The sequence below is a fragment of the Natrix helvetica genome (assembly GCF_964273705.1).
Source record: "Natrix helvetica genome assembly, chromosome: 6".
NCBI classification, from domain to species: domain Eukaryota; kingdom Metazoa; phylum Chordata; class Lepidosauria; order Squamata; family Natricidae; genus Natrix; species Natrix helvetica.
Window position 1 is genome coordinate 33,849,408 of NC_138553.1, and position 72,089 is coordinate 33,921,496.

Genomic DNA, 72,089 nt, shown 5'->3' on the forward strand with positions numbered 1-72,089 from the left:
CGAGGCAAGAGCAGAGTTGAAATCCCCTCTGAAACAGCTGGAAAAGGTACGTGTGGGTCAGAGAGAGCGGGAGGAATTCAAACTTCATCCCCCTGGTGTGGGGCTTTGGGCAAAGGCTGGAGGGAAGGACCCTGGCTCGCTCCCCAAGTTTAGTTTGATTCAGGCAGAGCAACGTTGCCTTTTCAAACCTGCAATCACTGAAGCTGGGCTGGATCCTTCCGGGACTGGGGGAAAGTGTGTGTGTTCCAGTATGGCTCTTTGACTGGCTTCCTGCCTCCTAGGACTTGGCATCTGTGGTCTCCTAGCTGGTGCTCTTCCCTCCAATCCAACTTTGTGTGTGTGTGTGTGTGTGTGTGTGTGTGTGTTTGAGAGAGAGAGAGTGAGTGAGGGAGAGAGAGGGAAGGTGATAGGAGAGATAGTACAATCCAACTTGTGTGTGTGTGTGTGTGTTTGAGAGAGGGGGAGGGAGGGAGAGAGGGAGGAAGGAGGGGAAGGGAGAAGAAAAAGAAAAAGAAAGAAGGAAACTTCTTTCGCAAAGGAGAAAAACAAATGTTGTCACTTTAAATCGGAACTGAGCAAGCCTGGCTGTGGAATTCTGGGAGTTGAAGTCCACAAGTCTAAAAAAAATTTGAAACCCACCACTGTGTCAGTGCCTCACCAGCCATAAACCTCACCGCCCGTCACTGAGTTGTACCATAGCTGTACCATACCATAAACCCCCATGCCTTGCATATTGGACTGTTAGAATACTTCCAGTTCCCAGGGATGAAAACTTTAAAAGTAAATTCCATGTATTTGTTTGATTTTATATTGATATAATTTTCAAAACTTAAGTATCAACATTTATTTTTTCTTCTAGTAATAATTCATATCTATACCCTATTTGTTTAATTTGAAATAGCTACCATATATTTACACATAACTGCATAAATTCTCTCCCCCAACATTAAATTGTTTCTATTTATTCAATATCAAGTTATTTTCAAACTGGTGCAGAAAGTTTATGCGAATATGACTGAACCAAATTCAAAATTCAACCTTGGTGGAACAAACAGTAAAAAAGCAAAAAGCCAGAAAAGAGGCTTTGGTTGCATTTTGAAGTAAATGGAGTCAGAGTGATTTTTGAGGTTCTTTGTAGTTCCCAGCAGGATGCATACGTCAGTTGCCAATTTTTTGAGGGAACGTTACAAAATCCAGATTTAGTAGAACAAGGTAACACAAAATAATAAAACCTATTTGCATAGATTTTGATGAATATAGGAAAATTTCATACTCTCAACTCCAATTTGAAATCTTTGTAACTTGTGGGATTAAAAATTTTTTAACAAAATGTTAAACCTTTGAAACTGATAAGAAGTCAATTGTGTCATGCTAATTTGGGATATTCTATAGCTATAGGAAAGTACCTTACTCAATATTGTAAGGGATATAAACCCAGCTTTCCTGTAAATACCATGAAAGCAATATCAAGTTTTGCTATAGATATTGGTAAATTTAGCAATACTAGAGTTGTAGGTGTTTATCTGAATCCCAGTTTAAAATGACTACATTTTACCTGTGGACTTATAAAATCCAGGCCTGGAAGTATAAAATAGTACCCCCAAAAATCATATTTTGGTGTTATATACCTGTATCAGTATTCTATGTTTATAACTGCATTGCTCACAATAGCATTTTGTTAAGCTAAATTAGTATTTTTTTTTAATTCCATGAATTACAACAATTTCAAACTGGAGTTCAGAGAATGCACTACAAAAGAAATGCTTGTATATTCATCAAAATCTATGCAAATAGATTTTATTACTGTGTGTTATCTTGTTCTACTAAATCTAATTCTCCCTTTCTAAAGGCTAAGAATGATTAAATTAACACCCAGCAAAAACCTAAATTCTTTCAAAACCAATAATTTGCTAGACCAGCCCTTGACAAGTACCTTTGTTCTTCATTTTATTATTAAACTGCCTGGCTGATATTGTTCCTCTTCTTCCTGAAGATGTGTCAATATGCCTGGTGCCACTTATTTGCCTTCTCAAGCTACACATATCAATCTGCAATTTCTCAGAGGACTCTGACCCCTGCTCACCTGAGAGTAATGATATAAATAACCATGCACGGAAATGAAAACACTGATTGGGATTTAAATACCATTTACATAAAACTCTGACTTGAGTACTAATTAATTAAATTATGATCAGTGCATCTTGCTGAGGCTTTGTGATCCGACAATCAACAGGGTGGAGTGAAGATGACAAGAGCCCCTTTCTGAAGTCTTTTGGTGGACTAATAATTCACCGCTAGGAACCTACTAGGAATGGACACTGTGATTCTTATGGTATACAATGTGCAGAGTTTGAGGTACATTAGTCGTACATCCTATTGTTACTCAAGTATCTCTCACTATGAAAAGACATCTTAGCAAGCATCAAGGTGTACACTTCCTGAGTGTTGAGAGTGACCAGGTAAGATTTTACATGGCCATTATTGCAAGACAATTAAAATAAGAACACTCTTCTCATTTTCATCTCTATGTAAGTACATGCATACATTGTCCCCAATTTTTCTGTTCTGGACAGACAGACAGAAAAAGCATTTTTGGAACATCTGTTCCAAAAGGTAGTATTTTCTTTAGATTATTATCAAGACCTATTCTTGGAACAGCAGAAGAAGAGTTTGATCTAATAATCAGATTATAGACAGCTCTGGGGGGGAAAGGCAGTAGAAAAACCAAACTGACCTCTGTCCTGCTGGTGTCTCTTAATCAACCTTTTCCCATTTGGGGTTCTCCTGATGTGTTGATTTCTGGTTAATAATTTTCCACTGGAATGGCTAGTGGCATTCCTGATTCTGTTTCATTTTTATTCTTGTGTCGATTCTTTCAGTTTTATAGTATGTTCATCACATTACTGAAAGAGGAAGGCATAATTTCTGTCTGATAATATAATGTCCAAGGATGCGGCAAGCTCCTATAGATACCATATTTTTCAGAGTATAAGACGCACCAATTTTCCTCAAAAAAGAGGCTGAAAATCTGGGTGCGTCTTATACACCGAATATAGCATTTTTTTGCCTCCCGAATCCCCGCCCCTTCACCAAAATGGCCGTGCATAGCCTTATGGAGGCTTTCAGAGAGCTCCTGGGGGCTGAAGAGGGCAGAGATGAGCAAAAACGGGCTGTTATTTGCCTCCCCCCAGCCCCCAGCAGCACTCTATAAGCCTCCATAAGGCTGTGCATGCAATTTTTTTGATGAAAAACGGGCCATTTTTGCTTGTTTTTGGCCCCCCACCCACCCAGGAGCACTCTGCGAGCCCCCCCCCCCGGCTAGTCATGACTTTTTTTGAAAGAAAAAAACCCAGGCCCATTTTCATGAAAAACGGGCCATTTTGGGGAGGTTTGCAGAGTGCAAAAACTTTTTTTTTTCCTTTTGGAAAGCTCTTTGATTGATGAGAATTACATTGATCAAGTGCTATGCCAGCAGAAACACCTACCTATCTACTGCATTTCTCTCTATATATATTTTTCTCTCTATATATCCCTCTACCTATCTACCTACACACACACTCTCTCTCTTCCTACCTACCTACTGTATTTCTGTTATATTCCTTTCCTCCCCGACATACGACCGGGGATTCCCTCTGTTGACAGCTAGCAACAGCCATGCTGCGCCTTAGCCAATCAGGCGCGGCATGGCTGAAGGTGGGCTGTTCTACTATCCTGATTGGTTCCTCTGCTTGACAGCTCTTCGTATAAATAGCTGTCAGGCAGAGGGACGGGCGATTCTCTCCTGTACTAGTTGTTGCCGTTCTATTTAATAAAATTGTGTTGGACGTTCCTCAGCGCGTCAAGCCTCGTCTTTCCCCACTCTTCTTCACTGGCGACGAAGGTGGGATCTCTCTGAGGCGACGAACCTGAAGGAACCCGACCACCTCGATCTGCCACTTGAGTTTCCGCTCTCCGAGCCGTACAACTCCAAGCTGCTATGGCATCGCTTCCCCCGTTCGCTCCCTTCGGGACAGACGGAGAAGGATGGACCGGCTTTTTAGAGCGCTTCGAGTGCTTCCTTAGGGCCAATGGGAAGCGGGGTATTCCGATGGAGGAGAAATGTAGTTTCTTCCTCAGTAGTTGCAGAACCCCAATGTTTAACGCCGCCCGGGCATTAGCAGCCCCTCTGCCAGTCCACGAACTTGACTGGGACACTTTAATGGCCAAACTGAAAGGGCATTACGCCCCAACCCCGTCGAAGATAGCGTGACGATACGCGTTCCGCCAGTGTGTCCAGAAACCGCACGAAGATGTCAGCCAGTTCCTCCAGTCCCTGAGGACGACGGCCATTCCTTGCGAGTTCCTGGACCTGGAGGACAACCTGGTGGAGCAGTTCGTCAGCAGGGTCAAGGACCTCCGGCTGAAGAGGCGCCTCCTGGCTCGGCCAGAAATCACCTTGGCCGAGGCGGTCGCTGAGGCGCGGGCAGTGGAGTTGTCCGAGCAATCCACCGCAGAAATGGACCGCCACCAGCTGCCGAGCTATCCAGCCCGCACTTGCCTCATTGATCAGCTGGCGCCTTTGCCGAGCCCGGCTGAAGAAGAGGAAGAGCTCGTGGCCCGACTGGCAGAGCTGCAGAGACGCCGCAATCCGCGACCACCGCGCCAGACTATGGCAGCCTGCCTTGGCTGCGGGGGCAGCCACGACCGGTCAGCCTGCCCATTCCGGGTGTCCGTCTGCCGCCGGTGCTCCAAAAAGGGGCACCTGGCCCAGGTCTGCCGGGCTGTGCTGCCTCCACCTCCACTCCAAGGAGCCTCCGGCCAGCAGACGACCACAGGACCGCAGCAGTCCCGCCACCAGCCGCGCATGAGAGCCAGCTGCTACGCCGTGGAGCCAGGACCAGCAGCCGCCCCTGCTGAGGCAATCTACCAGGCCTCCGCAGGTGCGGACAGAATCAAGGCGTCAGTCCTCATTGAGGGCGCGCCTTGCGTAATGGAGGTGGACTCCGGCTCGTCCCGCTCCATAATTTCATTGGCTGACTTTAATGCACTCTGCCCTGGCGTTCTAAAACGCCAATTGACTGCCAGCCCCGTGGCCCTCAGGGACTATCAGGGGTCACTTATCCCAACCCTGGGTAGCTATACAGTCAGGGTTGAATATGGGGGGTTTTCGGGATGCCTGCCCGTTCTGGTGGTCGAAAAGCCCCTACCTGCATTGCTGGGGCTGGACTGGTTCCCCGCCCTGGGTCTCTCTGTGCAAGGGGTGTATTCCCTCTCAGACACACCCCCTGACGTGGCTGCCGTCATCGCCGCCTACGCGGATGTGTTTGACGGACAGCTTGGGCTGTATAAGGGTACCCCCATCTCTCTCAACCTAGATCCCCAGGTTGCTCCCATTAGGCTGAAGGCCCGCAGGGTGCCTTTTGCCTTAAGGGACAAAGTTGATGAGGAGATTGACCGCTTGCTGGCGCAGGGCGTATTGGAGCCTGTTGACTACTCACGTTGGGAGACCCCAATAGTGGTCCCCGTGAAGGCCAACGGCGCCATACGTCTCTGCGCCGACTTTAAATCCACCATCAATTTGGCCCTTCAGGCAAACCCCTATCCAGTCCCTGTTGTACAGCACCTGCTCCACTCCCTGGGGCAGGGCTGTATTTTCGCGAAACTGGATATGGCGCAGGCCTACCAGCAGCTCCCAGTGGATGACGAAGCGGCGGCTGCGCAGACTATCGTCACCCACCGAGGGGCTTTCCGTTGCCGCCGCCTCCAATTCGGCGTTTCCGTGGCCCCGGGGATCTTCCAGAGCCTCATGGAGCGATTGCTCCATGGGCTCCCTGGCGTTGTACCCTATTTTGACAATGTCCTGATTGCTGCTTCCAGCCGCTCAGGACTCCTTGAAATATTAGGGAAGGTCCTCGACCGTTTTAGTGGCGCGGGTCTCAAATTAAAACGCAGCAAATGTTCATTTGCTGTGCCTAAAGTGGACTTCCTGGGCTTCTCCATAGATGCCCATGGGATCCACCTCACCCCTGCTAAAGTCGCAGCCATTAAGAACGCCCCCACCCCCGCCTCTAAGGCGGAGCTGCAGTCGTTCTTAGGGCTTTTAAACTTTTACGCGCCATTTTTGCCGCACAAGGCGTCACTAGCCGAGCCGCTGCATCGGTTGCTCGACCGATCCGCGGCCTGGCACTGGGGCAGCCGCGAAGCGCATGCGTTCGCGGCTGTCAAAGACATGCTGACGTCAGAGGCAGTCCTAGTCCAATATAGTGACAGGATGCCCCTGACTCTAGCGTGTGACGCCTCCCCCGTGGGTTTGGGGGCTGTCCTGAGCCATGTCCTCCCCAATGGCTCGGAAACCCCCATAGCTTTTTATTCCCGGACACTCTCTCTGGCGGAGAGGAACTACAGCCAGATCGACAAGGAGGCTCTGGCTGCTGTGTCCGGGGTTAAAAAGTTCCACGAGTACCTGTACAGACGGCATTTCACGCTCTTCACTGACCACAAGCCGCTCCTTGGGCTTCTGGCCGGTGACCGTCCGACCCCTCCCATCCTGTCTCCCCACATGACCCGTTGGGTGGAGTTCCTAGCGGCATACTCGTATGCCCTGGTCTACCGCCCTGGCAAGCAGTTGGGGCACGCTGATGCCCTCAGCCGCTGCCCCTTGCCCATCTCCAACCCACAGACAGTGCCTTGCCTGTCTGTTTTGGCCATTGCGGATCTGGCCTTGCCGCTCTCCGCGAGTGATGTGGCTGCAGCGTCTCAGGCCGACCCCACCCTCTCCCAGGTGATGGCTTGGGTTCTGCGAGGATGGCCTGGGGGGCCGGTGTCCGACGACTACCGCCCCTACAAGGCCAGGCAGCTAGAGCTGTCTCTCCACAGTGGGTGCCTCCTGTGGGGGGACAGGGTGGTCATTCCACCCACCCTGCGCGAACAGGTGCTGTCTCGCCTCCATGAGGGCCACCCAGGCATAGCGCGCATGAAGGCGCTTGCGCGCAGCTATGTTTGGTGGCCCCGTCTGGACGACGAGATTGCTACCTGGGTTGCCAGGTGCTCGACCTGCCAAGTCTCCCGTCCAGCGCCTCCGGCGGCCCCGCCACGGGAGTGGGAGATTCCTCGCAGCCCATGGTCACGCCTCCACCTGGATTTTGCTGGGCCTTTCCGAGGCCAGGTCTTCCTGGTCGTGGTGGACGCTTACTCGCGCTGGGTGGAGCTCATCCTCATGACCTCCACCACAGCCGAGGCCACTGTCCGGGCATTAACGTGCCTGTTTGCCACCCATGGCTTGCCAGACGTCGTTGTGTTGGACAATGGGCCCCAGTTTGCGTCCACTGTCTTTCAGGAATTCCTGGCCTCCCAGGGCATCCGGCACGCCCCGGTAGCCCCCTATCATCCGGCCAGCAATGGCCGGGCGGAACGCGCTGTCCGCTCGGCCAAGGACGCCCTTGGACGGATGGACAAGGGCGACTGGCCCACGAGGGTGGCTGCTTACCTCCTGGTTCAGCATTCCACCCCGTGCCCACTGTCTGGAAAAACCCCTGCTGAGCTGCTGATGGGCCGGCGCCTGCGGACCACCTTAGATAGGTTGCACTCAACCTATTCAGAGGCACAGCCAAGCAACCTGGGGCCCCCTTCCTGTTCGTTCCTCGAGGGCGAACCAGTATGGGCAAGGGCCTTCTTGGGGGACTTGAAGTGGGTGCCTGCCACCGTCACCTCTGTAACCGGCCCCTGCTCTTACAGGGTCCGGACCGCCGACGGTGCAGACTGGCACCACCACGTGGATCAGTTAAGGCGTCGCATACCTCTGGATCCAACCAACAACCCTGCAGGGTCGGCCACTGCCATTCAACCGCAGGCCCTCGGGTTGGCGCCGCAACCGATCCCTCCGCCATGGCCGTTGCCCGCTCCACAAGACCTGCCAGCCGAGACTGGGCCCGGCGCCTTCCGTTGGCCACAGCCCTCCAGCAATCCAGCCCCCGTTGGGCAACCAGTTCCAGCGTTGCACCCCGCCTTGGCCTTCCCTCAATCAGGCCAGCCCTACCCTACAAGTATTTCAAAATTCCCTGACTCAAGCCCGCCAGCGGCCACGCCACACCGGCCCTGCCTACCTGCTCCAGAGTCTCCGCCTCCTCCTGGGTTAGGCCTCCAAGATGGCGCCCGGAGCTCCACTCCCTCCCGGGAGGAGCTCCCACGGACACCACCTCCTCCTCCGATGGTCTGCCCAGTTCTGAGGCGTTCTGGGAGTGTCCGACGCCGCCCTGCATATCTTCGCGACTACGCATGCTCCTCTGTCGCGCATGCGTCCTCGCTGGGGGGGGAAGGAGTGTTATATTCCTTTCCTCCCCGACATACGACCGGGGATTCCCTCTGTTGACAGCTAGCAACAGCCATGCTGCGCCTTAGCCAATCAGGCGCGGCATGGCTGAAGGCGGGCTGTTCTACTATCCTGATTGGTTCCTCTGCTTGACAGCTCTTCGTATAAATAGCTGTCAGGCAGAGGGACGGGCGATTCTCTCCTGTACTAGTTGTTGCCGTTCTATTTAATAAAATTGTGTTGGACGTTCCTCAGCGCGTCAAACCTCGTCTTTCCCCACTCTTCTTCAATTTCTCTCTCTCTCTCTATTTCTCTCTCTCTATCCTTCTACCTACCTACCTACACACTCTCTTCCTACCTACCTACTGTATTTCTCTCTCTCTCTCTCTCTCTCTCTCTTTCTCTCTCTATGCCTTTATCTACTTACATGCCTACCTAACTACTCTCTCTCTCCCTCCCTATCTACTATATTTCTCCCTCTCTCTATCCCTCTACCTACCAACCTACCTTCTCTCTCTCTCTCTCCCCCTACCTATCTACTGTATTTCTCTTTCTCTCTCTTTCTACTTCTCTCTCTCTATCCCTCTACCTACCTACCGACACACATCTCTCTCTCTCTCTATTTCTATCTATCTATCTATCTATCTATCTATCTATCTATCTATCATCTATCTATCTATCTATAACATTATCTACCTACCTATCTAACTATTCTCTGTCCCTACCTACCTATCTACTGTATTTCTCTCTCTTTCTCTCCCTCTCTATCCCTCTACCTACCTACTTTTTTTATAAAATTGTCTCTTCAAAACCTTGGTGCGTCTTATACTCCGGTGCGTCTTATACTCCGAAAAGTACGGTAGGTTTGATGGTCAATCATTTCCAATACCAGTATGATCTAAAATCGGGGTGCTTTCAAGTGTTAGCTTTTTATAGGAGTTGTGCTGCTTTGCAGGTGATTGGGAACTGAATATATGCCAGACACTGAAACCAAACATTAATTGTGCTCCTTCCATGCTGCTTATTATTACTAGAACTCTCATAGAAGGAGAAAACCCCAGAATCATCAGCATTGATGATATTACATAGTTGGGTAATGAAATATTTGCAAGAAACAGCAAAGCTCAGAGAGGTTTGCAAGGGCACCACAGTTCAACCCTGAACTACACATATTCTCTTCTAGTGGAACTCTCATAATTGCAAACTCATCAGAAATAATGAAAACAATTAAAAAGCCAGCAGTATTCATTTGAAACTTTTGACTGGAGCATGAATGCATATTTTACGAAGTGTCTTTTGATGTTTCAGATTGATATTGACTTCGCAGCATAGCCAGAGTGTAGCCGGGAGGAGATGCATTTATCTTTAGCATAGAATATGAAATAGCCCTAAATGTTTCAACTTACTCCCCTTCTTTTGGCCACCCCCCTCTGCTCATCAGTGGGCTGAACACATCCTGCTTTCTGTGAGAGAGGAAGAGCAGGAGCAGCTTTAGTACTGAAAGCATCCATTCTGCAAATGGGATTCCGGCAATCCTTGTGCCTGAACTAAGCCAAAGGGCTTTATTGATCAGAGCAGGGCCAGGGCCCTGTAACTCACTGGTTGTTTGAGCATATATCACCCTATTTTAATCCCCAGGTATCTCAAAATAACATTGCTGAAATTGCAAAGGAGACACAAATATATCCCCAAAGTAGGCACAATTGTTGGCTGAAATATAACCAGGAGTGGGCTTCAAAAATTTCAGCAACGGGTTCTCTGCCCAAGTTGCTGGGTGGGCGTAGCCATAGTGGGTGTTGCCTAGTCGGCCTCTTGCACCATGGTGGGGAGGTGTTTTCGTCTTCCCCAGGCTCCTGAAACTTTCCTCGAGCCTCTGGGGCGAAAACTGCCTCCCCTGGTCTCCAAAGGACTTCTAGGAGGCCCATTTTTTCCCCTTCCTGAGCCTCCAAGCACTTACCTCGCGTCCAAAATAGGCCACGTGGGGACTCCTGGAAGGGGAGGGGTGGGATGGGGTGGGTGGGGCCAGCCAGGGATGGAATTTGGAGGTTCTCTGAACTGGCCATAATGTTAGCTACCGGTTCTCCCCAACCTGGCCAAACCTGAAGTAACCCACCCCTGAATATAACGTAAAAACAAAAGTGAAGATGCATATCCATGTCTTCTGAGAGCTGAAGGGCCAAGCAAGTTTGATCTTATCCCTGTCAGGGGAAAAAACGCCCTGGGGAAATCTGAGATCAATGGATTGGGCTGATTCCCTTCCGCATATCTTTTGAGATATTAAGAAAAATAAAAGTCTTTTAGAAGTATTCTAATTAATAAACAAACAAACTTTAATAATAAAATAAAATAGAAAATGAAACAGAAATAACTAATGGTTACATTTTGATAATAAAAAGCTCCGGTTGCCAAGTTGGCAGCCGAACAAAGAAGAAAGGAATTCTGGAATGTGTAATGCATGCGCAATAAATCACTTTCAGATAAGAACTTTTATGACCTGCGCAATAACTCTTTCTTAGTTTAACTCTTGAATGTCAGTTCATGCCTAGCAAACTTTTTAACATCGTGACAATCCCCTCTGGGAAGATTATGCCAGAAGATTTTATAGTACCCATCTAGAGAATATTGCTGACTTAGAATTTAGGACTGGGAAGACCTTAGTTCAAATCCTACTACAACTATGGAAATCAATGGTGATTTGGGAGAGTCTTTGTTTTACCTCAGCCCAACCTGCCTCGTTGGGTTGTTGTGAAGATAAAATGAAAGGGGACATTTTGACTTTTTTAGAGTAAAGGCAAAATATAGTTATAACGCAAAAGGTAATTAAGCACTGCACACAACAGCCACTTTCCCCCCAGACAAGTTCTTTCATGCTGTGTCTTTTTTCTCTTGGCAGAAATCCATAAATTTGGAGTAGTCGTGGTAATTAAGAAAAATATTTTTATTGTCAAGGCCCTATATACAGTCCATGAAAAATCTCCATGTTTTGACGTTCCCCCAAATGCCACTAAATTGAGGAAACCCTATATTTGTAATCATTCCTCAGTTTCTATTAGTTATTCTGTTAGCTATCTTTTGTGGTACTTTCCATATATGTGCTGAGAAAGTTCAAAATTCAAAACATCTGTTGGAGTATATGGAGCTATATGTACCATTATTATTATTATGGTAAGCAGTACAGACAAGCAGATGTTTAGACTGGCTTTGCCATTTTTGTCCATATATTCACTCTTTCTCAAAAACCTGGAATAGGCATATGTTGTTGTTTAATAATAGTACAGTACTGTCACAGGTACCTCTTTTAAGTAAAGCTTCCTTTTGCAATTGACCAATAGTGATTTTGTCGATGCCAATTGTGCTCAAGTGCTGCTCCAGATGTTCTGGGATTGCACTCAAGGTGCCTAATGCTATTACTATTGATACTACCTTTGATCTGGAGCTCTGTTATTGGCTGCAGAGGGCTTTCCGGAAGGCTCTGATGGTGAAATGGAGGCCAGGAGTGCTGCACGAATCAATCCAGACCTTGCTTCTTGGTTTAGAGGACTTTCCAGAAGGCCTCTGATGGCGAAACGGAAGCCGGGAGGCGCCACACGCATCAATCCAGAGCCTGTTTCTCAGCTGCAGAGGGCTTCCTGGAAGGCTCCGACAGCAAAACAGAGGCTAGGGGTGACGCCGGCAAGTGGCCACAGAAGTGAGCCAGCAACAGGCTCCTGCTGGGCGGGGTTGTCAGTGTCACTGCGGCAAGGTGAGTCAATAATTAGACCCACCTAAAAGAAAGCCCTAGTCGCTTTTTCGGGTGTCAAAAGAAAATAAGACTGGGGCTTCTTTTCAGGGAATCATTTTGCTTGCCATGTCTCTTTTATATTCTTCATTTGATTTTTTTCCTTATAAGCCAGTTTGATCTCCTTGGTATTCAGTAAGCCTTCCTGGTATACTAGCTTCAGTACATCTTTTCCACTGTCCTTCAGATAGTCTTCCAGAGCTCTTTTTATTTTTCAGTTGTCTGGTGTATGTGCAACATTATCATGTTTGGTTGTACAATCAGCCAAATTTTTAGACTGAGTTTAGCATTTTTATCCATCTATTGAGTCCCTTTCAAGAACCTGGGTTAAGCAGATATTGTTGTTTGGTGATATTAAAGGTATTGTCATAGGTTGCAATCTAGCCAAGTACAGCTGCCTTTTTCAATTGACTAATGATAATTTTGTCAATGCCAATAGTATTCTTGTGGTTCTCTTAATATTTGTTTCTCTTTCTCCAATTTGTCTTCTTAACAATAGCGATAGCACTTAGATTTATATACACCTTCAGATTTATATACACCTTATTGTTACTTTACAACACTCTCTGAGCAGTTTACAGTGTCAGCATATTGCGGGTCTTCATTTTACCAACCTCTGAAGGATGAAGTCTGAGTTAACCTTGAGCAAGTCAGGATCAAACTCCTGGCAATGAGCAAAGTTAGCCTGCAATATTGCATTCTGACTATTGCTTCACCATGGCTCCTGTTTCTTTGAAGTTAAATCTTTCAAAGTCAACATTTCTTTCTTCTTATCTTCTTTTACCTTGTGTTGATGTTAGCATTTCTCCTTCTGCTAGCAATAATGATGATATCTTTACATCTTTTCATTTCTTTCTGAGATTTTATTCTTACTAAATTTTGTAATTCTTCTTCTCAAATATTGCCAGATATGTTCTTTCATTTTTGTAGATTTTTACTTGTGGTACTGCATGTTCTTTTAGTTAGATTGTAATGTTATTTTAGTTGGTCTTTCCTTGCTCACTTTGAGTCTTTTACTGCAGTTTTGTATTCTGCTGACAACTTGTATTTCTGCATACAAATATGATTACAGTTTTCCCATTCTGTTATCTTTGTGTTGGTTACACTTTTCTCACTCAGTTTAAAATTTTGTAATTTCCATTTACCTGGGTTTTTCATTCTTCATCTTTACAATCTTTTAGTAATTTTTGTTACATTCCTTCCTGTGTTTCATTTATTGTTCTCTCAAACAGTTGCTGTTAGCAGTCAATCGTCATTTTAAAAAAATACCAGAAAGAAAAATGAAAGGAAGTGGCCTTATAATTATTTTATTTCTGATACCTAATGCATACAATGTTTATGTTTGAACTTGTTCATCAATTTATAATTATTTTTTTCTAATTTTGCTCTTTCTTATTTATCAAAATATAAAACCATTAAAAATAATTACTTGTTGCTTTCTCTGTCAGGCTTAAATTCTTTGTCTGTAATTATATTGTTTGATTTTTAGTGGTCAGTTATCCATCATACACTAGTACTGACTGAAGATCATATAACTGAGACACACATACTACAGAATATATTTAGGACAGTTCAGTTCTTCTACTAAAGGCCTCTCACTCTCAATAATCTACATTTTGGAAGTCTAGTGAAATTGATAAATCGTGTTCCATTGTAAGAGCCTTAGTCTCTATTGTAAAGACTTTAAAAACTAATCCCAAAAGGATCCCAATATTTTTATACTGATGATTGCTCTTAGATTTTGAGTAAACCTTAAAGGGAATGGAGAAAGGGGGGGGGGGGGGAGAACACCCTATCAAACCATTAGTTAGCTTTAAATTAACAGTTGTAACTAAATTAAATTTGTTAAGTATTCATTTTTAAGTATATTTTAAAGAAATTGGTTCTATGTCTAGCAAAAATGTCATCCTTAAAATTTTCAGTGCTAAGTACAGAAAATTAGTAAGATAAATTCCATAATATTCAAGAATATCCCCTTTTTATCCTAAAAACAATGTCTAAGTACTTTATAACCAAAGCTTATAACATACCAGTAATTAACACAACCTCCACCAATATGGCCAGTGGTAAGGTTATTAGTGAAATCATTTTTACCACATGTCCATCAGATTCTAGATAATATGAATTATATTACACATCTTTTTAACAGGTAAAAGATGTAGGAATTGCTCTTTTATTGCTTTTAGGACATACCACTTATCACTAAAATTTATTTTTATATTTTGCTTCACTAGTAATTTATTTATTGTGCTTTATCAGACTCACAATCATTATTTTTGTTTTAACTCTTGTTCTAATTAGCTTTAGAAACCTTTCTATCAAAGTTCTGGCAGTAAAGGTTTGATCATCTTTCACAATAATTATTTTGAAGATAAAACTTTAGTAATGCTCAAGTTTCAAATCTTCAGCAGGAATTTATGGGACCTGGTGCATCAAAGATTAATTTCCAGTGACAAACTGCAGCATGGAAAAAGCCTGCTTGAATTACTTTTACTTCCAATTCGTGCCCCTGTAATCTCTGCAGCATATGACTGGAAATAAGCTTCCTTCTGTACTACATCACCTGTGGTACCTTAATGCCATCAAGCTCCCCCCCCCTCCTCCTCCTGTTTTTAAATGGTCGTTTTATAATTCTATCATTCTCACAGAAAAGAAGGATTACATTTTGTGGCCAAAGGTGAGCCATATTCCATTCTATCACCTTATTTGAAATGGGAGGACTCTGTTCTCTAACTTGGCTTCTTCAAATGTGTATGTGGTTTTTTTTGGCATCTATGTGACATACTTGTATGAGGCTCAGGGGAGGTATTTTTGCAGGATAATTAGAATAGGGTAGACATTCTCTGTGCATTTGCTAGTGGTTAGGTTTGTATGCAGAGTGCTGAAGCTGGAGGAGAGTTGAGGCCTGGAGGATGGGGGTATGGAGAAGAAAGGCCAGTATTACAAGCTATCAGAATAGATATGGGTGAAGGATAAGGAAGGTAGGTGTGCAGAAGGCAAAATTCAGAGTGGGATAGGGACCACAGAAAACTTAGATGTTGAAACAGATGGTCTCATAGCAAGGTGGGCTGAAGAGGAGTTTGGTAGATTTGCATGGAGGAGGTAAAATTAGAAGTGGTAAGGCCTAAGCAGTGATGGTGAAGGAGGAAAAGTGAAAAGTGATCTCCTGCCTCCAGTAGCACTCTACAGCCCAAAAATGTAGCGCACGGAGGCCTCCTGGGGCACCTCTTGCGGCTTCCGCATGCCCCGTTTTTGACCTCCCCCACTTCCAGAAGATAGATAGATAGATGATAGATAGATAGATAGATAGATAGATAGATAGATAGATGATAGATAGATAGTATTATGTATCAGTAATAACTGACAGACAACCAGTAACAGTAACTGATTTATTCAACTTAGTAACTGAACTGAACTGAAAGCCGGTTGACAGCTATTTATATTCTCCAGCTGTCAAGCCGGTAGCCAATAGGGGCTTGATGCTCGTGCCGCCCTGGAACCTGTTTAAAACGACCAATCCTGGGCGCGCGTGGACAGGCCTCCTCTAGCGCCACCTGCTGGTGGACGCTCCGAGAATACAACACTCCTTCCCCCTTGTCCGCGCATGCGTAATCCTGGAACCTGGTTGGCCTTCTGCGCACGCGCTGCGATCTTCTTAGCTGTGGAGTGACTGCCGCCGTAGAGGGAGGATCGCTTCGAGGAAGTGTCCATGAAGGGCCAAACCGTGGAACTCCTCCCAACTCACCAGGTAGATAGCTTGCCGGTATCGGATCATTGATTTGGCCGCCGGAGCTAGTTGTTCGCTCAGATCTGGGCTGATGGGCGGCGTCAACAGGTCTTTGTGAACTTGGAATAACATTTGGAACATTTGAGTTGTTTGACGCTGCACCGGTGTCTCTTCGCCTCAGCTGATCTATGTGCCTCCTCCACACTCTTCCATCTCCAAGGAGGACCCTATAGGAACAGGGCCCCGTTAGCTCCGATACAACACCAGGCACCCATTTAGGATCCCCTGCAAAGTTTTTAGCGAACACTCTTTCCCCTACCATGAAAACCCTAGGGGGGGGAGAGGATGGGTAGGAAGGGGTAGCGTAAAAGGGATGTAATCTGTCTAACGTCGTACGTAGTTTCCTTCCCATTAACAACTCGGAAGGGGCTTTGCCAGTTATTGGGCAAGGGGTGGTGTGCTGGCATCTTAAGAATGTGGCTACTCGTTGCTGCATTGGCAAATGAGCCATGCGTGCCAGTGATTCCTTGGCCGTGCGCACCGCGCGCTCTGCCATTCCATTAGCCGCCGGGTGGAAGGGAGCCACGGGAGCGTGGCGAATGCCTTGGCGTTGGAGAAATGTCTGAAATTCTTGTGAAGTAAATTGGGGCCCGTTATCCGACACTATGATGTCAGGTAACCCATGTGTTGTGAATAAATTGTCTAAGATTTTTATAGTGGCTGCAGACGTAGTGGAATGCATAGGGAACATTTCTACCCATTTTGACCACGCGTCAATTACCAAGAAGAAGGTGGTTCCCTCTATTGGTCCTAAAAAATCCACGTGGAGTCTGCTCCACGGCGATCTGGGTTGTTCCCATTCTCTGGATGGGGCTGCTGGTGGTGCGGGGCGGACCTGCTGGCATTGGGGGCATTCCTGTACCCACGCTGCAATGTCCGCATCCATGGAGGGCCACCATATGTAACTGCGCCCCAGGCACTTCATACGGACAATGCCAGGGTGGCCCTCATGGAGACGAGATAGCAGTGCCTGGCGCAATTTGCTTGGGATTACTATTCTGTGTCCCCAGAGGAGGCAGCCTTGGAGAGATGACAGTTCCGTTCGGCGGCGATAGAATGGCAGTAGTGGCTGGTCTATATCGGAATTAGGCCATCCACTGCGGACGAAATGAATTATTTTTGAGATGATGGGGTCTGCTTTGGAATGTATTGCTATGTCTGATGCAGACAGTGGAAGTTGCAATTCATCTAAAAGGCAGATTGTTTCTGTAGGAGCTGGGTCCAATACCGGAATCGGTAAAGGGCAGCGGCTCAAAGCATCTGCATTGCCCATTGTTATGCCTGGCTTATGGATCAGCGTGTAGTTATAGGCTGATAAGAATTCCGCCCAACGGGACATGCGGGGAGATAAAATTTCTGGAGTGGGGCGGTCGCCAGCTAAAATGCCTAGAAGTGGTTTGTGGTCCGTTAGGAGGGTAAATGGCCGCCCATACAGGTAATGGTGGAAACGTTTTACTCCCGCAACGGCGGCCAGCGCCTCCTTGTCCAGCTGGCTATAATTACGCTCAGGCTTGGACAAGGTGCGGGAGTAGAACGCTATGGGGGCCTCTGAGCCGTCAGGATATACATGGCTCAGCACTGCGCCAACTCCAAATGGAGAGGCGTCGCAAGCTAGCTGCAGGGGCCACTTCTCGTCGTATTGCGCTAGCACTGGTGGAGCTGTCAAAGCCTTTTTGACAGCCGCGAGCGCCTGCGCCTCGCGGCTGGTCCAGAGCCATGGTGCTGAAGTGTCTAAAAGTCGGTGGAGGGGCTCTGCTAACGACGCTTTGTGTAGAATGAACGACGAATAAAAATTGAGGAGGCCTAGGAAAGCCTGCAACTCAACCTTATTGGTTGGGGTTGGTGCGGAAAGGATTGCCTCCACTTTTTTTGGTGATGGGTGGATTCCATCTTTATTTATTAGGAATCCCAGGAATTCTACGGCAGGGACTCCCAATTTACACTTTGATGCCTTAAGATGGAGGCCTGCAGCCCGGAATTTTTGGAGGACCGCACGTAGGGATTTTATTAACGTGGGGGCGTCTTTGGCTGCGATGAGCACATCATCGAAATAGGGTGTGACCCCAGGAATGCCATGGAGCAACCGCTCCATCAATCCCTGGAATATTCCTGGGGCCACACTGACGCCGAATTGCAGCCTACGACATTTAAAAGCCCCGCGGTGGGTGACTATTGTCTGTGCCAGTGCTGTGGCTTCATCAACAGGTAGCTGTTGATAGGCCTGGGCTAGATCCAATTTTGCGAATATCTTACCTCGTCCTAATGTGTGTAGTACGTGCTGGACTACCGGTACTGGGTGGGGATGTGCTTGGAGGGCTTTATTAATTGTTGTTTTAAAATCTGCGCATATTCTTACAGAACCGTCAGATTTTAGGGGAACAACAATTGGAGTTTCCCAAGGGGAAAAATCAACTGGTTGTAGAACTCCTTGTTCCAGGAGTTTGTCAATTTCCGCGTCTACTTTCGCCTTTAAGGCGAATGGTAGACGTCTGGCCTTAAGCCTGATGGGAGCTATTGAAGGGTCGAGGTTTAAAGATATTGGGGAGCCCTTGTAGCAGCCTAATGATGGTGAAAAAACATCTTTGAATTCCGCAATTAGTGAGGTGAAATTGTTAGTAGGTAAGGAAGAGTATTGCGTTGCATGGATGCCAGTTATTGACAAACCCAGAGCACTGAACCAATCGAGCCCCAATAAAGAGGCCAGGGAATCCTGTACCACTAATAATGGTAGGTGGCCTGTGAAGGAGCCATAAGTAACTAGTAGCTTAGCGCAGCCTAGGAGCTTGATGGAGTTTCCCTGGTAGTCTTTCAGGCGGCAGTTTGCAGGGCTGAGTTGCTTTACTTTGTAGTGGGGTAGAATAGATGATAATGTTTGCCAAGAAATAATTGAGCGAGCTGAGCCTGTATCTAGCTCCATAGAGCAAGGCCGGCCTTCGAGGAAGATAGTCAGGTGCATCTTACCGCGACCTCCTGCAGATGCGGATGCTGAGTCGACAACCCATTCGGGGTTGTATTCTTGGATGTCTCCCAGGGATAGAGAATTTAGGCGGCGATTTGGTGGGGCAGGTGCAGAAAAACGGTAGGCAGCATTTTGATTTTGTGGCCGGTTGTCAGGAGCGGATGAGCGGCATATTGCTGCTAAGTGTCCTTTTTTCCCGCATTTCCGGCAAATAGCTGCCCTAAATCGGCAGGTTGAGCGTGCGTGCTTGCCGCCGCAGCTCATGCAGGCGCGACTGTCTCTAAAATTTAATGATTGCAGACGATCTATTGCTAAGTCAATTTCTGATTGTATAGAGGAGGCTAGTTGTTGATGATTTACTTGAGGCGATGGAAACTGTTGTCCCTTTGGCAACGGCTGTGGCAACCGTCTACGGTCAGGGGTTGACTGTTCGGCCATCTCCGCTGCGCGAGCCTCATCAACGGCAATTTTCAAAGTGAGGTCTGACCGGGATAGAATTCGGCGATGTAATTTAACGTCTTTCAGACCATAAATAAATTGTTCCAACAGGGCTTCGTCCAAATCAGCAAATTCACAAGGAATAGCAGCCGCACGGAGCGCAGCCACGTAGTGGCTTATGGATTGCCCCTCTCCTTGAATGCAGTGGCGAAAATCTTGTCGCCTTGCAAAACGTGAAGGTGCCGGTTCATAATGTGTTTTTAATTTTGCCATTAATGTTTCCCAAGGCACCGTGTGTACAGGGGTGGGAGCTGAGAGAGCTCTGGCAGTTGCGAACATTTCTGGTCCACAGTAGTTTAAAAAAATGCCTCTTTTCCTCTCCAGGGAAAGGCTTGTTAAGTCGTGTGCCAGGAGGAAACATTCAAACCTTTCCACAAACGCCTCCCAGGTTTCTGCCTCCACACGAAATGGGGCGAACATCGATGAAGTTGTCATTGTAACTTGTTTTGCTGGGTTGGATCCGCCCGTCCTCGTCGCCAGTATTATGTATCAGTAATAACTGACAGACAACCAGTAACAGTAACTGATTTATTCAACTTAGTAACTGAACTGAACTGAAAGCCGGTTGACAGCTATTTATATTCTCCAGCTGTCAAGCCGGTAGCCAATAGGGGCTTGATGCTCATGCCGCCCTGGAACCTGTTTAAAACGACCAATCCTGGGCGCGCGTGGACAGGCCTCCTCTAGCGCCACCTGCTGGTGGACGCTCCGAGAATACAACAGATAGATAGATAGATAGATAGATAGATAGATAGATAGATAGATAAATAGATGGATGATAGATAGATAGATAGATAGAGAGAGAGAGAGAGAGAGAGAGAGGGAGACAGAGAGAAAGAGAGAGGGGGAGGGGGAGGGAGAGAGAGACAAGACACACACACACACAAACACACACACAGAGAGAGAGAGAGAGAGAGAGAATGAAAGAATGAAAGAATGAAAGAATGAAAGAAAGAAAGAAAGAAAGAAAGAAAGAAAGAAAGAAAGAAAGAAAGAAAGAAAAAGATATGTATGTATGTATGTATGTATGTATGTATGTATGTATGTATGTATGTATAGTTGAAAGCCCCCTCATTTGAAGATGAGGAGCAGTGGCAGTCAAAATGGCCAACATGAAGCTGGGGACAGCCTGAATACCCAAGACTGTGCTGGAGTGACCCCGGAAATCCAAGGTGGAAGCATAGTTAACACTATTTATTGAAGCTGCGAATGGACACACAGGAAAAATACTGGAGATTTGAAGAATGGAAAAAAAATGCTTTTTAAACAATAAATAGAAACTTGGTTCCTCAAAGCTAAAAGACGTGGTATTGAGAGCATTTTAAAATGCTGGAATTCAAGTCCCAAATTTCTCTTTACAAACATTGCTCAATTATTGGATTTTAAAATAATTTGAATAATTGAAAAAATAATTGAAATCAGAACAGTTAACAATATCGCAGAAAGGGTGAAGCAGACAGAAGTGAGAGCGCTATCTGCTGATGAAAAGGAAAATAGGCAAACTTGGAAATAACTATTCAAAAAGACTGGAAATATCTGTTAGATGCAGACCTACTCTAAGATCATGAGAGATTTGATTATTAACTAAGGACTTCAGTTAAGAGCTCTGAACATCATTGAATAATATTGAACATATAAAGTAATTTGAAGAGTCATGGATAACCTCCTAGTGAATTTAAATTGTTTGGATTGACTATTGATGAGACATTTTAAAATGTGACTTGGAAGTTTGGCTTTTTGAATTAATGAACTCTGGACAGTGGACTAAAAAAGAAATTGACTAAACATATACACAATATAAGACGGAAGTGAGGAGAACCTAAATAGAATGGAGCTTTTTCAAAGCATTGAGAAAATATTTGATTGTATAGACCAAAAATTGGGAAATTTAATACAAAAAACAACAGGCAATGATCAGGACAAGGAAGAAAGAATGGAACTAGCAGAAGAAACAGAGGGGAAAGTGGAGAGAAATCAGCAGGAAGAAGATAACAAGGAGGAGATGTTGCTAAAATGAATAGTGATTAAGGAACTAAAAAAGGAGGGAAATAATGTAAAAGACCTAAAAAGGAAATGGGAGAAACAGGAAGAGAACTGGGGAAAAGGGATAGGAGGTGGATTGGATAGTTCTGGAATTAGACAGTAGGAAAGGGTAGAGTTGAGAGGAAAAATTAGATTGCATAGTCAAATAGAGGGAATAAAAGACCTGAGGGACAAATATGGGAGGAAAACTAAAAAGAAGATAAGATTAAAGGTTCAGATATGGGTAAGAGATGAAGGATAAGGGAAAATAAAGTAAAATAATATTTTTATGAATATATTTCAATAATGTGTATTAATATCATAACTATATAGGTTTAAGTACCATGTTTTCCCGAAAATATGACATGTCCTCATAATACAGCCATGCTACATTTTTCTGGTGGGCAAAAATATAAGCCCCCCCACATATAAGCCTCCTGGACAACCCCCCACCTCCGGCCAGGCAGAATGCCGCTCACCAACCTAGCAGTATCCTGAAGGTGCCAAACCGCAGAAACATGGGGGGAGGCAAAGGTGATTGTGTTGGTTGGTGCCTTTGGGATACCGCTAGGTTGGTGAGTAGCACTGTGCCCAGCTGAAGAGGGGGGTTGCCGGGCGGCTGCTCTCTTGCAAGCAGGCTCCCAAAGAGCCAGGCACATACTCATGGGTGAATGGCTGTGTTGCGCTGTCGCAGCAGCGCAACACAACAGCCATGAAGCGACCACGCTCATGAGCAGCCACCCTGCAAACCCCCTTTGCAGCAGGGCACAGCGCCATTCACTGACCTAGGGGTATCGCCAAGCCGCATGAGCGCTCTGCACGGCTGGAGAGGGGGGTTGCACGAGCGGCTGTTCCGTTCTCACTCACCCACCTCCCGATCATGGCCCACCTCTCATTACGAAGCCAGGGCACCTCTGCCGCCACCGCCATCCCATCCTGGCTTTTTCCGCGGCTTCCAACCCAAGTCTTTTGGCAGTGGCCACCCTGGGCGCATGCTCTATGGTTGTACGCTCTGCAGGCAGCTGACCCACAACCATAGAGCATGCGCCCAGAGTGGCCACTGCTGAAAAACCTGGGTTGGAAGCTGCGGAAAAAAACAGGATGGGATGGCGGCGGCGGCAGAGGTTCCCTGGCTCCGTAATGAGAGCTGGGCCATGCATCGTGAGGCTGGGAGGCGAGTGAGCGAGAGCGAAACCGGCGCTCACGCAACCCCACTCTCCAGCCGTGCAGAGCGCCATTCACTGGCATTTGGAAGGCGCCAAGCCGCGGGAGCCGGGCGGCGATGAACAGGCGCTCACACGGCTTGGCAATACCCCTAGGTCAGTGAATGGCACTGTGCCCGGCTGCAAAGGGGGTTTGCCGGGGGGCTGCTCATGAGCATGGTCGCTTCATGGCTGTTGTGTTGCCCTGCTGTGACAGCGCAACACAGCCATTTGCCCATGAGGCTGTGCCTAGCTCTTTGGGAGCCCGCTCGCAAGAGAGCAACCGCCCAGCAACCCCAAAACAATAAACCCTCCTCCCATAATAAAGCCCAAGCCATATTTTGTAGGTAAAAAGAAAATAAGACCCTGTCATATTTTTGGGGAAACACAGATAATATTGTAATATAAATGGATATGAAGAATGGGAAAAATAGATTTTGAATGACTGTACTACTAAATATGTATAAAATATGAATAACAGTGGAAGGTTAGAACAATAATGGGCGATTAGGGAAATATATATAAATATATATTAATCTAAACATGTGTATTAATAGTAGAATTATATGGATTGAAGAAATACCCTAAATGTATAAATGATCGTGATTGATACTAAAACTGTATAAGGAGATATTGGAAAATGGAAGAATGAAGGCTGGAACTTTGATTTAATTAAGGAAATATGAGCAACAAAATAGGTGGAAAACACATTTTTGAATATTATAGCAATATGAAAGGGGGGAGTTAAAATAGAGATAGAAAATAGTAGGGGGAAATAATAATTATATATGAATATGTTAAGAAATACAAAAGGACAGAAAGATGGTTCAGAAAGGAAGGGTGATAATAAAAGACATGTATAAATAATATGAAACAATGGAAATGAAATGTAATATTTAGGAATAATAAGACTATGTTTATGTGTACTGAAATGTATGTTACTCAGTTACCACACCAGTCACACAGTGATGTGCATAAAAAATATAAACAATAACAATTTGATTGAAAAAAGAGAGAGAAAGAGAGATAGACAGAGAGAGAGAGAGAGAGGGGGGGAGAGAGATAAAGACAAGGCACACGCACACACAGACAGACTTGTTGATTGTAAGCTCCTTGGGGCTGAGAAGAATTGCTGTAAAACTGAGTTTCCTGAAGTGGACCACTAGACTCCTAAACAACTGAAAAAATAATCTCGTAAAAAGAAAAGTCAAGCAAAAGAGCAACATGCAAACAAAAGCAAATAAAACAGTTTAATTTGTGTGCATTGTTTAATGGTCTGCTAAATTGGCCATGCCCACCTAGTCACATGACCTCCTAGTCATGCCCACCCAGTCACGTGATCACTTAGCCATGCCCCCCCCCAGCCAGTCCTCCCCCACAACAACCTGAGCGACCGTGAATTGGCCCCCTGTTTTAAAAGTTTGAGTACCCCTGATTTAGAGAACCAAAAGAATCAATGGCCAGTTCTCTGTAACCAAACAAACTATTTATTTTCCGTTTTGTAGGACTAGATGGCTTATTTGCCTGTAGTGTATTCGGTCGGGTTAGCTTATCATAACTGTAGCCTCTCTCAAAAGGTTAAGCAGTTTCATGATGCTGTATGCATCATTTGCAATGCATTATTTTTTTGGATAAAACTGGCAGTGCTTTGGGCAGTAGCCAAGATCTTCAAGATGGCATATCTTTGTCTGCATATTCTCTGTTTTGGACAGCTTGGTAGTTATGATTTAAAATGCCTGCAGCTGCAGGCAAGATGCCCAATTTTAAATTGTCTCTTGCTGCCTTGGCCATTAGCAAGATGTGCACTGCTTAACATTTCAGAAATCTGAATATTTATAATATGCACATATATGCTATTTACCTATTAAAGATGATTAGGCTGCCAACTTATGGCTGCTTTAATTTTATGCATTCTATATGTTTGAGTATTCTTCAAATTGGTTTTTTTTTTATGTAATCATAACCTTTAAAATGTAAAGATTATTTTGAATTGTAGTTTAATGGTGTAGTTTTATTTACAGCTCTGTTTTTTAAAATTATTTTTGTTCTCAGAAAGTCAGATTTAGTATTTTTTTATAGCTTGAAAGAATATAAACGTTGCCTTGTTCCTGAAAATAAAATGTTACTTCAGCACTTTTACTACCTGCTAGTTATCCATGTGTTTCACCAAAATAAATAAATAAATAAATAAATAAGAGATTTATGCTACAAAAAGCATGAGGCTGAGGAGGTGGAATTATTGTCTTAGCTTCTGTTTTTTATACAAAAGCTGGGTTCTGGATTCAAGAAGCTGATTCTCCATAGATCACCCAAACATGGAATCCCTCCAGCTCCTAAGGGATTTATTTTGAATAAGCCACATTTTATGAACAGAAGTGAGGGGGTATGGGGGCGCTTTAAGAAACAATTTTCCTCCATAATTGAACATTCAATAAGAAACAAATAAATAAATTAAACCTTTCATTATGAACAGATGTGATTATTATTATTATTATTATTATTATTATTATTATTATTATTATTATTATTATTTACTTTATTTATTAAACATGAAACTCAGCCAACTGACCATTCAAAACTGCATTACAAATACCAGTGAGTAGTGCTAATGGTTGATACGGTTTGTTGCCAGCGTCCTAGGTATCAGCCAAGTACCTTCTTAAAATATAAGATGTTCTGAGTAGCGCAGTTTTTTGGGGTTACGCTGGTGTTATTGCAGGAAGCTGCAATTTGTTGATATATCTTGTAAAATTCTTGGACATGGTGCCAAGTGCCCCGATGACAATGGGTATCACTGTTACATGCTTCATCCATAGCCATGTAGTTTCGATGGCCAGGTCGCGATATTTCATTATTTTTTCTAGTTCTTTTTCTTCGGCTCTGGCATCTCCAGGAATAGCGATATCAATAAACTGTACACTTCGGACCTTTACAACCATGATGTCTGGCGTGTTGCGCTCCAAGATCTTCACCTTCTCATTTTCGATAACTTTTTCTACTTTATGTTCCCATGATTTTTGATGATGATGATAATACAATACAATACAATAATAGAGTTGGAAGGGACCTTGGAGGTCTTCTAGTCCAACCCCCTGCCTAGGCAGGAAACCCTATACCGTTTCAGACAAATAGCTATCCAACATCTTCTTAAAGACTTCCAGTGTTGGGGCATTCACAACTTCTGGAGGCAAGCTGTTCCAGTGATTAATTGTTCTAACTGTGAGGAAATTTCTCCTCAGTTTTAAGTTGCTTCTCTCCTTGATTAGTTTCCACCCATTGCTTCTTGTTCTACCCTCAGGTGCCTTGGAGAATAGTTTGACTCCCTCTTCTTTGTGGCAACCCCTGAGATATTGGAACAATGCTATCATGTCTCCCCTAGTCCTTCTTTCTCTTAAGCTAAACATACCCAGTTCCTGCAACCGTTCTTCATATGTTTTAGTCGATGATGATGATGATGATGATGATGATGATGATGATGATGATGATGTTAATCTTTGGTGAGATTCACAGCCTTTGGGGCTGGTTGGTAGCTCAACAGCTCGAGTCCTAACCAAGGACCAAGGACTGTTAGGGTAACGTCGGAAGATATAAGTTGTTCCAAGTAGGGTGGTTTTTTGTAGAGTCAGAATGTTCAAGTCATGTAAATTTAGAATTTTCAAATAGCGAGGTAGCCCTTTAGGTATTGCTCCAAGGGCTCCAATTACAATTGGAACAACACATGTTTTCTTTTTCCACAGTCGCTCAACCTCAATTTGCAAGTCCCGGTATTTTGTGATTTTTTTCTTGCTGTTTATCTTCAATTCGTGCATTACCAGGTATTGCAATGTCAGTGAACCATACTTTTTTTTCTTTTAAATTATTGTTATGTCAGGTGTGTTGTAGGCCAAGTGCCTGTCAGTCTGGATTCTGAAGTCCCACAAGATCTTGCCTTTCTCATTCTCTAAAACCTTCTCAACCTGATGGTCCCAGTGGTTTTTGCTGTACTCAAATCCAAACTTTTGGCACAATTTCCAATGAATAATCTTAGCAAGGCGGTCATGGCATTGTAGGTAGTCAGTTTGTGAAATATTGCTACACTTGCTGATCAAGTGGTCGACTGTCTCATCTTTCTCATTACAGAGGCAACATTTGCTGTTGGTGGTAACATGTTGAATTTTAGCCTTCAAGCCTTTGTGGCTAAGGCTTGTTCTTGAGCTGCCAAAATAAAGCCTTCTGTTTCTTTTTTCAATACTCCTGATCTTAACCAGTTCCAAGTTAGTTTTTGGTCAGCTTTGCCTTCAATACTTTTCAAGTATTGGCCATGCATAGCTTTGCTTTTCCAATTTTCAGCTTGCTTCTCAGTTACTTCTTTCTTATATTCAGCTTTTAACTTAGTTGTCTTCAAAAGACCTCCTTTATTTACTTCCATAATCATTGGTTCTTCACTTTTCTGGATGTAATCATTGAAGCTGTGCCTTTCTTCTTCCACAGTCTGCTTTACTTGTAGGAGTCCTCGACCACTCTCTGCTCTTGGTAGATACAATTGGTCAACATCACTTTTAGGGTGCAAAGCATGATTCATTGTCATAAGCTTCCTTGTTTTTCTGTCCAAATTGTCCAACTCCATCTGGGTCCAGTCAATTATTCCTGCAGAGTATCGAATCACAGGTATAGCCCAGGTATTTATGGCTTTTATGATGTTTCCTCCACTCAGTTTGGACTTGCGAATTCGTCGAATGTACTTGGCTGAGGTTAATTCCTTGAATTTATTATGCATTAAGTCAAAGACCTCTAAAATTCCCAAGTACTTGTAGCCTTCTTCTGGTTTTACTGCCTTTATCATTTCTTCATTCTCAAGTTGTTTTCTATCATCTTCTAGGACCTTGCCTGACTTGGTTGCCATTGTTGCACATTTGTCAATTCCAAACTGCATACCAATGTCTTGGCTAAATTCTTTTGTGCTTTCAATTAATAAATTCAGTTCAGCTTTTGTTTTACCAAACAGCTTCAAATCATCCATGTACACCAAGTGTGAAATTTTCAGTCCTTTCTTTGCAAGTTCGTATCCACAGTTCACCTTCTTCAAAATGGTTGTCAGTGGTAGCACTGAGAGTATAAAAAGTAGGGGTGAAAGGGAATCACCCTGGAAAATGCCTCATTTAATTTCAACTTCACCCAGTTCTTATCCATAAGCCATAAGCTTCGTTTTCCAGAGGTTCATTGAAGTTTCCATGAATTTTTGTATGTTGCTGCTGATGCCAAAGATTTTCAGGCATTTCTTGATCCAGCTGTGGGGAACTGAATCAAACGCTTTCTTATAGTCTATCCAAGCCATGAACAACTTGGTTCGTCTTTTCTTTGAATTCTTTAGGATTAGCTTGTCAATCAGCAGTTGGTCCTTTGTTCCTCTTGAATTTTTGCAGCATCCTTCCTGTTCTACAGGAAGCAAGTCATTTCTTTCCAATCTCCATAAATTTGGTTTGCAATTATACCAGTAAGGAGCTTGTATGTTGTTGGCAAACAGGTGATTGGCCTATAGTTTCCAGGGTCCTTTTCTTTTTCTTTATCTTTTTGGATCAAAAATGTCCTTCCAGTTGTCATCCATTCATCATTTTCAGATGTTTTAAAGATCTGGTTCATTTGGGCTGCCAATCTTTCATGCATACTTGTAAGTGCCTTTAGCCAGAAACCATGTAGCTCATCTGGTCCAGGTGCACACCAATTCTTCACTTTTCTTGACTGCCTTTGCACCATTTCTTTTGTTATTTTCACATCTTCCATTTCATGCACTTTAATAGAATCCTCAACCTGCTTGATCCATTTTGCTTTTCTGTTGTGCTTCTTGTTGTTTTCCCACAAATTCTTCCAGAATTTCAGAGCTTTCTCTTTATCAGGCTTTTCATTTGTTGTTACTCCATCTCTACTTTCTAAGCTCTTATAAAACTGGTACTGATTTGCTCTGAACTGTGAGTTTTCCTTGAACTGAGTTACTCGATTTTCATACCGTTTAATCTTTTCAGCAATGGCAACAACCCTCTGCTTCAGCTCTTCAATTATTACCGCAATCTTCTTATTCTCCAAATCGTATCTTGCTTCCAGGCTGCTTTTGACCTGCTTGTTCTTTAGCTGACTTTGCCTTGGGTTCTTCAAGTTGCTCAAGTCTCCACGAAATTTTTTGATCTTCAATTCCAACAGAATTTTCCACTTAGGCTTCCCCTTCTTGCCTCTTTGGTTCCTTTGTATTTTCAAATGCAATTCTTTGGTGGTTATGAAGGCTGCTGCATATATCAGCTGGTTTGTTTCAGCTAATGTGGTGGTTTGAATGGTTTGCACAGCCTCATTGACTTTTTTTAGTACATTTCTCAATTCTCTATATTATTATTATTATTATTATTATTATTATTATTATTATTATTATTATTATTATTATTATTATTATTATACAATTGTATCACAGCGGCCAGTTGTTTTGCCGGATTTGGCATTGATTACTTGTCGGGCCCCACCCAGGGGCCTAGGACGTCATAGCATATTTTCGTAATATACGTGCAGATCCAAGCCGTGCAGCTTTTTGCATTTGACTGATGGTGATTTTAAATGTAATTCCAGTGCTTTTCAGCTTCTTTGGTTGTTTGGTAGCCTAATTTCATTTTTTTAAAGATTACTGATAGCGGGATCATCGCAATGATGAAGAGAAGAGGTGAAAGTGAATCACCCTGGAAAATTCCTTGCTTGATATTGACCATTCCATAGTTCTCATTCCCTACTGCCAACTCAGTTCTCCATTGTTTCATCACCTTTTCAGTGAAGGATGTAATATTTTTGCTAATGCCAGTTGTTTCTAAGCATTTTATAATCCAACTATGTGGTAATGAGTCGAATGCCTTTTTATAATCAATCAAGACCATATTCAAGTTCGTTTTTCTTTTCTTACAATTTTCTAATATCATTTTATCAGTCAGGAGCTGATCTTTTGTACCCCTGCTCCTTCTTTTATTGCCTTTTTGCTCTACTGGAAAGATGCTGTTTGTTTCCAAATAATCCATAATATTATCTGCAATAATACCTGTGAGTAATTTGAAGGTTGTTGGCAAGCATGTTATTGGTCTGTAGTTTTCAGGTATTGTTCCTTTAGTTGCATCTTTCTGAATCAAGTATGTTTTTCCAGTTGTCAAAAACATTATTATTATTATTATTATTATTATTATATACTTTATTCATTAAACATGAAACTCAGCCAACTGAACATTCAAAAATGCATTACAAATACCAGTGACTGGTGCTAATGGTTGATACGGTTTGCTGCCAGTGTCCTAGGTATCAAACAAGTACCTTCTTAAAATATAAGATGTTCCGAGTAGCACAGTTCTGCTGGTGTTATTGCAGGAAGCTGCAATTTGTGGATTTGTGCCAAGTGCCCCGATGACAATGGGTATCACTGTTACATGCTTCATCCATAGCCGTGTAGTTTCGATGGCCAGGTTTTTTCTAGTTCTTTTTCTTCGACTCTGGCATCTCCAGGAACAGCGATATCAATAAACTGTACACTTTGGCCCTCTACAACTATGATATCTGGTGTGTTGTGCTCCAAATGATGATCCGTTTGTATTCAAAAGTCCCACAAGATCTTCACCTTTTCATTTTTGATAACTTTTTCCACTTTATGTTCCTATGACTTTCTGGATACAGGTAAATCATATTTTTTACATAATGACCAGTGGATTAATTTAGCAATTTGGTCATGTCTAGCTTTGTAATCAGTTTGTGTGATTTTGCTGCATTCACATATTAAAAGTGAAACAGTTTCAACTTTGTTATTGCAGATTGGGTTGTCAGTGTATTTTTGTATCTTTGCTTTCCTAGCATTAGTTTTACTTAATTAGTTTCATGGCACTATTGTTGTTGTTGTTGTTGTTGTTGTTGTTGTTATGCTTGCTATTTTGTGTGTGTGTGTGTGTGTGTGTGTTGTATTTGTGCTGATAAATAAATAAAGGGAGACTAGTATAGATATATTTCAAGCTATTTAGCTCTCATCAGCTAGCCATACCCTTACTGGGATTTGAACCTGGGCTGTATTACATATTAGGTAGGATTCTTAGCCACTAAGCCACAGGCTTTCCTCCTTATCAGCTGAGCCAGGGAAATAGGTATGTATTTGTGTTACAAATATTTGGGCATACCAGGGGTTGTAACACACATACATACATATACATATACATATACATATACATATACATATACATATACATATACATATACATATACATATACATATACATATACATATACATATACATATACATATACATATACATATACATATACATATACATATACATATACATATACATATACATATACATATACATATACATATACATATACATATACATATACATATACATATACATATACATATACATATACATATACATATATACATACATACATACATACATACATACATACATATATGTGTTTGTGTTACAACCCCTGGTATGCCTAAATATGGGAGGAAGGTCACTACTCCGTCTTTCTGTCCTTCGGCTCATCACAGAAGACCATGCAGGCAGAAAACCATATTTTTATTTTTAATGTTGCCTTTTTTATATATTTGTGTTGTATTTGTACTGATAAATAAATAATATATATATATATGTTACGGTGAAAGACCGAAATCTGGTGAATGTCGACATTCACCGGTGAAAGACTGAATATTTCATTACATTGTTTTACATTCGGACCTTCACCGGTGAATGTCAACATTCACACAGTCGCTTGGTGTATGTCTGAAAATACCCTTATCCTCTCGACACCCTTACCCTAATACCTCGGCTCCTCGCTTCCTTTTAGGCGTCTTCTTAAGGATCGCAGGTTTTTTAAAAAAAAAACTCCGCGAATAGAAGACGCTTAAAAGGAAGCGAGGAGCCGAGGTATTAGGGTAAGGGGATTAGGGTAAGGGTGTCGAGAGGATAAGGGTATTTTCAGACATACACCAAGCGATTGTGTGAATGTCGACATTCACCGGTGAAGGTCCGAATGTAAAACAATGTAATGAAATATTACTGTAACATATATATATGATGTCAATTGTCGATTCAGTTTAAAAAGCCGAGTAAATTTGATCTGAATGGGAAAATTAATTGAGAATGTCAGCCTGAATAGTCAGATCATGATCCTGATTCAAATCAAATTGGGAAATTGGGTAGAGAAAATTGATATAATTGAATCACTTTTGAACTGAATCTCTGAATTAAAAATTTCATACCTAATTGGCTGCAGCTCTTTTCCCCTGGGTTGCAAGCTTTGGTAAGAAAAAATGTCTCATAGGGAAAAATGCTTTGTATTGTGAAGATTCATAAAACCCTGATTGCTATGTTATTTTTCTATTAAACGTCTATGATATATATGTGTGTGTGTGTGTGTGTGTGTGTGTGTGTACACACATACACGCGCACAGAGAGAGAGAGAGAGAGAGAGAGAGAGAGAGAGAGAGAGAGAGAGAGAGAGAGAGAGAGAGAGAGAGAGAGAGAGATGTGTGTGTGTATCTATACCTTACTCTTTACTTTATGTAGAGTAACATACATACATACATACATACATACATACATACATACATACATACATACATACATACACAAACACACACACACACAAAAACTAAATTCCTGTCTTGAGAGTTAGTTGTAGTCTTACACTGTCATACACAGAATGTCACAGTGTAAGAATTTAAACTGAACCATCCCTGACAAACAATAACCAGTCTCAGCTTTAAGGCATTAAATGAAGTGACCTCCACTATCTTTCTGGGTAATTGGTCCCTTTGTCAAACTTTTCTTATAATTAGATTCCCTCCCCCTAACATTCACCCCGACTGCAGAAGTTTTTCTTCTGTTCTTTCTCCTTCTTCCATTTACCTGGAACTTGGCTTCCTGTAACCTAAGACCAGTATGCTTGCTTTGCATTCTAGGATGCTAGAGAAGTTTATTCTAAACTAGGATAAGAATATCTCCCAAGAAAATTGACAGGATTACAGTCCATGCAGTCATATACACGATCTCTATCTCCCCTACTGTAGTCATTTAATGTCTCGGGGTTTTCAGCAAAGCTAAAAAAGCACTAAACATAATAGATCTAGATGTAAACTGACAGGGCAATATTGGGAGCCTATGACCTAACTGGTCAGCTGCATTTTAAAATCTGGATTCCCGTATTTCTTCTCTAAAGTCCCAGAATATAAAAAGAACATTCTAATTAGAATGTTTTTGATACATTATCAACAGCTGTAATTTATTTGTTTATTTTAAAAAATTATATGGCCACCCATCTTAAGGAACTTTGGGTAGCTCCGAGCAACAATAAAACTAAAAACTATAAAACAATCATAAAACAGTAAAATAATATAACCATAAAAGCCTGCAGCTTAATTATCCTCCTGGGGTCCCCCAGAGCAAGATTCAGTTTACTTCATTCCTTTTTTCTATCTATACAATCTATCCCGGCAATCCTTGGTAAAAAGCCAAGTCGTAATGGGCTTCTTGAAAGGCTAAAAGTGTGGGGGCCTGCTGAATTGCTAAGGGAGGGGAGCAGTGGTGGGTTTCAATATTTTTTAGAACCTCTTCTGTAGGTGTGGCCTGCTTTGGGGGAGTGGCTTGCCGGCCATGTGACTGGGTGGGAGTGGCTTGGCAGTCATGTGACTGGGTGGGAGTGGCCAACTTGTAAAATGTGGTGAAACTCACTTAACAACGCTCTTGCTTAGCAACCAAAATGTTGGCTCAGAAACTCTGACATTTGAAGCACGCAAGTCTTAAAGCTGTAAGTTACAAGACCCTTGCACCCCTAACCTTTTAGAAAAAAAAACCCAGGGGTGTTCAAACTTGACAGCTTTAAGACTTGTGGACTTCAACTCCCAGAATTCCTCCTCCAGTCATGTTGGCTCAGGAACTCTGGCATTGAAGTGTGCAAGTCTTAAAGCTGTCAAGTTACAAGACCTTTGCACACCTAACTCTTTAGAAAAAAAAAACCCAGGGATGTTCAAACTTGACATCTTTAAGACTTTAAGGTTTAGATAGGACTCTTAGACGTGGGCGGGGTGATTGGTGAGCTAGCCAATCAGTGAGCGGTGGGTGGGCCAAGCATGGTGTGGATGGGCGGGGAAGGCAGCTGGAACCGGTTCTAAACAGCACGGTAGATTTGTGGAACCTCTTCTATAGAAGAGGTTAGAACTGGCAGGAACCCACCCCTGAAGGGGAGGGATAGTGTTTCACAAGGTGGAGGTACCTCAAAAAAGACACATTTTGGAAGTCCTACTGAAGGGCAGGATTTCAGGAAATGGACATGGATCATGCCAATCTTTCCTGATCTAGTGGGTGATAATGGAAGAGCATTCCAGAAAATATCAATGAAAGGCACCATCTGCCCTTGTGGGCTTATACAAGTAGAATTGTTAGGTCATATTTATGTTGTTCTTTCTCTTCATGGATTATTCTTCTGTAATGGTAAAATGCGTGCACATCCCAAAGAAAGCATATGCTATATGTCATAGACAGTGGTAGGATTCAAAAAAATTTACTACCGGTTCTGTAACGTGGCTTGGTCAGCATGGCTTGGTGGGTGTGGCAGGGGAACCATATGTAAAATCTCTATTTCCTCCCCACTCCAGGGGAAGGTTACTGCAAAATCCCCATTTCCTCCCGATCAGCTGGGACTCGGGAGGCAGAGAATAGATTGGGGCGAGGCCAGTCAGTGGTGGTATTTACCAGTTTTCCGAACTACTCAGAATTTCTGCTACTGGTTCTCCAGAACTGGTCAGAACCTGTTAAATGCCACTTCTGGTCCTAGACCAGAAATCAAACTAAATAGGATTCAGTGGAAAAGGAAATGGCATCACTGTTTTACATATTCTGCCACAAAAGCTCGATGGAGAACCATAACAAGGAAAATATGGATATGAAATTGGAAGATGTCTTCCTCAGGTCAGTAGATGTCCAACAAGCCACTGTGGAAGAGAAAAAGGCAAATATTAATAATCTTATTTTGTTCATAAAATAGCTAGATTAAAGCTGAAGTTATGTCAATAGCTAGATTAAAGCTGAAGTTATGTCAAACTGCTGATGTATCTAAAGGCAAAATGAAATCTTAATGCTGCAAGTTTTGTATATGTATGTGGAATGTCATAGTATGACTATGACATTCCACATACATATACAAAACTTGCAGCATTAAAACCAGTCAGAGCAAAAATATCAAATTTGAACATTGACATTCCAATAATCAACAATAAAGTCAAGAAGATATAAAAAGAAGATGGTGTGATTCAGTAGACTGTATAAAAACAACCTCTAATAAATGATGTATTGATCACTGATCTAGAATCAGGTATTCTCAAATGTGAAGCTAAAAGGCTCTTAAAAGTGTTTCTAAGTACAAAGCTGTGGAAGATGATAAAACATCTGCTGAAGTGAATTTGTATCATAATCAAGCTGTTAGGGTTCCAAATAGCATCCAAAAGTAAATCAGAGTCCAAGGCAAAGTAATGCTAAAAGTTCCAATTTATTAATTGAGCCATGTTGGCACATCTGGGAAAACCCGAATCTGAAAGCTTCCCAGTTTTCTGCACCCAGTTGAAAGTTCAAGATCTTGCCACTACACCCACAAGTCCATCACATGGTCCAATCTCCCACTGTCATGCTGGCAGTTCCACCCATCCAATTCCGGTCAGGTGCAGAGATGCTGAGATAACTTTGACCTTGGCTTTCTAGAAAGAATTTTGTTGTGATTACATAATATGTGACTTCTTACAATACCCCCTTCCATTTTCCCACAATAGAAAATGCATAGCAGAATAATAGAAAGTGTGGCAGGCCAAAGACCCAAAAGAAAAGATGGCTGCAGGCCTGACACATTCTACATTGTGCATTCTACACAATGCTCCAGTTAAATAGCTACATGGATGGCAGAAAAGGAAAAAAAGTTCCTGAAAGTTACCTACTTCTTACATTTTACTTCAAAGATTTGGTGACTGTACCCATGAAATAAAGTGACATCTACTACTTGGGAGAAAGACTATGTCAAATGTAGAAAAAATATTGTAGTACAGAAACAACAAACTGACAATAAATGTGCCCATTCTTAAGGTTATGGTTTCCCAGTTGTTACATACATACATACATACATACATACATACATACATACATACATACATACATGACAGTGTGTGTGTATGTTCCAGCATAAATCTGGAATGCCTCAAGTGATTTCAAACAAATTTGGTACACAAATGACTTACTCTCTGGAAACAAATACTGTGGGGGTAAGACACCCCTAAAACCTCTCGGGGTGTGTATTCTGTTAAGATACAGCCTGTTGTGCCTTAAAATGGATTCTACTGTACTGTGGTAAAATGGCAGCTCAGTGGAGTTGCCATGGTAATGGCTTCACAGTATTCCACAAGGAGTCTCTCTCTGGTAAGGGGGAAAATCCAACATTAGAAATTATATTTGGTCTGGCCGCTTATAAATTAATACCCAGGCAACGCCAGGTTATTGGCTAGTATAGCAATAAAAGTTTAAATTTCTGAGTGAAGAAAAATCAGTGTGATGAACCCTCACAGTGTGATGCTGAAGAAAATGATTGTGGATACCTGGACTGCAAGAAGAATAAATATTTAAATACCAGTTAAGAAACACTGGGATGTTCACTAGAAATGCTTATAATAAAGCTGAACCTTAAATGCAACATTCATGCAGCTCCTGAAAGAAGTAACGACTCATAGAGAATAGTAGTGAAATGATATTCATCTGATGCTAAAAAGCTAAAAGCAACTGAACAACTACTTGTCTTATTGCAGTGACAGTAGGTCTTCTCCAACTGCCTCTCTATAACTAAATTCCTGTGTGCAGTGATAACTGATTTATATGTTTTGTATATATATTATCTGTAGCAAATGTTCATCATACATATAAAATGGCTAGATTGGGCCACCGTTTGTTATCTTTAAATTTTAATGATTGCGCTGTGTAAACTACAGTCCATGGGCTAATAAATTATTTATTTATTTCTGCAACCTGTATGCTGTTCAATTCTATAAGGCTCTGATGAGCTGGTTCTTATCCTTTTACCTTTAATTCAGTTTTAATGATTATTGATTATATTGTATTCCTTTTACTTTAGGCCTGAATGTTCAGCACTGATGATCTGGATCATAAAAAATGAAAAATATAGATACACATAAATATATGCGTATTTGCTCAGTGACCATGCATGTATTTGGAGACATGTCATCCAAACAACTGCAATAATTGCAACTTCCTGTCATATAAAATAGTCATGACAAAAGGATTTACACTTTCTCAAAAGAAACATAATTATGTTATTTCAAATGAATGCATTCTGTTGTAGCAATTATGTTATATGTATATTTGTTCAGAAAATACATTTCTTCTAAAATGAAAATACCCTGCAAGTAGGCTTTTGGAGCAAACGTATATTTTGAAATTTAACCAAGCAGTCTTTTATATTTGCAAAAATTAGACAAATTATGTCTTTTTAAATGTCTAATCCATGAGGCATACATACCAAAAGCAAACAATGTGGCCCTAAAGGTCAGATATATGGGTGTGGTATGAGATGACCTAACATTACATTCCTTTTTATAAGCTGTGTTCTATGCTTTATATATTGCTGACTAAAAAGTTATTTACCCATGCTGTGTGATGTTTGATAAAAGCAGTACCAAACATATTCTGATTAGTACATGCCAGTTACCATCATCACAACCTACCCCTCCATGGATCATGATTAATGGAGAACAAAATATCACAGGAAAATATAGTACAGGAAACCTGGAAGGGTATAATCATCTTGAAAGCTGATGCTGACTAGTTATGGCAACTCATTACTGAGCAATTTGCTTGCAAGCAAGATACAAATGAATGGATTATATGCAAGGAAAATCTTTTCTTCTTCTTCTTCTTCTCCCTCCCTCCCTCCCTCCCCCCTCCCCCTCTCTCTTTCATTATTTTATTTTTACAACCATATATTTGGTCTGTCATTCAGTCATGATCTTTTCTTAGCTTCTTTTGCTTTGTGAACATAATATTGGACAGGAAGCTTTTTGTAGCTAAGTCACACATGTGTTTGGCATTTCCCTCCTCTGAAGCCTCCCCATTGGTAGGACTCTTTGTCACCTTAGGTTGGGGATCCTCTTCCAGAGGTTATTGGCCCAGATGACTCTTTTCTGGTGGCATCTGGGGCCTTCTCTTTACTGCCATAGTGGTTGGTGCGCATGTTTGTGGCACTGGGGCTGGAGCCAAGAACTCTGATGCTCTGTGACCAAGTTGACAGCAATGGTGGCATTTTATTGGCCCCCACGAGGGAAGGAACCTAGTTACATCTCTAAACTTAGGAACCGCCTCATCACATTGTTCCGCTATCCATCCTGCAGCTTCCCCCTCATTCATCCCTTCTTCCATTGTTGAGAACTCTTCTCTGTAGGAAGGTGGGGTAAGAACCTGTTGGGGCATTGCAGGGGAGATGGGAACCGGTGGGGGGATCAATCCCTGGGTTGGCCACTGCCCAATATTCTGCCATGGTGCCATCTGCTGAGGGAGAGCAGGTGCCCACTGGCATCTCTCCCATCCATGACCTAGGAAGGAAACCCATTCTGGGGTTGCTTGATTGACAGGTTGCAGGCCAACCATCAGTGGCTGGCAGAGGGGTTATGGGCCAAGGCCCCCTCTGCTGGCTTGGAGGATTTTCCCATGTTGCCCAGTGGCATCTCTGCCATCCATGACCTGGGAAGAAAGCCCAACCTGGTGGTGCTTGATTCACAAGCTGTAGCCCAATTTTCGGTGGCTGACTAGTGAGAGATGTTGGCCAAAATCCTTCCTGCTGGCTGGTTTGAATTCCCCATTTTAACATGGAATCTGTCTTCTACTCAGTTTCAGGGTAATGGGTCATTTCATTTATTGCTGTTTGGAAGGAGTCAAATTCTCCACTCCAGTTTCATTCTTTCTTTTTTTCCGAGCCTTGGCTGGGGAAGGAGGGGGAACATCACTCACGTTTAGCTGCTCAAGTTGATCTGGGACATTCCAAACATCTTGTCGCTTCCAGCCTGGTGTAGAATAAGCCTTTCCAGCCCCCTCTGACTGCATCTTCCCAGGCGCAATAATTCAGAAAAAAATCCTCCTACGCAAATTCCTTTGCTGCTTGGGAGGTATGTAGAGAAGTGTCTCATCTCAGCTTCTTATCTCAAAAGACTTTCTCTTAATTGTTTGCTGATATTTTACGCTGGCCGGGTTAGGTCAGGTGTTGGGATTCAGCACCCCTTTCCAGCCCCCGTGCCAGGGTGCTGGTGATTTATTTTAAGGCAGATTCAGGATAATGTCAGCATTCCAAATATCATGCAGAATTAAATCAGAGCTATCCTTAAAGTTCCAATTTAATAAGACAGACATGTTGGCACATCTGTGGTAATCCCGAACCTGAAAGCTTCCTGGGATTCCCACCCAGCTGAAAGTTCATGACCTTGTCCCCACAGCCATAAATCCATCACATTGTCCCAATGTTCTTCTGCAACGCTGGCATTTCCACCCATCCGGTTCTGGTCAGATGCAGAGGTGTGGAGACAAAAGATAACCTTGGGCTTCCAGAAAGGCCAAGCACATGTACGGCAGAGACCTGAAAATCAGCTGGCCAGCAGGGGGCACATGTGCATGCTGCATGTTGGAGCTGAGCTGGGTCGACGGCTCACATGCTCACAGAGAAGGCTCTGCATGCCACCTGTGACACGCATGTCATAGGTTCGCCATCACGGCTCTATATGATCATTTTCAGAAATAATTATTTGTAATTATTATGGGATGGACAGGCCTTTCTGAAACTGTCATATAAAATTGCAAACTTTAAAAATCATTTTCCATTATTAATACTAACAATAAAAACAAATCTGAGGAAACATTTTCTCCCCCACACATCTCCACCCTCCATTCTTCCCCTTTCAATACCCTTGCATTTTCCTTTACTTCACACCCATGCATTGCACACACTGAGACTGGTTGCTAATTGAAAATACATTTTGTTAGTATGATTGGGTAGACTCTGCACAGTGAATGGAAAAAGCTAGAAAAAATAGATACAATTTTAATTTAGTCTTAAAATAATCTTCCTTTCCATGACTTCAGCTGAAATAAAAAGCAATGATCTAGAGAAAAATACCATAGCTGTTTTATTCCCAAGATCCTAAACCATCCAATCCCAACACATCATTTGGAGGAGGGAAGGAAGAAATTGATAAAATTACATTATTGCACAAAGATTAACGTATATATACAACATATCACTAATGTGCTCAAAGAGAATTCAAGCACATGAAAGAAAATGAAAGAAAATGAAAGAAAGAGAGAAAGAAAGCAAAAAAGAAAGAAAGAAAGAAAGAAAGAAAGAAAGAAAAAGATTTTATGTTAAATGCAACTGCAGACTAATGTCATGACAATTCCTACCTCACTGAAAGTGAACAGCAATGTAGAGATCCACATTCCAGCACCAGAGGTGGATTACCACCAGTTCGCACCGGTTCAGGTGAACCAGTAGTGGAAATTGCGACTGGGTCACCAAACCACTAGGGACGGTAGGCTCGCCACACCCCCAAATCAGTTCCCCAGTCGCTGTGGCATGTTTTTTTGGAATTTTTAATCTTCTGCGCATGCGCAGACCTATTTTCAGGCAACTACACTCATGCGCAAAGCATGCACGCACCGAATCGGCAGCAACCCACACCTGTCCAGCACATACAGTATATTAGGTTGCTACATACAGTACTGAATGAAAAAAAAGTAATTACAGCTTCACACTACTATGTAATTATAGGTAGGCATGGTTAGAATGTGCTGTTCCAGAAATATATACAGTAGAGATAGTTCCTGTTGTTAGCATATGTACTTTCGCACAAATAAGATTTTAGCTGCTTGAATACATCTTTAATAAAGCTGGTATTGCAAGTGTGCCTCAATATTCCTCTGTATTAAATATTTTAGTAATACAAATATTCCACATTTGTGTGCTTCAGGTGCAGAAAGTCCTTATGAAGCAGGAAGAAATATATTTTCCCAAGATAGTACTAAGTTTCTGCATTGCTCTTTTCTCTGCATTTTATGTCTGCCTATTCGTGCTTGAAAAGCTTACCAAATATCTTGAAATTAACCTAAGTGAGATGCTCATTATTGGAAGTTGGAAAGCAAAAGAGAGACATGTCAACCAACTAGAGCTAAAGTTCAACAGATAAAAAAATATGAGTATTATTTCATGCCTCTGTTTGCCAGGCTTGTCCTATCACCGATGCCTGATGGAGGATGGCAGAAAATCAATGATGAACAATCAGGAAGAGTATAATAATCACAACACCCTGAGATCCTCAGTGAAAGACAGAATATAAATCTAACAAATAGGCAGATAAGAAAATATAAACAATATATAAATGTGGGTGGGATAGTTGGTCAGAAGAGATTTGGGCAGATTGGAACTGCACAGGTACAGTATAGGTGGTACCTTGCTCAATAGTAGCACAGGTACAGTATAGGTGGTACCTTGCTCAATAGTAGTAACTGTGAGAGGGATTGTGGAATCCTAGTGGACAACCATTTAAATGTGAGCCAGCAGTGTGCAGCAGCTGCCAAAAAAGCCAACACAGTTCTAGGCTGCATCAACAGAGGGATAGAATCAAGATCACGTGAAGTGTTAATACCGCTTTATAATGCCTTGGTAAGGCCACACTTGGAATACTGCATTCAGTTTTGGTCACCACGATGTAAAAAAGATGTGGAGACTCTAGAAAGAGTGCAGAGAAGAGCAACAAAGATGATTAGGGGACTGGAGACTAATATGAGGAACGGTTGCAGGAACTGGGTATGTCTAGTTTAATGAAAAGAAGGACTAGGGGAGCAGTGTTCCAATATCTCAGGGGTTGCCACAAAGAAGAGGGAGTCAAACTTTTCTCCAAAGCACCTGAGGGCAGAACAAGAAGCAATGGGTGGAAACTAATCAAGGAGAGAAGCAACTTAGAACTGAGGAGAAATTTCCTGACAGTTAGAACAATTAATCAATGGAACGGCTTGCCTCCAGAAGTTGTGAATGTCCCAACAATGGAAGTCTTTAAGAAGATGTTGGATAGCCATTTGTTTGAAACGGTATAGGGTTTCCTATAGGGGTTGGACTAGAAGACCTCCAAGGTCCCTTCCAACTCTGCTATTGTATTGTATTAAAATAACTAAGCACACCAGAAAAGCACTTTATGTGTACATTACTACATTTATAAGTTCAGTAACCGACTATGCCCCTTGCATCAAGTCACTGGTTAGATTCCTCGGTGCACATCTTTACCATACTTCAATTATACAAATCAAAACTAAAATAGATACTTACTAAAGTTGATAAGAACAAGTTTATAACCCTTTAAATGGTAAAGATAAAGACATTTTATATTATTGTAATTCTAGAAATCCTGTAATTCTATTAAGTCTATAGATATTTAAATTTAAAGGATACAATATTCACCCCATTTTAATTTAGGGGGATACTGTCTTAGGAAATTGATGGGTTCTCTAATTGTGGAAATCCCCATTAACTGTAGTTTTCTTGTGCCTTGCCCTCTTTTTTTCACAGCAGAGCTATCAGGTTTTCTTCTCTAGCCTCAAAATTACTCTGGGCATGAGATATGAGAATATGACTCACTTTCTATAATGTCTTCAGAAATTATAGAAAGGGTTGGAACATATGGGGAAGAGCTAATCCTTTTGTACTTAGCGAATGTCAGCTCTAACATTGCATTAGAAAGCATTTACTAGAAACTGGGAGAGAGCAGTGATCTATCAAGCCTGCGGAGAACAGCCTCAATCACACGAACGATATGAAAAGGTTGTCCCATTCTATTTGTGAACAGGTAGAAGAAAGTGAGGTGAGATACTGTAAAAATAAAAAAAAAAAGATTTATTTTCCTTTTTTTTCTTTTCTACAGACATTTTGTAATACAGTAGAATGTTACTTCCCAAGTGATAAGACATGGCATTGCCCCAAATCATCAGCCTTTTAAGAACAGCTCAATCTGAAAGTAATAGGCAATTAGACATTTGTTGAGGTTTTAATAGCAGAGTTCTTTTAAAAAATAAAGAGGAGGCACCATTTCCCCTTTACCATATTTTCCCCCCTCTTTTAAATGTTCAGGAATGTGAATGTATTCTTTTGCTCTCTAGTATCGTCCCCACTATTTATTCCATATATTTGAAGCAGTTTTTAAAGTTAATACTAAGACAAAATGTATTATCCACTACCCACTTAAACAGTTGCTTCTGCTTGATAGGATTGTCTGATTGCCTTAGGATCTGTTCTTTAATCGTGATAACTGCTTTTTATGGGTCATAAGCAGCTTCCCGATAATCACAAACGAGGCAGGATCCACCAATATATTTCGTTGGTACTGAAGAAAGCTTTGATTGGGTATGCAGGCGGTGTCCAATTTCCACAAGCTTATTTCTTCATTTAAAAAGAAAAATCTTTCAAGAAGCTTGAACGATTTTGCTGAGAGTACAGTTCCCCCTTTTGAAACTTAACTTTCTACTTTTTAGGGCAAAGAAGTGCTTTTTATTCAGAAATTTGCTTGACATAATTCACAAAATAGCCCATCATCTCATCAGTGTGTTCTGGCAATTCTCTGCCTTGGATGTTATTCTTAATAGCAATTTGCAGTACAGTCATTCACAGGTAAATCCCTTCTAGCCCACACAATACATTTCTCCCTTCTGATTTCTACATACCATTCTTTTACAAGGATTATTAGGTATAACATATATGTGCCATCTTTAGCAAGAAGCTCAAACAAACACACCTCCCTTACAAACATACATTATTCCTCCAATATCTATGAAGAAATTTAGACTAACGTAAGTATGGGCAAACTGGTTAGTTTCTTGCAAATTTAAATCCAAATTTCCCTAAGTGGCGTATTTTCCTTTTCTCTCAAGGATCGAAGAAGCACATTGTTGTGGTGTTTGTGTGTGTGTGTGTGTGTGTGTGTGTGTGTGTGTGTGTGTGTGTGTGAATCCTGCTGGGGTCTATTTTCATGGCATTTACCAGTGCAATGTAGACACACGGTTACATTGTATGGGGAGATATATTTAAGTCGATATATTGGCAATATAATGTTCTGTATTCTCTCCCACACTCTCCTCCCCTCTCAGCTAACCAGCTTCTAAAATGAGAGACTAGTTACATTTCTGCAGCTACGCAGTGAGATGAATGCTTGAAAAGCATTGCTTTTGTTAGATCAGAGAAGCAGATGTTGTAAATTATATACTGCAAAAGGAACTGTGGGAACAATTCCATGCATCACCTCAATAATTTGTTGGCTTTTTCTCTTGGCACACTGAGTGGGGGAGAGGGCTCTCTGTTCAAGAGTGAAGGGGCACGGAGCTCTTCCATCAAATCATTATTCAATACCAGCTCTCTCCCTGGATCCTGCTTCTGTGTCCTAGCAGCAATGACAGCTCTCTGTGAAGTCCTTGCCTCTCTTCTTCATTTCAGCATACAGAGAACATTCTCGAAAGAGCAAGAGTAAACCATGGAGTTTGTCTGCAAATGTGGTTTTCACTATTCTTTGGGGAACAGAGATATGGAGAAAATATAGGATTCCACTTTTCAGACAATTATCAGTCCCCAGAGACTAACATCAATTATATAGAAAATGAGGTAGGCCCTGCCCTCAAAGTTCTCATTTAAAAGATGCGATTCACAAAGGAACGCCATACATATCTACAGAAGTTTTCTGTGAAACCACTCTCTCTATGCTTTGTATACAGCCACCTTCCCAAAGTTCCCATCCAGAGGTGGGTACCTACCAGTTCAGACCGGTTCAGCCGAGTAGGTGGTAACTCGGCCTACCACGCCCCTGAACTGGTTCTCTCGGTAGCGCCGTAGGTGCCACCATCTTATGTTTTGTTTTTTTGCTTCTGTGCATGCGCAGAAGCATTTTTCTTAGTACGTAGCACACATTAAGCACGCACGCATGCAGCACGTCACTGAGAGAACCGGCAGTAGCAGCAGCTGGAACCCACCCCTGTTCCCATCAGATTGTAATTGTCAATATGACAAAAAATGAAATAATTAAAGACATAGGGAATAATCATACAGATTGCATGAAATTAAATTAATCTTAAATAAGGTTTATGACAAATAGCATGGTGAATTCTATTCAACATACGCTGGGAAAAGAAGTAGGCCCTCTGGTTTCATGAGGACCCAGGCTACTATGAAAGTAAGCATGTAAAACAGTACTGTGTTGAGTTCAGTTGAGATAAATATAAAATGGAACAACAGTTGTAAGAGTGAGGATGGTTGTAAGTTATTTTTTTCCCAGTGCCCTTGTACTACCTGTACTTTACAAAAATTTGGGGGCTTGATGATGTGGAGCCAATGAACCATTTTATGGTCAAGCTGCTAAAATAAATTAGGAAAAAACTAGAGAAGGGGGACATGAAAGTCACCAAGGAAAGATCTTCTAGAGCTGGACTTAGATGTGGAACAAGTGGTATGTATGAAATCAAGAACATTACTCTAAACCAGGAGTAGACAACCTTTTTATACCTACCGCCCACTTTTGTAGCTCTGTTAGTAGTAACATTTTCTAAACGCCCACCGGTTCCACAGTAATGGTGATTTTATGAAAACCTAATGAAAATGCTTTTAAATAATGCTATGAATTTTTTTTAAAAAGTCAATTAAATTTTAAAAAAGGAAAGTGCTTCAGTATCGGACAAAACCCCTACTGCCCACCATGAAAGCTGGAACACCCACTAGTGGGTGGTAGGGACCAGGTTGACTAGCACTGCTCTAGACATTATTTAATATAAAAAGCTGCTTAATAATACTCCAGACCTACAGAATAGCAGGGACGTGCGGTCAGGGGAGGCAGGGGAGGCAGAGCCTCACCACTCTCATCATGAAAATTAAAAAAAAGGGAAAAGGGAAAAGGCGCTGAGGAGCCTTCTGCATACGTGGTCTGGGAATGGGACCACGTGTGCAGGAGGCTCCTCTAGCCTCAGCCTCCCTCCTGAACACGTGGTCCCATTCCGCGCCTTCCTGAGTCAACATGAAGGGGACTGCGGCTTGCGCTCTGCAGTCCTGCGGCTCGCGTTCTGCGGTCCTGCGGCTCGCGTTCTGCGGTCCTGCGGCTCACGTACCACGGTTCTGCGGCTCACGCACCACGGTTCTGCGGCTCGCGCACCACGGTCCCACGGCTCGCGCTCCACGGTCCCTTTCATGTTGACTCAGGAAGTCGGGGAATGGGACCACATGTGCAGGAGGCATTCCCCGCCTTCCTGAGTCAACATGAAGGGGACCGCGGAACGCGAGCCGCGGAACCATGGAGCAGCTTCAGCCTCCTGCACACGTGGTCCCATTCCCCGACTTCCTGAGTCAACATGAAGGGGACCGCAGCTCGCGCTGATGACGTCACCAGCCTCACCAGCCATAAACCTCACCGCACGTCACTGCAGAATAGGTATTCTTGTTCCAGTTCCAGTTTATTTCTAAACATCCATAAAACTTATTTAATACCGATCAGAATTTTGATTTTATAACATTACATTGTTTCAAATCTGACCTTTTAAAATAAAGAACATTTTTTTCATGTTCATTATTTTATTGTTGCATTTTGATTAAAATGAAATTCCAACAAAAATAATGTGAAATTCCAACAAAACAGGGTGTTTTTAAGTTACCCAGAAAAAGAAACATGCCTTTTGGGTCTGCCAGTGACTTCTCAATGTCCAGTGGTTCGAATACATGCTATAAAGGCCACATGTGGACTTTCAAGTATAAGACCAAAATCAGAAGAATTTAAAATTCTTCAAACCTTGAAGTGGTCTGCTGAATCCACAGTACTCGGTGACAGAACAGCAAAAGAATAAGTTTTTCAAAGTTTGAAAAACCTCAGCCATGGCATAATTTACCATTTGCAGTAAATGACGTTTAATAAACTGAAGAAGTACTTTGGTGTCACTTGTTTCTTGTTTTGGGTTTGAGAGAAGGCTACTCCCACAGGGACATCGATTGCCTCAGATCTAGTTACTAATTTCTTGTTATAATTCATTTGCTTCAGGATTGGAAGCCAAACAGAATGCATGCTGGGAAAGGGGAAGAACTATTATGTAATGTATAGCATATATTATATGATGTTCCTTCCCCTTTCCTAGCATGTATTAATATATATTGCAATGTGCTAGGTCCATGATCGCGCCATCACTAGCTCCTCTTCTGGTTTCCGGCATGCACATGCGAGCTGGCCAGCTGGTCTTCACAGGTGGCAGAGCACCAGAAAATGGCCTGAAAAATGCCCCCCAAACAGACTGGTTTTGCCACATTTTCAGGCTGTGTTTTGGGTTGTTCTTGGCCCAAAAACAGCAGAACAAAGGCCTCAAAACAGCCTGAAAATGGCCAAAAGACAGGCATGTGCCTATTGGCCCATAGCGAAGAATGGGTTCCCTTTATAACTGCAGTGTCCACTTTAATGACCACTGTCAAAAAAAATGTGAAATTAGGTCAGTCACATGGATCATCCACTTTAGGACACTCGTGACTTACAATCGTGATGGGAAGGCTCTATTATGGCCAAGTACTACCCATAGTGGATTTTCTACCTAGGATTACCCCCCACTTTTCTTCTTGGCTTCTGTTGCCCCTTTGAAATAGCTATAAAGAACTCTGAATCTAGGAAATTTGCTCCCAGTTGACTATTTAGCCTGAGCAGCTGACTAATTGGCAATGTTATTCTTCCAGTCTTCTAGATACAACTTCCAGCTGTTTGATACCTCCTTTTTGATGCTTTTTATATTAACTGCCAAAGAACCAGGTGAGATGGGTGCTGATTTCAGAACCATTCATCCTGCTTCATTTTCAAATAAGTCTTTTTATTTTTTTCAGCTTTAAGAAAATCGGAACCTTTTACAAAAAAATAAACTCTGAAGTATATTTACTTCAGCAACAGAGGGGAGGAAGTAGAAAACTGTACAATTATTTTCCAATTCATTGGCTTTTGTAGTGTGAAAAGGCCCTGCTTCTCCTGTAGATTCTCAAACATCGGCCCATATGCCTAGTTACCATGGAAACCAAACTCTTCCTCTCTCTTTCTCTTTCTCTTTCTCTCCCTCTCCCTTCCTCCCCTTTAAAAATATGCAAAGGTTCTTAAAGCATGATCCTGTCCATTTGCCACTGCTGGACTTTTTCAGCATTTACTCTAGTCTATAGTCACTTTTTACAAGCAGTATTTTAGTTTGGGGGCTGGGGGAGTGAGGAGGGAATGAAAATGTTCCTTCCTGTAGCCCAGCCTTCTCCATGCTGCCTCCACCCCCTCATCACCTGCTTGGGTCATCTGGCTGCTCGGATTGCTGTACTGCCATTTTTTCAAGAAATTAAAGATATTGCTTCCTGAAGAACAATTATCGTATTTGGCTAGAGTAAAATACTTTTCAACAAAAGTGATTGTCTGGAAGTGCAATTATAAACATGTGGTGCATAATGCCTACATACAAAGTACAGGAAAAGTGTTCTTAGTATTTTAAATACAATAATAATAAAAGGAAACAACTAAAATTATTTGGATGCTTAAAAATATTACAGCAACTAATTGTGGATGTGCAATATATTTTGATGTCATGAACAGGATTTCATTACTACTTTTGCGGCAGCATCATATTTCATCAAAGTTTGTTACATGCAACACACTTTGCATTCTGAGTGTATCAACTCAGTTTAACCGTGTTGCCTTTTCTAAGGGACTGCATGATTTTGACTGATTATAATAAAGCTGTGTGTTTGCACAAAAACATTTTACAGTGAAGTATATTGGAACCAATGACTATAAGAAGTACAATTATGAGAGTTTCCTTAATGTGTTTATTTGTGTCTATGTGTAAAGGGATTATTATGGAAATTATTATTATTTTTCTGCTCAGTTTTTGTAACAATGTGCAGTCAACAAAAATGTACTTGAGAAAGAAATATAAATTGTTAGCAACTATTTCTAATTTAGAGGGACGCAGTGACTCAGTGGCTAAGACGCTGAGCTTGTTGATCAGAATGGTTGGCAGTTCCGCAGTTCAAATCCCTAGCGCCACGTAACGGAGGGAGCTCCCATTACTTGTCCCGGCTTCTGCCAACCTAGCAGTTTGAAAGCATGTAAAAATGCAAGTAGAAAAATAGGAACCACCTTGGTGGGAAGGTAACAACCTTCCGTGCGCCTTCAGTGTTTAGTCATGCTGGTCACATGACCATGGAGATGTCTTCGGACAGCTCTGGCTCTTCGGCTTTGAAACGAAGATGAGCACCGCCCCCTGGAGTTGGGAACGACTAGCACATACGTGCGAAGGGAACCTTTACCTTTACTATTTCTAATTTAAAGGGAATGTTGGAGCCTACAGCTAGCTAAGTTGTAACACTTATAACACTAACTTAACCACTACTTGTTAAGATTATTCTGTTCTGTTTCATTCTGTTCCGTTCCGTCATGTCATGTCACATCACGTCCCACTCCACTCCGCTCCACTTGCCAGTTTGGTGTAAGTGGTTAAGGCAACAAACTAAAAACCAGATGACTATGCTAGCCCTGCTTTAGCCACAATCCAGCTGGATGATCCAGCTAGTTGTCTCAGTCCTAGGAAGAAGAAATTGACAAACTGATTGGAAGGTACAAATCTGTCATTCTATAACGCTCAGATGCTCTACAAAAAACTAACACTTTTTAAAGCTAGACTATGCTAACGTTGGTGCAGTTCTTTCCAGATAACAAGTGGCTCTGAGCCTTTGCTATGTTTCCAACTGATGCTTCATGTTCTCAAAATATCAATTTACTGAATCATTTCTTTAGCTCTCCATGCCTTTTTCTCAAGAGCTTATTTTTTAATATTATAAGCTTTCTTGTAGGAAGAATTTTGTAGAGCATTGTGACCAAATGCTTTTTCTACAACATGCTGAGTTGCTCATTCAGATATAAAATAAATGGACAACCAAAAAGAAATGATTAAAGGAAATTGAAATTGAATTAAAGACCACAGATTGTTTTTTTAAACAATTCTGTGTTGTTAATTTGGAAAGGTGAATATGCTTTGGCATCCTTGGAATATATAATCGAACATTGTTTTAATATTTTGATGCCATTTCACATCTATTTGACAAGAGCCATTCCTTGTTTCTAGTTAAAGTTAGTTCAGATGTTTATTCTTTAGAACAAATCTGATACTTTATTAAAATAACAATAACTCAGTTTATTTCTAATAGCTATTATATATATATATATATATATATATATATATATATATATATATATATATATATATATATATATATATATATATATATATATATATATCAGTACAAATACAACACACACACACATTATATATATATATATATATAACAATTATTTGCCTTCTTTTCTTAGCCAAAACCTCATTCCCTATTTATGTCCTACTTCTGTTCATTCTGCATTCTTTCTTGTCATGTAAGCTCCTGACTTCTTCCTCTGTTCATGTTTGAAACCACGTTTCAACTGCAACTGAACCTAAGTCCCAAAATATTTGCAAAAACTAAACAACATTCTTTTATACTCATGGCCGTCAAGGTTCCAAATAGCATCCAAAAGTAAATCAGAGTCCAAGGCAAAGTATTGCTCAAAGTTCCAATTTATTAAGAGAGCCATGTTGGCAGATCTGGGAAAAGCCAAATCTGAAAGCTTTCCAATTTTCCCCACCCAGTTCAAGATCTTGCCCCCACACCTACAAGTCCATCACATGGTCCAATCTTCCATTGCCATGGTGGCAGTTCCACCCATCCAGTTCCAGTCAGGTGCAGAGATGCAAAGACAAAGGATGACCTTGGCTTTCTAGAAAGAATTTTGTTGTTGCTCCATAGCATCTAACTCCGTTATTCCCCCCTACCATCTTCCCACAATAGAAAATACATAGTAGAATAATAAAAAGTGTGGCAGGCTAAAAATCCAAAAGAAAAAATGGTTGCAGGCCTGACAATGGCTACATGGGAAAGCAGACCAACACATACAAATGGAGATGGCTTTGGTCCAGGTAAGGATTTAATATTTTTGCAACTGAAATAGCTTTGGTGTTTTTCATTTAACCAAATCAATGGTGCTGTTATTATAAATCTCCTTTTTTAGTAGTTGAACGGAACTCGGTTTTTTAGGTATTATGTCTGAGGTGTAGAACTAAAATAGCTACATTATCTGTATATCTAGGCAGTTAAATCCAAATAAAATTTGTTAGGAGAAGGGGATAGATGAACATATTGTGGTTTTAAGTGGAATTTAAAAAATATATATTTTTTAATGGCAGTGCTTAAATATGGATGAGCGAAACATAATTGCTTCTAACACCGTTAGAAATAGTTTGCCTATAGCTTATGTGAAAACAAGTATCGGTTGTTATCATACTTTGGTTTATCTCTTTTTTGTGCCTCATTCTTTTTTCTCTATGAAATGGAGGTAAAACGATTTGTATTCTATGAAAATATTATGAATAGAAATATCAATAGTATAATGCTCAAATTCCAGCTAAGTAATGGAGAAGCTCTACAAAGTTTAGATCATGTCCCTGCCTCATTGCATTTTCATCTTTATGAAGTGAAGCTGAAATAGGGAGAAATATATACATTTTCAATTTACTCTCCTTTTCATTTGCTAGACAGAACAGCTACTCTGCTTGACCGTTCTCTGATGTTGATATGTTGAATGTGTTCATCTGGAAGAAAAGGATAATACTTATTAATCTATACGTGTTTAGATTTCTTCTTTACTGATGCTTCACACTTGGATGGGTAGGGATGGTACATGGAAGATGCACAACCTCTAGCTAGGAATAATTATCTTCTGCTCTCTGACAATTGTGTAAAAATCCATCCATCCATGTAAGAAATGTTATCTTTATTGATTACTTAAGAGTTTCAAGCACTGCTGCTATTGTGATGTTTGACCATTTCAATCAGTCAATAATGTTCATGAGGTATGAAGCAAATCAGCCCAATCTCTTTGAACTAGTATGGTGCTGCCATTAGGTCAAAATATAATATAGTGAAACTTCAATTTAACAGATCATATCTTCTCAGTGCCCACTAAGTTATTTATAGTACCGTGCTTGCCTGTTTATTTTTCAGAAAAGCCCATTTTTAAATTTAAAAAATATTTAAAATGGCTGGAAAGCTGAACAATATTCTTATCTTTTCCAAGTACTTCGTTTATTTATTTGATTTTTATAGCCACCCATCTCAACAAATATACTTTGGGTGGTGTGCATCATAAAAATATTTAAACAATACAAATTAAATATGTTAGGAATGTAAGCTAACAGTTGGGTCAGCAATATATAAACCAGGATGGTAGTACTGTTTCTTTAAGTACTGCTGTAATGTGATTGGTTGCTGTTACCTCAAGCAGCCATAGGATGGAGCCAGAATGACTGTTAGCTCTCTGTTTGTTAGACGCTGATTGTGGATACTGCTTGTGAGTGACTATGTTTTTGCTGCTGTTAGCTACTTTGTGTGCTGAACTGGTTATATGATACTAGACTGTGTTTGAAGGATCATTCCTTAACTGAGAACATTGATAACTGACTGACTGAACTGTGTATGACTTGGACTTTAAATTGAACTCTGAATACCTCTATACTTCCACATAACAAAATATATATGGTCCTTGAATAAAATTATCACCATGGTGGTTAACACAACCAAGTAACAGGGCCCTTGACACACTCAGGGCCCAGGTACACAACTAAGTCTTCACAGTCTTATGGAAAGCCAACAAGGTTGGAGTCATCCTGATTTCTGAAGGGAGAATGTTCCAGAGGGCAGGGACAATGTCACAGAAGGCACATCTCTTGATCCCTGCCAGTCATCATTTTTATATTATGCTCCCAGATGACTCATAGATCTATAGGCAGCCTTAGAGCATAGCCAGACAACTGCATTAATATATTATCCTCCAGTCCTCTAGAAAAGATCAGCATGAATTGCATAGGTATGACTGCTGACTCCAATTCTGTCCTGGCTTCATTTCTCTTCTGATCAAGCATCACTTACTTATAGGAAAACAGTCCTTTTCCTTAACATGGCGGGGGGAGGCAGGGCTGGGAGAATGTAGCAAGTATCAGTGGTGGAAAGCTTCAACTTGTCTAAATGACAATTGGGAGACATAAAAATGTTTTTAATAAATAATAATAATAAAATTTATTTCTTAGCCGCACCCTCTCCCGAAGGACTCGGGGCGGCGTACAAGAAAACACATAAAATATAAAATAGACAACACATACACAATAAACAAATACGTGTACATGGACATGGAGAAGGGAGGCAGATAAATATAGACAATTAAAACACAGTAAAATCTAAAAAACCCAGAATTAAAATTAAAAAACCCGTCAGGAGCAGAGTGAGCGAACTATGGTTGAGCCAGGCCAGCTATTTGGAATAGGTGGGTCTTGAGCTTTATCCGAAAGGCGCGGAGGTCAGAGGTAGTCCTAATATCCGGGGGAAGGTCATTCCACAGGGCTGGGCCCGCTACAGAGAAGGCTCTACTCCTAGACACCGCCCCCCGACATTGTCTGGCGGACGGCACCTGGAGGAGTCCCTCTCTGTGCGAGCGGATTGGTCGCAGGGATGTATGGGGCAGGATACGATCCCGCAGGTATCTAAGTCCTGAGCCATGGAGCGCTTTAAAGATCGTTATCAAGACCTTGAAACGCACCCGGTAGACCACAGGTAGCCAGTGCAGCTCGCGCAGGAAAGGTGTCACATGGGAGTACCTTGTACTACCTTGTACTTTAAGATAGTGCCTTCTCAGGGTTAGCGGGCCATGCAGAAAAGCTGGTTTTCAAAAAGGGTAGAAAAGGCACCTTACAGCAGTTGCTATTTCAATGAAAGATAATGACACTGATTTAAAAATAACCTAAGCAACCAAACACAATTATTTTGTCTATAGAAAAATGTATTTTTGAGACTATATTATGGAATGCATTTCATTCCAGTAACATTAAGGTGATAAAATAACACATACTGCCATTTTGTAAACTAATTTAATCATTTGCTTTAGACTGTGTTGACTATTTTCCCTGTACTAACATTCCTTGTAATGTTTAAGCAATAGGCTGACTTGTATCAGGCCAAATCATTTCTTTCTCTAGTTCAAAGCATATTGCTAGCTACTCAAGAGTCTTGGACAAGAAAAAAATAATTCCCATCACCTTCAATCTGAGATCCCTTTAAGGTGAAATAAAATCTGGAACTTTAAGCTTGTGAAACATATACTTTATATCCTCCATTGAATTTAGTTTCATTTTAGTTTGTCCTTGTAGTGCTGTGGCTGCATCGAAATATCTATGGATAGTATGTAACTCAAAAAAAAAAAGTTCAGCATCTTGAAGTCAAAATATGGTCTGGGTTTTGCATACTGTCAGCACCAATGTTACTCAAACACAATAATGAATACCAGTCCTATAGAAAGATGGTCAGTCCTATCAGTCCTATTAGAAATAATGGCCTATAAGGTTTTGAGTAGCCTATCCTAAGAAAAATTCTCTGTTCCTCCTTCCCGCTGCTTTCTCTTTTCCTCCTGACTCTTCTGAGCATTGTCTCCCTTGTTCTCCCCATCTACCATTTTCCTCTTCTTGTCAGTGGCAGCTGAGATTAAATATTGATAGATTGGCAGCAGTGGTTATCATGCATTAGAAAAGCAAAACAGAACGTCTCTCTTCCAATATTAATCTCAAAGAAACAGTGAGCTGAGCACTCAACTTCCAGCAACTTCCAGTTGTTTAGAGGTCGCATTCACGCTGTTCTTCCTCCATGCCCTACAATGGCTGACAAAGGAGATAGACTAGTGTAGGACAATGTTTATGGTGAGTGCTGCTCTCATCGTACAATTAGAATGTATTCTTTTCTCCTTCTCCAGCCCCTGGGTTTCTCTCTGTCTCACTTGCTTCTCTCTATTTATGGCTAAGCTTTGCTGTTTTAATGACAACAGAAGTTCAATAAGAAAAGGACTTGGCAATAATTAAAAAAAAGTGACAGATAATAATCAAGAAGGTCAGCTTACTAGGCAAGCTATAAAATGTGTACCTCTTTAATCAGATCCATAAATCTGAGGTTGAAAAACACAACAAAACTAGAAAGTAGAACATAAAGAGTGGAAGATCATGGAATGCTAACCTTTGTGAGGACTGGCACAACTATCTCACACAAGTACTATATTGTTAACTGCTTAATTTGTAGAGTAAAACATAGGATCCAACTATATATTTTTCTATCAAGTTATGCTACTAGTTCTATGTAAAATATATTTAAATTCCCTTTTATTGCCTTTTTTCTGTATAAGACAGATAAGGTGCTTGAAGTAAGTGAATTGAATGTGATACTGAGCTATGGCATGATGGACATACTGTTTGAATTGCCAGAGGTAACATTTCTACTAGGTTTTATTAACATGCCAATGGTTCTTGCTCTGAACAACCAATACTGCAATCATGTGTCCAGCCATTTTTATTAATATACGTACTTTGGGTATTTTCATTTATCTAGTGGACATTTTAGTAGAATCTACCTTGTCATAATTAGAATCCAATCTACTATTGAGTTAAAGACAAAAAGAACCTATACCGGTATGACATTCATCTTCAGTAGATAAAAATAACTACACGGTATGAAATTTGCATATGGACATACACAGTAAATTCCTAACTGTCTGAATGGCAACATTTTTGAGTTATTGCTGAATGGTGTTGTCTTGATTAGATACATAAAGTGGTTAATCAGCAAAGCAACTAGCTAAGTCCTCCACCATTGCTGTCCTTTGTGTATGATATTTTTTTTTGTTTTGTTTAATATTTATAAACCGCACCCTCTCCCCGAAGGGACTCGGGGCGGTGTACAGTCATATTAAAACACAATATAAATACATATAGATGGAGGAGGCAACATACAAACTGTACAATAATAATTAAAATTAAAAATTAGAAATACATTAAAATCTACCCCTAAAAAACTACCCCAGAATAAAATAATTGCCAGGAGGATAAAAATGGGACTATAAATGGGCTAGGCCAGCTAATTGGAACAGGTGGGTCTTGAGTTTCTTACGGAAGGAGCGGAGGTCAGTAGTGGTTCTGATATCGGGGGGGAGGTCATTCCAGAGGGTTGGGCCCATCACAGAGAAGGCTCTACTCCTGGGCGCCGCCCGTTGGCATTGCTTAGTGGACGGCACCCGGAGGAGTCCCTCCCTGTGGGAGCGAATTGGTCGCAGGGATGTATGAGGTAGGATGCGATCCCGCAGGTAACTAGGTCTTTGAGAAAAGGTATTTGTCAATCACTGAACTGCTGCAAGTGCGAGGAGAATCTATCACTAGGACTTTTATGGCCTCTTTAGCTGTTTTGTGTATCACTGCTCCTAAATTCCATTCATTCAGAACATAATTTTAATCACATATTTTTTTAAAAAAAGCAAAGGGTAATTGGGTTATTTGTGGCAAAGAGAATTTAACGTCCTTTGCAGCACTAGGTAAGAATGGTTCTTGGTTTTATAATTTCACTCTTTCACTATTGCAATGTTATGCAAAATTGGCAAATGCAACTCAGAATAATATTAGCTGGGCAATCAAAAAAAATCTATTCATAAGTATACTTTTAAAATAATATGGTCTATTTTAGACAGAAAATGGGCAGGTATCCTTTGCCTCACAAAAGAAGCTGGCTGAGAACTATAAAAATGAGGGAGGATTTAGGAAAAGAGTTAGAGACCAATAAAATAAAGCAATCCATGAAATCACTCAAACAACTACTAGTAATAGCCTCCAATGTTTCATGTTGAAAGTAAGGTACAAATGTTTAAGTAGTGGTTAGCAGCTGGGGAAATCAATGGAAAGGGAGAATGCATTATCAAAGGCTTTTCCCCCTCATTGTGTTTATTTATTAGTACTTTTTTTATTTTCTACTTTGCTTTTTGTATCTTTATTTCTGTTTAATTTGTTAAAAATGCTTATGCATTTGCTTTAAAAAGCTGGTGGATTGAATTTGTAGCTCCTAATCATATGTCAAGCCAGTCTGATGTAGTGGTTGAGGCATCACCTTAGAAACTGAGAAAACATGAGTTCTAATTCTGCTTTATTCACCAAGTCAACTGGGTGATCTTGGGCCAGTCACATGCACACTCTCTCTCTCTAACCTAGGAGGCTGGCAATGGCAAACCACTTCTGAAATCTTGCCAAGAGAACTTCTGTATGATACATGGAGATTTATCTTACTGATGGAAACAATATTAAAGCTAAAGAAAAAAAATTAAAGGAGGAGAGGTCAGCATGGCAATTGCTTTTGGGTAAAGCACTTCCTGTCTCGCTGTCTTTCTCTGTCTCTTCTTCTTATCAACATATACATGGAGCCACTGGGAGGGTCCATCTATCATGTTGAAGTATCATCAGCATACTAATGGTATTTGCTGATATATTTCCATCCAGGCCAAACCAAAGATCTGTCAAAAGCCTAAACTGCTGTTTGGAGGCTATGAGGAAACAAAATGAAATTGAATACCTGTAGTATTCAATACCAAGACAGGACACTCTAGATCAGGAGTGTCCAAACGTGGCAACTTTAAGACTTGTGGACTTCAACTCCCAGAATTCCCCAGCCAGCTGGGAGTTGAAGTCCACAAGTCTTAAAGTTGCCAAGTTTGGACACCCCTGCTCTAGATGTACAATATGTACAAATAATCCTTGACTAACAACCATTTGTTTAGTGACTGCTTGAAATCACAGCAGCACTGAAAAAATTGACCACTTTTCACACTTACAACCATTGCAGCGTCTCCATGGTAATGCGATCAAAATTGGGACACCTGGTAACTGGCATGTGTTTTTGATGACTGCAGTGTCCTAGGGCCATGTATGACCCTCTGACAAGCAAAGTCAATGGAGAAGCCAGATTCACTTAACAGCCATGTTACCAACTTAACAACCGCAGTGATTCACTCAACAGCTGTGGCAAGAACGGTTGTAAAATGGAGCAAAACTCACTTAACAACTCCCTTGCTTAGCAATGGAAATTTTGGGCTCAGCTGTGGTCATATGTGAAGGACTACCTATAATGTAATACAGGAAGTGCTGCTGAAGACAATGAGGAAGCTAGTGCAAAGGTGGAATTGCAGGACTGGAACACGTAGTCATCTGATTAGGATGCCTTAATCACTAAACCAGCTCTCAGTGATAGAGAAACAGGGTGTGGGAAAAAAACCGCTCTGCATGCCAAATATATTAGCTGTGCCTCTGAAGTAGAACTGTTTGTCCACAAACCATCTGTCTCCTTATCTTGTCCGGTTATAACTGTTGATGTTTCCTCCATAGCAGGACCATAGTTTGCTCTTACAGATCCAGACAGCATCCTCCTTAAAGGTATTCAGAAAAATAGTGTATCAGAATAGTTACATTATGCACAATTCTTAATTTATTTATCATTATTTTCAGACAATTACATGCTGGGGTAGGCAGGTTATTTGATATATTTTGATGTTTTCTGGTTTTATGCATTTTATTAATTAAATTGTAAACTGCTGGTAGTTTGGGGGAATACTGTGGTCTATACAAATACCCAAAAAAATGGCATCGAGGTCGCATAGTGTTTTTAAACATCTTAAAGTTGCCAAGTACCTCTAGGTTAGTGAGAGAGCTGAAGTTGAAAAGGCAGAAAGCACAGACTCAGACAAAGATGATTGTTATGTAAACACAGCCCTCTACATTCCAATTTGACAAAAGAGCAACAAAAGTATGTTACCCAGAAAGGATAGTGAAAAGCGGCCAGTGATTTAACGCAGTATTTTTTTCCAAACTAATAGTTTAATGTATTTCAAACTTCATCTGAATTAATTCCACACATCTTAAAGTTGCCAAGTTTGGAAAAAAAACTGATTTAAACTATACATCCACCCTCACATATACATTTATTCCTGCAGTGACCCTGCAGAAATTATTATGTGTAAATGATTCGTCTAGTTTTCAAGAAAGCTTTTATCTAATCATTCTGAGTCCATGAAGTTTTTGCTGATAGCTAGCAACCGAATGTTGGGGATTGTGTAGGAATGTTCATGAATCAAATCATGCCTTCTCGAAGTCTGGCCCTTACCCATACTTATTGAAAAGTAAATCAATTTGCTTTATTTCTGAGTAAAGTGCAGAGTGTCCTACTCTTCTACAGTAGAAGTATGACCAGTGCTCATTCTGTTCTATATTTCAGACTAAAACTCAACTGGAGCAGATCCAAGTAAATCATTTTGTTGAAAATCCACTTCACCAGCTACCAACCACCTTCTCAACAATCATGCCTACCTAAGGAAGTTTGGAAATTAGATGAGAACTGTCCAGGATGGAGGGGACCAGAGATAGCATCTTGAGAAGGGGATATACATCACTGCCTCCTCCAAGGCTATGGGGACTACCCCCTCCCTCACAAAGGCTGATACCATTGCATGGAGCCACCCACTGGCCACCTTAACAACAACAAGAAGGACCTGCATTTAAGAGATTGATGGCCTAACTTACAACACAGAGGATCTTATCCACTTCATTAGGAGTCACAGAATCAAACTCAGGCAAATCACAAGACTGAGCCCTAGCCAACATTTTTTAAAAAAGACATAATAAGGGAAGCAAAATATTGTTGTTTCATTGCCCTTATTTTCATGATGTAGTCCAAATATGGGCTCTTACTTGTGTTTGGTTGGATTCATCCTTTGTCTTCCTTCAGCATTGCTCCAGGCATCACTTCTGGTGTTTCACCTCCTGTAAGCTCCTCATAAAACCAGTGCACAGATGCCACATAGGAACAATATCATCCAATACCTCGATCACCAACCTATTCCAGGCTGCTACCAAGATGTCAGCTGAACTACCTACCAGAAAAAAAGCATCAATTTCTCTTGGAACCCAACAGGGTCCATCAGTTGCCTAAGACAATGTGATCAAAAAGGTCCTATTTCCTTGCAGTGGTGTCACCAGCACATTATTTATTTGTTTAACTATATAGTCACAAGTTTAAAGGAGTTGAAAATTTAAAATTAGAATGGAAAAGAGACCTATCTATTTATTTTCATAGAAAGGCATTCGAAACATTAGCATAACTACAATCTCAACCACTCTTGTTTTGTGAATGAAAGTGTACATAGGATCAATACTTTAGATAAGGCATATTTCTAGAACAAGGCAGAAGTGGGACCTACCTCTCAGTAGACCATTGGCTCATTTATAGCAGAATGGCAAATAAGGTATTTATTTATTTATTTTATATCCTGCCTTTATTGTTTTTACAAATAACTCAAGGCAGCAAACATATCCAACACACATTCTTCCTGTTTTCCTCACAATACAACTCTATGTGGTGGGTTGGGCTGAGAGAAAATGACCAACCCAATATTACCCAGCTGGCTTTCATGACTAAGGAGGAACTTGAATTCATGGTCTCCTGCTCTCTAGCTTGGTGCTTTAACCACTAAATCAGATTGGCTAACATTAACAAACACAGCAACAAAATAATCCCTTCTTTGCCAGCATAAACTATATTATTGAAATAAAACAAAGCTTAGAATAACCAGATTTATTTTTAATGTGGAAAAACAGATGCATTCCGTTTTAGCACTCTATGTAACGCTAATTCTGAGTAATAATATTAGATATCTATTTGTCCAGCTTAATACTTTGCATATCTTTTCAACTCATCAACATATATATATTTCAACTTGTAGCATATGTAAAAGTAAATATAAATTACAATTATTTCTGGTTCAAATTTGTATATTATAAAAATGACAAGGAACATATTCTTTTAAAAAAACAGATATGTTCAATTTCTATTCCATGTTAATTTCCATTCTACTTGAAAACTATTTATATTAACTAATAGATTTGCACAATGGATATAGGTGAATCAGCTGTTTCCCCCTCATTGAAGCAAGGATGTGCATAGAATCTATTGGTAAAAATATGATAGTTGAAATACACTTTAGATATGAGTGAGTACAACTTTGTTACTCAACACATAATCAGAAATTTGGCTACAGTCTCGCAGTTACATGATATTAATTTACCCAATCTTGGCTGATTCCATATTAGATACATGAATAAAGAACAGTACAAAAGTTCAACAGAAATGGTGAAGGGGTATTATTTTCTCTCTCTCTCTTTCTCTCTTTTTAAATCCCATTGTAGATTCTTATATATGATACTAAGCAAAAGTTTTATTCCAGCAAATAGTGTTAAGACGTTGAAACCAATTCTGGTGTAATACAGTTTATATATGTCTGTAAATTTATTAGTACATAAAAATGACCCTCCATTTGTAATAATATATATGATGTATATATTTATTTAAAAAACATATCTGACTATCTCTCAAAGAGACTAAAATCAAAATCATTTAACAATGAGATTATAAACTGCAGTTTCACATTCTGCCTTGCTCTCCCTCTCAGTAGAAATTTAAGATCAATGCTAAAAAAAACTTTCAATACTTTGAATAAAATGGAAGAAATTTTAGAGCAAAGCAAGGTACTGAAGCACTACCTGAATCAGTTAGTAGTGTAAAAGGAGGACAGTTTTATGCCTGATTTTGCCAGCTAAAATAAATTGTTGTTGTCTCTCACCAGAGTATCATCTTTTCATATACATCTCCAAAAGAACGACACAGGATCGAAGATCTAATAAGAGCAGATCGAAAGATGAGATGGAATTGCAAAAACAATCCAGGAAACTAGCATAAAGGGACTTATATAAATGAAAGGGAGGGGGAGTCAAATGGCAGTAGAAAGAGGAAAATACAGGAATAGGAAATGGGCAGTGTGGAAACCACAAATCTAAAGGTGGAAAGAGAGAGGGAGGGAGAACAGGAACATAGGAAAATGCAGTGCCAAAGAGATGCAACTGAGGGGGGGAAAGCACACACAGCATGGTTTCACTGAGTTGCATAGAGAGCCATCTGCTGTTCATACGTGAATGACAGAGAAGGTAACACACTGCCCTGGGTTAGTCAATGTCAGTTTCTTCACTCTTTAGCATTGGGCACATACCAAACTTGTCATTGATTAGTAAACAATGCCAGAGAGTTAGCTGAGCCCAGGAAATTGCTGGGGCAGCTGTGAAGAGCCCGAGGGCGAACAAACACAATGCTCTAGAGCCCCCACCAGGCTCAAAATCTCATGTGCTCAAAGTTGAGGGATGCTGTTTTGGAGCAGCAGCTGCATAATTTAATCCTTCTGTTGCCACCCCTTTCCCCCCAACAGGCACAGGCACTAACAACCATACAGAAAATAACCACTTTGCATCAAAAAATATTCTGCTCCAGCCAGATCTAAGCCAATGCCTATTTATATCATCCCATAAAGGAAAAGTGGATTGTTATGGCCACAATTGCTTCACTAACCATTGTTTCATTGCAATTCTTGTCCATAGTCAAGTTTTCCCGTACACTTCCTCCATGTTGCATTCATCTGGTATGCTAACCTGAGCTTCCGCCATCTTCAGCCTGTATGACTTTTGGAATCTATAATCAATCCCATTGGAGGGACGAGGTTGGGCTAGGTTATTTTTGAGAAAGTACATTTTCAATAACGTTTTAGGTACCCAGCATTAAATTAGGTATATATCCTCTGCAGGTAATTGTACTTTCATAAAGATCAGGAAGGAACCGTCATTCCTCAACAATAAATGCTCCTTCTTGTAAATATATGCAGATCAATCCTAGTGAGCAAATAGTATTTAACTCGTATGATTGCAGGATGGCGTTTTCATGTGTTACTGATTTTATTATAATTTGTTCATTTGAATGTTGTGAGCTACCCAAAGTTACTGATTGTTGGGCAGCATACAAATTTTATATATTAATATATGGTCCAGTGATTAAGGCACGAGGTTAGAAACCGGCTACCTTAACCCTAGACTCTATAAATGGTCTTTGAATTCTAATCCAGTTGGGTGACCTTAGGCCAGTCACTCTCTCTCTGGGTTGCTGTTATGGGAGAAAGAGGAGAAGGAAGAAGTATTAGATAAGTTTGCCATCTTAAATTGTTTTTAAAAATAACAAATATAAAATAAAATAAAGTAAAGTAAAGTAAAATAAAATAAAAATGTGTGGGCAAACACTCTGCCAGATGTTTAGACTGGATTTGGCATTTTTGTCCATTTATTGAATCCTTTCCAAGTCCTTGAAATGGGCAGATGTTGTTTAATAATGTTAAAGGTATTGTCACAGGATATAAGCTGTCTTTAAGTAAGTAAAGCTGCCTTTTAGCAATTGACTGATGGTGATTTTGTCAATGTTGATGGTGTTCAAATGTTGCTCCAGATGTTTTGGAATTGCACCCAAGGTGCCTATTGCTATTCTACTACATTTGTTTTCTTTTGCCATAGTTGTTCTATTTATATTTGCGGGTCTTTATATATTGTGATTTTTCTCCAGTTCTTTCTCTTGTGTTCTGCTGTCTCCAGGTATTGTGATGTCCACTATCCAGACTTTTTGTTTTTCTTATCAGCAATTGTTAGGGGTGGGGTATTGTGTAGCAGATGCTTGTCTGTTTGAATGCTAAAATCCCAGAAAACTTTAGCTTCTTTATTTTCATTTTATTCATCTATCAAATTTCTATTCTGCTCATAACACTTGCATGATTTTTTATTACTTTGTCTATTTTGAGGTCCTACAAGTTTCAGCTTGCAGAAAAATAGCATTTCTTGCCAATATTTTAATGCACCTTTGTTGTTACTTTGCCATACTATTATTTGTAATCAGTCTGATCTTCTTGCAGCAGTTAACAAGGTGGGCCATTGTTTCCTCAGCTTCTTTGCAGAGAAGGCATTTTGCTCCCTATTGCTGTCTGCTTAATTCTGGCTTTATATGCATTTGTTGTTTGTTTGTTTGTTTGTTTGTTTGTTTGTTTGTTTAAAACATTTATACAGCCATGCACTCTGCAAGGTTCTAAGGTTTGGTCTTATGTAGCCAGAATTAGCCCCCTTGTTTCTTTCTTCAACTTTTCAGCTCTCAGTCATTACCAGGTCTTGCTGTTCTTTGCTTTGCCAGCTAGTTATATATATATATATATACACTCTCTGAGTAATACTTTTCTTCATTTGGTCTTTCTTACAAGCCAATTTGGTCTCTGGTATTCTGTAAGCCTTCGTGATATACTATACTCGGTGCTTCTTCTTCATTGTCCTACAGATATACTTTCCGTGATATTTTTCTTCTTCTTCGACTATCTGGAATACTTGCAATGTTCCATGCCCATCTATACTCCTTGGCAAAGTTGCTGCATGAAAGAAGGGCATAATTCGTTGTCATTATTTTTCTGCTCTTCCTATTCATGGCTTCTTCTTTAGCTTGATTCCAGTAAATTGTTGCAACTGGATATTTAATGACTGGAATTACCCAGGTGTTAATGGCCTTGATAGTTTGTCCAGCTTGGACTTTAATATCTTCTTCACTCTTCTGATGTATTCACTAATAACTTCCTTCTTAACTTCCGTGTGCTTGATATTGTCACTTTGAAGGATACCCAAGTATTTGTACTGATTTTCTTCATTCAGACTCTTGATATTATTTCCATAGGGCATCTTGATTCCTTCGGTATTCACTGTTTTTCCCTTGTTAATGATAAGAGTAACACATTTGTCCACTCCATTGCAACATCTTGACTATATATATATATATATATGGACATTGTAGAGCAAGGATTCTACTTCAGGTGGTGTTGCAATTCTATTTCAGATGGTTTTTTTCCCCCCATACAGTTTCTAATCATTAATGAAAAGGTGGTAAGATAGCATGGCAAATGTTTTTAGTGTTTAATAACCATGGCCTGATTTGTGCAATATTGTTGACAAAGAAATCATATTCTCCAGGCACTGGGACAGAACCATAACCATCAATAACATTTACTATGAAAGCCACACCAACTACATTAATAATCACAGTTCATGCTACTGACTTCCTGCGTGTGGCTAAATAAGCATATAATTTTGTGGCACTCAAATAGCCCATGGAGTATAACTTTCTCTAGAAAGCTGTTTGACCTCCAAGCCAAATAAGCAACCAAATAGTTTTGCTTACATTAGTCAGTTGCTTATATTTGACTGTTTTCCTGCAAACCTAGTCATGATACTCCATTCTTGCAGCATAACTGTCTGGCAACATGTAATAGTGTTTCTGTTAAGGTCCAGTTCACACATTCACTCAACTTGCCTGAATGTTCCAGCAGTCCAAGATGTTTGCTTACACCAGCAAATCTTTTTTTCAGTCTGGTACATATCAGACTAAATGAGGCATGCAGAGGAATAATTATGACATGACACAATCCAGAACTGGAAGCAGATGGAGTTTCCCTTAGGAAGTTCCAGGTCTGTTTTCAGGAGACTGCAGGGAAAGTAAAGTGGTCTGAATTAGTTCCAGCACATCAAACCAAAGACAGAACATGAATGCTTGCAATACTGTTGTTAGAAAATAATGGATGAGATAGAAATGAACTCCTTATTATGAGAAGCAGCTCTCTTTTGCTTCTGTGTCCATTTCCCAATATATTTTTTTACCTTGTCCATTGCACAAAAGGCTATTATCACATAGAAAAGAAATAAAAGGAAAGTGGACAAACTAGCCCAGGTTTAAGTCCAAAGCAGATGAAAATACTCTATCGCTAGAATGAGTTGGAAATGCCAGCCATTTTGGGGGATACTTTTATGCTTATTTTGTCATCTCAGTCTGAAATTTTCTGGAAGGCATAATGCTAGTCTATGGGATGGAGCCTTGATGTGGAATTGAGCATAGTCTCTTAATCCCTTGAAATATAATCCAAATTATAGAGAAACGCCTGGCTATTGTTGACATTAGTATGTGTGTATCCACAGGGATGTACTTGATACACTGTTGGCAGTAATAATTTAAAATAGCACTGCGCAAAGAGTCATTACCAGGATCCAACAGGTTAAATCATTATACAAAATTCAGGAATTATTCAACATGTTCTTGAGCTCCATCTAGTGGTTCTCCATTGGGAAATAAATGCAGGCAATCGAAATTGTAGAATTATCAAAAGAGCACCATATATTATGATATGCAAGCTTAATGGAAGAAATACAAATCAGAAAAGACAGTAATGCAAAATAGGTTAAACTGTACAAAACTGTGCATTTGCATATACATTTAAATCTTTTGTTTGCTTTTTGTTAGCAGCAGAGTGCTCAAACATCAATAAGCAAAATACCTTAACTAAGTTAAATTTGATACACAAGAATTTAGGACAACCAACATTTAAAATAGAATGTCCTCTTAAAGATTCACATTTTATTTTACCTTATTTTAAAACAGAATTGATTGTTATGACTTTGACACCAGGACCCAGCAGAAAATCCTAGCTCACCAAACATTATTCCCTTTATTCAGCAATTGATTTCTCTTGGCAGAAGATGCTCAGACATGACTGGACTATAGTAGAATCTTTAGTGCAAACAAGAATAAAATATTTAACACAACTTACAATTTGCTTACTGAAGTGCAAAGAAATCCAAATTACATAAATTTGTTGTCCAGATTTAAACTCTATAGCCATTTTCCTTACCTCTCCAAGTTAACAAATACTTGTGTTCTCTTAATGGCCTTAGAATGCAGTTATTATTACATTCTGTTAATTTAACCACTAGTTGCCATCTAACAAGATCCAACTCTTATTTAATAGCCTGTTCGCACCACATTTGTCCATATTTCTGGGACTGCATGATTATTACAAGATTCATTTTCTTTAAATCTGAATGGGTCTTTTAGAAAATTCTAGTATGATTGTGGTTTTTAAATATAAAGGGTTTTATCACTGTTCCCTCTAAGGTGCGCGGCTGCGCGGCCGTGCAGGTGGCAAGAAAACACCGTGCAGCAGTTTCCAACTGCCGCGCAGTGTTTTGTATGGTCACAGGCGCCGGAGGCTGGGGAGGTCCTTTGCAGACGGCTAGAACTGGCTGCCTGAAAAGGACCTCCCCGGACTTGTTTTGATGAGCGGGGGGATATTGAGTTCAGGAAAGCAAGCCCGGGGAGGTCCTTTGTAGGGGGCCAATCCTAGCTGCTTGCGCCCGGTGCTGTGGCTAAAATAAACCCCCAAAGCCTTTTCAAAGCTCCCGCCAGCGCCCCCGCCCATGGTAGCGGTGCCTCCCCCTCTGTTCGGAGCACCTGAGCTGAGCCCCGCGTTACCCCTGCTGCCCCCTCCTCCTCTGCTGTGCTTTTGAGGAGCCATGAGGCCGCGGGAGCCAGTAGGAAGGCGGCGGAGGGGGCGGGAGCAGGGGAAAAAGGCCTCATGGCTTCTCAAAAGCACGGCGGAGGAGGAGAAGGCAGCAGGGGTAACGCAGTGCCCAGCTCAGGTGCTCCGAGTGGAGGGGGACGTGCCACCACCGTTGCCATGGGCGGGGGCACCAGCGGGAGCTTTGGCAACTTCACTCCAAATGTGGTGGTGCTGTTTGAGGAGGAGGAGGAGGAGGAGGAGGAGGAGGCAGCTGTTATTCTGGTGGCGGCAAGGGCTCGTCGTCGGCATCTTCAGCGGCAGCCCTGCCCCCTGTGAAAAAAACCGAAGATGGAACAGATCCACGCAGATGACGTCGCCGCAACATGACTGGAGGAGGAATTCTGGGAGTTGAAGTCCACAAGTCTTCAAGCTGTCAGGTTTGAAGACCCTGGGTTTTTTTTTTCTAAAGGGTTAGGGGTGCCAGGATCTTGCAACTTGACAGCTTTAAGACTTGCATGCTTCAATGCCAGAGTTCCTGAGCCAACATGACTGGAGGAGAAATTCTGGGAGTTGAAGTCCACAAGTCTTCAAGCTGTCAAGTTTGAAGACCCCTTGGGTTTTTTTTCCCTAAAGGGTTAGGGATGCAAGGACCTTGTAACTTGACAGCTTTAAGACTTGCGTGCTTCAAATGCCAGAGTTTCTGACCCAACATTTTGGTTGCTAAGCAGGAGCGTTGTTAAGTGATACTATATAACATTTTTAATTAAGCGGGTACCTTGAATAAACATAACTTTGAGTTTCAAATAATACTGATTTTGTTGTTGTCTTAGGTGACACCTGTGAAAAAAATTCAGGTGCTGCTCAGGCATAAAAATGTGCCGCTCAAACACTATACTTTTCTGCTCACACTGAAAAAAAATTAGAGGGAACATTGGGTTTTATACTTCCCTGATCAGCATAGTGATACAGATATGAACTCCAAGACTCTGGGAAAACTGAGAAAGTTACATCCTTGCTGCCAACACTTTCTATTCTGGGTAACTTGTACAGGTAGATTGTAATGGTATCTGACTTTTCTGGAGGAGATTACTAATGATAATGTATCTGTCTTTCTTTCAGGAGTTCAAGACAGCATACCCAGTCCACCCTACTTCAATTTAGTCCTATGACAAATTAATCAATTAATCTCATATTCTGTCAATATTCTGTTAAAAGGCTACAGTGAGAGAGGGACTACTTATGTTTAACTTCACTGAATTGTTCTCGGGAGCAAGGCTCAAACCTTTTACAGGAAGGGCAGAATAAGAGCACTCCAGAGATTCCATAATGTCTTCTCTTTATATAATGGGAAGAAGAAATAGCCTTGAGGGACAGGAGGAACAACCAAGAAGAAATTGCCTTGAGGGACAGGAGGAACAACCACAATCAAGACAACTTTTCAGTACAGGCCAGATTTGTAACCTGAGTATATCTCAGATAAAAACCCTCCCTATTTCTCACAAAAATAAAGAGAGGCATTCAAACTTGCAGGTTTCTGTTACTATATATTTATGCTGGACATTTTACTATTAATTTTGTGTGACTTCGTTTCTTAATTTGGTCTACCTTGAAGACTGACACTTAGAACTCTCATGAACAGAAAGACTAAGAAAGTGGATCTTTTTGCAGTTGTATGTGGCAAAAGAAAACAAGTGAGTTAAGACTTAAATATGCTCAACATTCTGGAATCCCTCTCTAAAAAGGGACTCTACTTTGCCCAGTTCTTGTGTATTGGCTCTCAAATATGCCACACAAAGCATGCTGGACTCCTCAAGCCAATGGAAGTTTGGACTAAGCAAGTCTTAAAGCGAATCAGGCTAGCCTAGCTTAAATCTGTGGTTCTTTCAGTGGAAGTAAAAATCCCTACAAAGTCATACAAGCTAAATTGGACCCTGGAAAGCTCAGATTCTACAAGGAAAAAACACTAGTGCTGAATATACATATGATTTTGAGTCAATTTTGACTCCTGGTGACTGCCTGGCCAAGTTCCTTAAGTTTTCTTGGCAATTTTGTTTTTTTTTCCCCTCTCAGAAGTCACTTGCTATTGCTTCCTTCCTAGAACCTGTCTGTCAGTTCCCAGCTTGATATCTTAACCACTACACCAAGCTGGATCTCAGAACTGCTGATAGGGGTGCTATTTCTTTTTTTTTTTTTTAATGCTACATATAGATTTCATATCTCCATGAAAATGCTAAAAAGGAAAGGGAATATAATCAAATGCCTGACATCAGAAGCAATGCTTCACACAAAGTTTTATGCTTTGGAGGAATTGCATGCTTGTAACTCATATTATTGAATTCTATCCAAAGGCAAAAGTTACACACAATTTCCTGTTTTAAAAAAAAAAATCAAAAAAATTTAAAAGTCAAGACTCCCACTCCTCCTACACATATTTCTCTGAATCTGGCTCCTTATCAAAATGATGTCTATCATCCTGTAAAGTTTCAAAGATGCTGCCTTTCAAGTAAAGTCCCTGTGTGGGTTTGTGGTGAGATTAATCAGTCTTTATTTTACCTTCCCGTTTCCAGAGAGTATTTTGCACAACCATCCTGCACCTTATTTGTTTGAAATCTGACAGTTATATTTATGTAGGTCGATTACACAAGCAAATGGCATCCCTTGTGGTAAAATGTTTTTTTAAATACTACAGTTATTTGTGTTTTCCCATGTTAGGTAATGGAAGGCATGAATTTTGCTTCGGGCTTGGGCTCAAATCAATTTGGGCAGTGTGATTTAGCTTGACTTTTTCTAGAACCAAACAACATTTTGCGATGATTGACGGCATATACTCCTTTTAAATTGGACCAAATCTAGAAGGATTGTGGTGAATATGTTCATCAGATTGAATGATGAAGAGATAAAGATTCTAATTTCTAGATATTTTATATGACAATTCCCATCAGCCCCCAAAAGCACAGTAAACTTCTAGATGATTAAAATCATAGCTCAAAATATCTGAAAAGATTGGGGAAATGTTTGGGAAGCACTTTGTAGATATTAGGAATACCTCTGACCTCCGCTCCTTTCGTGTAAAGCTCAAGACCCACCTTTTTCAAGTTGCTGGCCTGGCTCAACTTTGATCCAACTATATCGCTCCTGACGGGTTTTTTATTTGGGGTATTTTAATTGCATTCAATTTATTTAGGGGTTTTTAAACATTGTGTTTTTACTTGTTTTTATCTATCAGTTCACCTCCTCCTTGTATATGTCGTATATATGTCTTGGTATATGTTTTGTTATATGTATGTCGATATATTTATTTCCTATGTTTTGTTGTACGCCGCCCCGAGTCCTTCGGGAGAGGGTGCGGCTAAGAAGTAATTATTTATTATTTATTATTATTATTATTATTTATCAGTTGCATTTTACGGATCTATCGAACATATTGTTTCTATCGTTGTTAGTTATTAGCATTTAGGTAAAGGTAAAGTTTCCCCTTGCACAAATGTGCTAGTCCTTCCTGACTCTAAGGGGCAGCGCTCATCTCTGTTTCAAAGCTAAAGAGCCAGTGCTGTCTGAAGACGTCTCTGTGGTCTTGTGGCCGGCATGACTAAACGCTGAATGTGCACGGAACGCAGTTACCTTCCCACCAAAGGTGGTCCCTATTTTTCTACTTGTATTTTTACATGCTTTTGAACTGCTAGGTTGGCAGAAGCTGGAACAAGTAACGGGAGCTCATGTGAGATTCAACACTTCTTATGGTAAACAGAAATGTTTCCTAAAGACGAAACAATTTCTGACTGTTAAAATTAGACAAAGAACAGCTGTTGATTTGAAAGGCCTGGTGGTAAAAGTCTAGATTTTAATATAAAGTTCCTTTATTTATTCCTTCAGTAGGTATATCTTATGTATTTATGTGACTTCTCTATGTAAAGCAATTTATCTAGCCATGTCAAATCTGCGAAGTTCTGATGTTACATAAAATATCAACTGGGTTTCTGAATAATATTTATTGCCATAACTGATGAAGTATTTTATCTTCTGAAAATAGATTTCAAAAACTAGTTTATAGTTCAAATCATATTTTATTTTGCTTCCGCCACCCAAAGAGGGTGCAGAATAAAATTATTAGTAGCCTTTTATAATGTCATATTTTCCAAATTTGTTGAGATTTCAGATTCAGAATTCCTGGTTAGGAGCCCTATGGATGTGGCAATTCACTTACATCTTGGATTTCATACTTATTAATAAAAGGTAACTATGAAATAAACTTAAATAAACCTTTTAACTTTATTGACATCAGGTTTCTCATTAATTCACTGTTAATTCTCTGGAATTTAATTTAATTGATTTATAGTTCATCTTACTATTCTGGTGAGCACTTAAGGTTACTATTAGAATCAGGCAGGATATAAAAGCTTTAGAATGTAAGTTAAAATTAACAATAAAATAAATACTGTTCTAGTTTCATTTTGAGGATGGTAATAGAGTCAGGCAGGAGGCAATGCTTGTAAGTATGTTTTTGGTTAGCATATTTACAAAATGAAGGGGTCAACCTACAACAGATAGTCCACATTTTAGTCCTACAATCTTTAATATTTGAACCCAAATTGACATTTTTACTCTACAATTCCTATGCCAATCATTCTTTATAGTCCTAGACCATAAATAATTTTTAATCAAGAGTCTTATTCAATGTTTTCTATCATAGAATTATTTTTTTACATATTCCCAACCTAATATATTTAGTATCAGGACAATAGAAAAAAACTCCATTTGATTGCTTTTTTTAAAAAAATGTAATGGTTTTAAATTTATTAGGATTATCATAAAAGCATCTGTAAAACTGCACGAGTTCATAGTATTTCTTTTCTAAACAGTATTGGCAACCTATTTTGTTTGTTTTTATCTAATTCATGACAAATTTTAAGTGGCGAAGGGCAGTGGCATGAGAAGACATATAAAACTATTACATCCAGAGTCTTAGAATTTTAACTGTATCACTTTTGCTCCCATGTTCTTCACATGTCAGCTTTGCACATGATGGTATATATTGTACTCAAAACGAGAGTTTATGGATAAAAAATATTAGACAACCGAATCGGAAACCAGGGATGATTTCTTGAGACACTGGCTCGATTCACTATGTATATTCCGCTGTTCTTTGCTCTCCTTCATGTGTTCCACAGTTTGTCATTTCTCATTACAGTATTTCTGTAACAGTAGTGCTAGGTGTTACCAAACTGTCATCTAAATGAAGCAATGATGGTAT